Here is a 72,089-nt window from a genome sequence, read left to right on the forward strand (position 1 = left end):
AAGGAAATAAACACGACGAAGATTCAAAGTTTTGTTTCAAAAAAAATTCAAAATTTGCCGTGTGCCAGGGAGAATGAACACAGCAAAATATGGTCACAGGTTGATAGAAACAGTCTTTTTGCCATGTGCCTTGGTCATAGCACACGGTAAAGTGACCATAATTTGCCTGCTTCATTCGTTTGGTCACGTATATGGTATACCCTAATTACAAGTAGTTCATATGTATCATAATAAAAACATCACAGGTATTTCATATATCACAATAAGCATTAAAAATATTTATATAGTCAAACAATTTGCTAATCCAAATAAACTCTAGTATCCTTCATCTACGACCACTAGTAGTCCATACAAGTGCAAAATAAGCATATATGTCCATACAAAGCAAGTCCATATAACTCACTTGGCTGGCGGCGACGACCCCAGACTCGGCCCCTGAGGCGGCCACAGGCACTGAGGCGACGTGTTTGGATTGACTGGCTTATCATTAGATGCCGTCAATTGATTTTGTACAGAGGTCAAGAGATTGTAAGTTTAAGACGTGATTTAAGTTTGGAACATTTGAACTAAATGGTTATTTTCTTGAGCACACTCGGTAAGGGACTGTTTTACCATGTGGCCGAGAAATTGCACACGACAAACCTTAGGGCACACGGTAAAAGCTCGATTTCCTGCGACGACCCCAGACTCGGCCCCTGAGGCGGCCACAGGCACTGAGGCGACGTGTTTGGATTGACTGGCTTATCATTAGATGCCGTCAATTGATTTTGTACAGAGGTGAAGAGATTGCAAGTTTAAGACGTGATTTAAGTTTCGAGCATTTGAACTAAATGGTTATTTTCTTGAGCACACTCGGTAAGGGGCTGTTTTACCATGTGGCCGAGAAATTGCACACGACAAACCTTAGGGCACACGGTAAAAGCTCGATTTCCTGCGACGACCCCAGACTCGGCCCCTGAGGCAGCCACAGGCACTGAGGCGACGTGTTTGGATTGACTGGCTTATCATTAGATGCCGTCAATTGATTTTGTACAGAGGTGAAGAGATTGCAAGTTTAAGACGTGATTTAAGTTTCGAGCATTTGAACTAAATGGTTATTTTCTTGAGCACACTCGGTAAGGGGCTGTTTTACCATGTGGCCGAGAAATTGCACACGACAAATCTTAGGGCACACGGTAAAAGCTCGATTTCCGGTAGTGGTTGTAGTATGCACGGGGTGAATTTTTTTCCGACAGAAGAGCTGCACAACTTTATACTAAGAGGAAAATTTTAAAGTTTCTACAGATTGGAACACTCCTCCAAGACCACCTCAGGGAAACGTCTAACACTGAAGTTCGACGGGAACTCCATGGTTCCGAAAGATAAGATGGGACCCACACAGGAGAGGTAACGCGAGAGCCCAAGCTCTCCGCGTAGAGACAACGTGAGAGCGCTCTGCGCGTTGTTGCCTCCTAAGAAAAATTATTGGAGGAACGAAATATGAATGAATATCGAATAGTTAAAAGCCTATGGATTAGGATGGCGAACACAAGTTTTTTTTATCATTTTAGATGATGCCTGATGATATTAGTATGTTGTCATGTCATCGGTCATTCAGCGTGCATTAGGGCATACCCAACGCTCAATTGCGGCGTATACCTCGCCACGCTATGTACGTCAGTACGTGTAGATATGATGCCTTTCTTAGAGGTGAGATGAGAAAAAAAAAGTGTTGCATTGCAGAAATTTGTCCTGGGGCCTAAGTAAATGCTTGAAAAAAAAAGAAATGATCATGAAGAGAGAAAAACGTAGAGACATGGAAATAAAAAAGAGTGCAATTGGCCTCTTCACTCCCTGGTGGTGCACTCATTTTCGCTGACATAGCAATTTTAGATGCAATTGTGGTGCCCACTTATAGTAGAAAATGGGTTTTGAGTCTGCCATTTTCACTGAGAATCAAGCGTACCTCAGCTGGTTAGTCTTGTTCTGATTAATGTCTACTCGCACTCACATTCTTGTCGTCGTCCGGATGGATTCCCAGCGGAGTTCTACCAATTTTTTTGAGAAACTATTAAGGCTGACCTGATTCAGTTGTTTGTAGAATTCCACATGAGCGAGTTGCCTTTACACAGTTTGAATTTTGGTGTGATTACCCTACTACCCAAAAAGGAGGATGCCACCAAAGTGCAACAATATAGGCCGATATGTCTTTTAAATGTTAGCTTCAAAATTTTCACAAAAGTACTCATGAATAGATTATCCGTTGTAACTCAAAAAATAATCAGACCATCTCAAACAGCTTTCATTCCAGGACGGCACATCCTGGAGGGAGTGGTCGTTCTACATGAAACAATTCATGAAATGCATAAGAAAAAGAAAAATGGGGTTATCCTAAAACTTGATTTTGAAAAACATATGACAAAGGTGAAATGGCCGTTTCTTCAACAAGTGTTGCGAATGAAAGGCTTTTCAACGACATGGTGTGCTTGGATTAATCAAGTGATAACCAAAAGTTCGGTAGCCATAAAAGTAAACGATGATGTAGGGCACTACTTCCAAACGAGAAAAGGAGTTAGGCAAGGAGATCATCTTTCTCCCATACTCTTTAATATTGTTGTTGATATGCTGGCAATATTAATTGAGAGAGCCAAAGAAAACCAGTAGTTCAAGGGAGTAGTCCCGCATTTAATTGATGATGATCTTTCTATTTTGCAATATGCAGATGACACAATTCTCTTTATGGAATATAATCTTGAACAGACAAAAAACCTCAAACTTTTACTATGTGTTTTTGAACAACTGTCTGGCCTCAAGATTAATTTTCATAAAAGCGAATTATTCTGCTTTGGGGAGGCCCAAGCTGTCCGAATGGAATACGAACAAATCTTTGGCTGCAGCCAAGGTATGTTTCCGTTTCGATACCTAGGAATACCTATGCATTACAGAAGACTTCAAAATTCAGATTGGAAGGGTGTTGATGAAAGATTCCAAAAGAGGTTAAGTGGATGGAAAGGGAAGTTGCTTTCTGCTAGTGGAAAGCTAGTCCTTATTAACTCTGTGCTTAGCAGCTTACCATTGTTTATGTTTTCGTTCCTTGAAGTTCCTCGTGAGGTTCTAAAAAGCTAGATTTCTATAGATCTAGGTTTTTTTTGGCAAAGTAACGAACATAAAAAAAGTATAGACTGACAAGATGGAGTGTCCGTTGCTGTTCAAAAGACCAAGGGGGTTTCGGAATCTTGAATCTAGATGCACAAAATAAATGTTTGCTAAGCAAATGGCTTTTTAAGCTAATTAATGAACAAGGGATGTGGCAAACTCTGCTTAGGAGGAAATACCTTCGGTACAGATCTCTTACTCAGGTTGAACACTTGCCTGGAGATTCACATTTTTGGTTGGGTCTCATGAGTGTCAAATCTGAGTTCCTGAGATGGGGCAAATTTAAGCTGGGTAATGGGTCTCAGATCAGATTCTGGGAAGATTCCTGACTTGATAATGAATCTCTTAAAAATCAATACCCGACCCTGTATAACATTACTAGAAAAAAATCTGTGTTAGTCAGCCATGTTCTAAGCTCGACTCCACTAAATGTCTCTTTTCGTAGATCTCTAGTGGCTAACAACTTACTCTTGTGGCACCAACTGGTGGCTAGAGTAATGGATATTCAGCTACAAGATCAAAGTGACACTTTTGTGTGGTCTCTGTATCAGAATGGGTTTTTTCAGTGCGATCTATGTATAGGGCAATAACAACCATTAATATAATACCTCATAATCATATTATCTGGAAACTTAAATTGCCTCTTAAAATTAAGATTTTTATGTGGTACTTGATTAAAAGGGTTACTCTCACTAAGGATAATTTAGCTAGACGGCAATGGAAAGGGAGTTTAAAATGTTGTTACTGTAATCTTGATGAAACAATACAACACCTTTTTTTCGATTGCCACAACGCTAAATTCTTATGGAGACAGATAAGTGTTGTTTTTAATTTACCTATGCCGTTAAATGTGAATCATATGTTCACTTACTGGTTAATTAAATGGGCTGAGAAAACAACGTAAATATCAGGCTTTAGTGGGAGGATGTGCAATCTTATGGGCGATCTGGCTAACGCGAAATGACATTACTTTTAACTGTGCGCGAGTTTCTTCGTCTCTGCAGGTGCTGTTCAGAGGAACTTATTGAATCCGGTTTTGGGCGCTGCTGCAAAAAGAAGAGGAAAGGCCGCTGGTGTTAGAGGGGTGTCGCGCACTTGAGTGTTCTGCCATGGAAATTGTCGCTTCGAGTGGATGGCCTTTCATTAATCAGATTGCCTATGTCTAAGCATTTTCTAGTCTCTTTTATTTCCGCTACTCTGTTTTGTCTTGCTCGGACGTTTGTTGCTGTGCGGATTGTGGTTTTGAACAGCTATATGTATCAATCGATACAGAAGCTGGAATATGTTTAATATATATTACCAATTCTAAAAAAAAGAGTAAAGAGTGTTTGTATTTTTCATATTTTTTACATATTAATAACTTTGTTTATTCGATGTTACGCGACATATCAACCACAGTAAAATACCCGCAGGAAAAAAACTCAAAGTGAAATGACAGTGGTGACTTCGAAAATTTTAAGAGTTCCCGCCAAAATTTTTCTATGCGCTCATAGATATATATATATGCACCATGTGCATACCGCATACGTATTTTGCTGTCACGAGCGTACGTGCATAGATGCTAAGTGTCTCCACACGTATGTGTGCACAATGTTTCATGTTTTCCTGGATGGTGGTGTGGGGGGATATGCCGGAAAAAAATCCAGTTTCTTCCTCTGCATTAAAAATGAGACGGCGGCATCAAAAGAAAGAAACTGGGAACGGAAAAAAAAAAGTGAAAAGAGAATACCGGAAAGCGGGGGAATATGCAGGTGGCGGGCGCGGGAGCTGCGATCCGCGAGCACCGCATGTCCGCACGCGCAAAGGCACGCCTCCTCCCCTTGCCGGTGCAGGCCCAACTCCGCGGTAGCGTGTGGTCCCCGCAGCGGGCGGCGGAGTTTTTAAAAACCGCCGGCGGCGGCGGGCGGATCTGCAGTTCAAGCTGCTAATGGTTTGGGCTAAGACCAGTTTTAATAGTTTGGTTTTGCTACTTGGGCTCATTTGGTTCGGTGGCAAATAGGGTAAGGTGTCTACCAGTCTGGTTTGGTCTGGTTTAGCTGCTATAACGGATTGATTCGGTTTGGAATGGAATCTTAAATGGAATATGTAGATACTCAGATTCCGAGTTAGTTATTTACATGCATGTTTAGATTCTATAATGTCCAGGTTCTTTTGATTCCAGTAGTTAGTTTCACTAAGCTGTTATTCAGATAAGTCCTCTACATAACCTTAAGGAGGAGAATTGTATTAGATAATACGCTATGAAGTAGTAGAAAACCTTCCTATCTCGTACCTCAAATTCTTGCCATGATGATATGGGAACCAGAATCATGCTCATAAGACCATAACGATGTCTTGACATTCAAATTTGAGTTAATGTTATCTCTAACATAGTTTTGTTTTATATTCTTTTAACCTGTTACTTGTGTGATGATACTGCAAGCACAATTGCATGTCTTCCATGAATCAATGGGTCACTCTATTTTACCCAGAAATATGGTAACCGAGCATGTCCTATATTTTGGCAGGTACTCAGCCATGGTTTTTCTTGAGGCAGAGATGTCATGGAATGTCTGCATTTTTGCCAGTGCCTGCCTAAGTAAAAACTCCTGCATTAAGACAGAAGCAGGGGCAAATGCTGATTTTTTTTTAGTAATGAAAGAATAGAATGATCAGTCCAAGTCTAGTATTCGCGGTCCACACACAATTTAGTCATCAGGAAAGAATATTGGTAGTGCTACTATGAAAATTGATGACCAATGAAAATAAGAATGTTTGTAAAAGTTGGTCAAACAAGAACATGGCATCTTGTGATATTAATATATACAACGCAATTAAAGAAAGATAGGTCTATCGGGTAACATATCTATAATTGCTCTGGAATAAAGGAGTCTTGTGCTGCCAATACAGGCTAGTTAAGAAAATTGAGTATGATTTGGTACTACAAAAGGCTAGGAGCGTTCAAATAGAAATTACCTAGAGGAACAAGTACCCAGATGTTTGGAGATCCCACTTTCAAGAAAGGTGAAACCATAGCCCACGGGTCTTCCATTGCCGAAAAAAGCCACGCCTTTTGGAGTCTGCTTCTTCATATCAACAGAAACCATCCATGCCCTGTCATCCAGGGCTTCAAGCCTGCTCATGATGTGAACAACACCGTCGTCGTGCAAGCTCAGAGCAGGGTAAGTTGCGTGGAATCTCATCAAGGATGGCTCTGTGTCTTCACCCTCATTCAGATTAGGCAGCACATCATCAGCATTTCTCGGATCACGGAGCATTTGGGCATATCCCGTGTCGTTCAATGAAACTTGAGAAACATTGGTATTGCAGTCCATCCCAGTTGGAATCATTCTTTGAAATATCCAATTTCCACGTAGCAGCCTCCCAACCACCAGGGATGTACCCAGAGTTTGCCAGCTTCTTCACGTATGTTTGCATGTCCAAGAACTTGATGAGACCATTGACAACGATGATATCCCGAGTGAGCAGCGGATTGATTTTGTTGAGCCTCCTGGGCAGCACTGTCGACGGCAGTGGGATGTAACGAAGATAGTTGTTGTCCAGGAGAAGGTCGTAGATAAGGATGCCATGCCAGAGGTCCACCCAGCCAACTGAACCGAGTTCCCCTCCGATTGTGATAGCCTTGCTTGTGTAGGAGTAATCAAACTCCTCTTGCGGTGACTGCATCATCTTGGTGCGCCATTCCCTTGTCTCGGAGTTGTACAGGTGGACATCGAACTGCTTATAGTCGTACGGCCGGCGGCGGAGAATGGCGACGAAGAACATGCCGCGGCCGCGCAGCAGAACAGGCTCGCGATCGGAGAACCCCAGGGAGCAGGGCACGAGGATCGGATGAAGCGATGGCCGCTTCTTGATATCGCCTGCCTGATACACGAAGTACTCATCGCTGTTAGGGCGTACCTCGTCGCCGCCGTCAGGGGAGATGGCGAAGCGGAGAAGAACGAGGTCGTCCACCGTGTTGAGGATCTTGGGCAGGTAACCGAACGCGTACGGCACGGACTCTTGCGGCAAGGTAGGGCAGTGGACGGTGAAGCAGGAGACTCGCGGCGGGGAGGCTGTCCAGAAGGTCACCCGGATGAGTAGTTTGCCGCTCGTGAAACCCTCGGCGGTGCTGGCGTTCTCGTGAGCACTGATGTAGCCGTGGGGATCGATGAGGATCGATGCCGGAGGAGGAGAGTCCAGATCATCATCGTCGGGGGAGACAGGCTGAGGGATCGACAGCAACGTGCGAAGCGGGTCCTCCACGGATGGCGGATCGCATCGACTGAGATCGTCTTCCATGGGAACAAGGGGTGAAGGAGAGGGAATGGGATTGCTCAGTGGATTGATGAACCCTAACGAAAGCAAACTCCGCAGTCTACCAAAACGGCGCTTTTTTCTTTTATATATTTATAAAAAAATAAAAATTTCAAAAATATATGTCTGTTTTGAAAAATTTCAAAAATATACCCCGGTCGCCCTATGGGGGCGACAGGCTCTAAATGTAATTTTTTTTCTTCAAATTTGCAACGAGGTCCCTGGCCAGGGTCGCGCGTGGAAAGGGGCCTGTCGCCCCCCAACGGGCGACCGGGGGGGCCTGTCGCCCCCCCCCCTCGGGCGACCGGTGGGCCACGTCCACAGGCGCGACAGGGGGCCTCCCCCCGCGGGCGACAGGGGGGCTTGTCGCCCCCCCTCGGGCGACCGGGTCTTGCCCTCCTATATAATCATTCTACCCACATTCCCTCCTTATTTGAGCCAAAAAATTCCACCAAAAATCCAGAAAAAAGAGAGGGGTGAGGAGAAGGGAAGCGGCGAAGCCCTGCCGAATTCCGCACATGTGATCTACAGGTTAGTACATTTAGTTTATGTATTTTTGCATTGGTATTGTAGAGTAATTTAATTTAATTAGTGCTATAGTAGAACCATTTAAGTAGGAGTTTAATGATACTTTAGTTACGTAGTAGTAAATTAGTTTAGAAAATTAGTACTACGCATTTATTATTACAATTACAGTACTATTAGAGACGTGTTTATAAATTAATTACGATTTAGAATATAATTTCGCATATGCAGTATAGAATTTGAGTGTCATCACGTAGTTATGAATACTTATATGTTGTAGTTGAATTCCATACTTAGTTTTTACGGATTATTGAATAAGGTAGTGAAGTAAAGAGTATAACTCGACAAGTATTTTGTGATATACAGATATGTCGAGCAAGATGCAGTTTCAAGTATTTTATGGTGACTACAATGTTTTGTATGGGCCAAATAGAGTAGACCTTTCTGCCTTTAAGTGCACATCTAGCGCCATAGATAAACCTCTGGAAAGGAGTTTTGGTTCCATATGTAAGTGGCTGCAGCGTGGGTTCCGTGTTGATCCGTTGACACATGTGATGACCGTCCAGTCTCTTGTTAATTGGGAGGTAGAAAGTGATTTATGGGAATTGATGATGATACACAGCACTGATGACTGGCAGAAGTAAATGCAAGCAGCTCTAGAACGTGGGTGGTCTCTAGTCATTCTTGTTCAAATCCGGGAGAAGACACAAAATGAAATCTAACATGGTGCAGATCAAGCAACTCCGAGTATTCGAAGAGAGACCAACTATGTTGAGCAAGATGAGTCAGAAGAGATAGAGAACCAAAACATGGGACCACATGGCCTTGCTGATGAGGGAGAGAGGATACATAGTATTGTGGACGAGATAGAGGCAGAAGACCAAACCGCAATAGAGATGGAAGAATATGAGGGCTCATCTGATGACGAGCAGTACTCATTGCCAAAAGAGTGGAAGGAGCAAGGTTTTGGCAGTCATGTTGCAGAAGACGTACGAAATCAGGAGTGGGAGTACAGAGGGAATGAGGTAGTGCAAGGTGCAACATATCCAAACATTGAAGCCGCAAAAGATGCTGTGAGACTATGGGCAATATCATTGAAACGAGAATTTAGAGTCGTAAAGTCTGGCAGTAAAGAATATGAAGTGAAGTGTGTGAATGATGGATGTCCATGGCGAGTACATGCATTCAAGGGAAAATGGAAGTCGAACTGGAAATGTTCCATTGTGACAGAACACACTTGTTTGCTGTCAGAAGTTCTTCCCTCGCATCGCAATATATCATGCGACTTTGTTGCAAAGCAAATATATGGGTTGATTATGGACAACCTAAATTATGAGCCAAAAATGATTGTTCGACATTGAGTAGACTTACCAGTACACCATTAGTTATTTGAAGGCATGGCGGGCTAAACAAAGGGTGTTCGAGATGCGGTTCGGCACATACGAGGCATCATATGATAACATACCCAGGTTGCTGCTAGAAATTCTGGAAGCTTTTATGACACATATCTCGTACAAGCCGTGACTAGGGGGCAAAGCATTCTACAACGAGCCTTCTTTTGCATAGGTGCTTGTGTTAGAGCATTTCAGTGTTGTCTTCCGGTGATCTGCATGGATGGCACATTTCTGACTGGAAGGTATAAAGGTCAGATACTCACTGCAATCGGGGTAGATTGCAACAACTAAATAGTTCCGCTCGCATTTGCATTTGTTGAGAATGAGAACTTAGACAGTTGGTATTGGTTCCTTGAACGAGTGAAGGTTCATGTTGTTGCTGCACGTCCAGATGTGTGCCTTATTAGTGATAGGCATGCAGGTCTGCTGCAATCAATACTGAAATTGCAATGTGGAACTGCGACAACGCCTCCATTGTGGCCCGATGTCCAAAACAGGTGGCGCGTTAGGCATATGGGTGCAAACTTCTATGACCACTTCAAGAACAAAGATCTTAAGAACATGTTTAAGAGGTTGTGCACCCAAAATCAACAGAGAAAATTCAATGCATTATGGCAGATGCTTGATCAGTTGACTGCAGAGCTAGTGAAGGTAAGGGCATCAGGAATAAGCACGAGTCAGGCTGCAGAGGCTAGGGATTCAATTGAGAAGACATTTTCACACTGGATTCGAGGTGCACCTAAGGAGAAATGGTCATTCCTTTATGATACCAGCGGAATACGGTATGGTATTCAGACAACGAACCATGCAGAGTGTTTCAATATGGTTATGCGTTCTTGTCGTGCCTTTCCTTTTGTGGGAATTGTTGAGTTCATCATGTATGGGTGCATGAAGTATTTCAGAGAGCGTTACATGAATGCAAGCATAAACATCAGCAACCCCCAAATTCAGTTTTGCACAAGAGTGACCCAATATATGCAAGAGAAGATTGAAAAGGCCAAACTGCACCGCGTCATATCGACAGGTACAATGGAGCATATATTTGAGGTTCTATGCAAGGATAGAACTGGTCGTGGTATCCGTAGAGATAGGGTGGTACAGGAGAGTTTGATTACAGTAGATGGCAAAGCCTTTTGCTCCTGCATGAAGCCTAAGTTATTGCATTTGCCATGCTCGCATCTCATTGCGGCATGTGCAGAGTCTGGGTTGCAGCCAGGAGTATTTGTTTCACCTTACTTCAGCAAGGAAGCAGCTGTATCCACTTGGGGACATGAGGTATACGGGATTGGAATAGTGGGGCCTTTTATTCAGAATAATGAGAATAAGATGTTTATTCCTGATCCAGCCACTAAGAAAGGTAAAGGCCGCCGTCAGACACGTCGTATTCGGAATGGTATGGACGAGTCCGAAGCAAGCAAGGCACAAAAATGTTGCAGCCAATGTGGAGCATTGGGTCACAACTACAAGAAGTGTCCTCAGAATGCACTTCACGATGCTGCTGACGTCGGTCCTTCCGGAAATCCCAGAGATGGAGCACCTCCTACGTTCAGACGACCATCGGCGAGAATTGCTCGTGTAAGGCATTCGGTGTCATGATCCACAATTGTATCGAACATATCTGTAATATGTAGTAATCGGGTGTCCAGTTTGTATGGAACATATCTGTAATGTATAAATATCGTGTGTGGAGTTTGTATCGAACCTATCAGTAATATGTAGTAATCGTGCGTGGAGTTTGTATCGAGCCTATCTGTAATGTATAAATATTACGCGTCCAGTTTGTATGAAACATATATGTACTTATGTGTTCTAATATATTTTTGAATGCAGGTATGGAGATGGACTCCTTGCTAGACCCAGTTATCGACTCGAGCCACAAATCTTACTTTGCAGCAGTTGAGCACCGAGCCCTATAGGTGCTACGTCCTCGTCCACCTGGGGAGGCGATCTCTATACACCACGATTGGTGTGACAGGTATGTAATGAAATATTATTGTTTATCACTTATGTATTCATCGGTATTCCTTTATTTCGACAATTTTGTTTATTGCAGGTTACGTGAGGCCGGTCTACTGACTCTGGGCCGTCTTGTCGAGGGTGGGCCTATTCAGCTCGACCGATCCCTCCTGACGGCGCTCGTTGACTGATGGAGGCCGGAGACACACACGTTCCACCTCCCGTGTGGGGAGATGACTCCTACACTGCAGGACGTGGCCTACCTCCTCGGCCTCCCTATCGTCGGGGAGGCTGCAGGTCCGCGTGTGGTGGCGGCCTCATGGAAGGATGACCTAGAGGCCCGTTTTGTCCTGGTTGACCGCGTGGAAGAAGCAGGTCCGATCAACCCGCTCCCGCGAGCAGCAGGTCCTTCGAAGACCTGGTTCCTATAGTTTACAATACGTATTCATTGCATATTTAAATTTAATTGTTACAATTCACATGTTGCATTGTCAGTTGAAACCATTAATCTTAATTGTTTATGCAGCCTGCCCTGTTGGCTGCGGATGCCGACGAGTACAGTGTGACCAGATCGCTGGAGGCGTACCTAGTTTGGTTGTTTGGTTACATCATGTTCAACAACACTCATGGCAACTCGGTCGATAGGATTCTCCTTCCGTATGCACGGGAGATTGCGGATGGAGACGAGGACGTACCGGCCTACAGCTGGGATGAGGCGGTACTTGCAGCCACTTACCGTGGACTCTGCGACGGCTGCATGAAGACACATGGGAACGCTATCCTGGCAGGGTGCCCACTACTGCTACAGCTTTGGTCGTACGAGAGGCTAGCCGTTGGTCGGCCCATCGTCAGCCACGAGCCTTACCACGGGGCCATGTACGGCGACGAGGAGGATGACAGGCCCACTATGGGAACTGTCTGGATCTGGCGTCAGGTACGTTCGCAACAAATCTAATTTTGTTATTCATTGTTACATGATGCATTAGCGCACTTTTAATTTTACTTATTCAGACTGCAGAGGTCATGGGCGCATGCGCAGGTTAGACGCGCATATCCTGAGTTTGTTTCGGAGCTCGACATGCTGACGCCCGAGGACGTTGTCTGGGAGCCTTACAGCCCAGAGGCTGTGGCTACCCGTGCACTAGCAGGCCTGTCTTCGCACTGCTCTGCGAATGCGAGCCTGTGGCTTACTACAGCCGTCCTGGTTTATGACATCGCGGTTGAGGCATATTGCCCCTGGAGAGTCAGGAGACAATTTGGACAGCGCTAGGAGTTTCCGGTGCCCACCGCGTTGGAGCGTGTCAGTCGCCAGGACCACAGGTAATTATGAATGAACTTGGCTCATACATTCGTGTCGAATCTAACGATTCTTCGTGGTCCACTTTTATAGGTTGTCAAGGAGTGGCTTGCCGTGCTCTGATGATTGGCTCACCAAGATGCAGCCGTGGATGGACCAATGGGAACAGGCTGACGAGCACTTGGTCCATCCAACAGGACCACACACAGACAGCTTCTTTAGGGATTACCTCACCTGGTACTTACCCCGGACTCGGGCTCGTCTGGTTTATGTTGACACTCACCCGCAGCCACACCAGGCGAGGCCTCAGGATGGCTATGCCCGGCACCACATGGAGGCACTAGCTGGCGCGGTGAGTCTCTTGATCATATTTGCATATATATATATATATATATATATATATATATATATATTCATAAGATAATTCATGTGTTTCCAACTGTTTCTTTACTGAATGTATGCAGTTTCGCCTTTGCAACATGATGGAGACGGACTGCTCGACTTACCTGATGAGGGTACGTGCCGGATCCCTATTGACCCAGTTTGAGCAGACAGAGGCATGGTCGAGGCAGCGTGACCAGTTGCGTCAGGTAGTGCACAACTTGGGAAGCCGTGTGCAGTACGAAGACAGCCACGGGTCGTCCCAGGCCTCGTCGTCGTTCCCGTGTCCGTCGACCGTGCACGGGCCGACGTCGCAGTTCTTCACAACTGTAGGTAACGTAGATATCTCTTTTAAATTAGATAAGTGTTCCTACATATTTACTACTATCACAAACAGAATATGATCCAGCTACTACGTTCAGCCATACTGGAATGTTTAGAGGGACAACACCAGTTGGCGGACCGTATCCAAGGATGGTACCGGGGCCACAGATACCGGCCTACACAGGTTAGTTTATGTTTCGCATTTCGGTTTCTACATGTCATGACGAAAGACACGAGCGTACGCTAACATCCGCATTTTATGCGTAGGATTCTACCCCGATGCGGGCGCCGGACCTTCTTCTTCCTCCTTTCGACCTGATACATAACATTCTCTCAATGCACTCACTAATTTACCACGCAACATATGTTGGTTTACGTTTATATGTTACGCAGGGTTTGTTTCGAGTATGTTCGTTCCAGATAACGAGGGTTTCACCTTAGACGAACTCGACAGCCTGACTCCAGACTCACCTGGCGCGCATGGTGACCCCGATGTCTTGGGGTATTCACAGCTAGGAGGAGCACCACTTGGGATCTCTCAGCAGCAGACACCGCAGCCCCTTTTGCGTCCTGAGCGACAGGTGAGGTGTCCGGATCGTCACACCTACTCCGAGGGCCATGTCCGTGCTCAGCAGAGGGCTAAGAGGGTCCGACGCCCTAGGGGTGGTTAGATATATCCGATGTTTGTATCTCTGCTGTTTATTTGTAATGAGATAGCTGTGGGCCGTTTATTTGTATCCGATGTTTATGATTGTGGTAGTTTACTTGTCATTTGTTTCTATAGATACTATTAATGTGAACTTGTTATGTTTGTGGGTACCATAATGCTCGTGAAATAAGGGAAGTTCTTGCGAATTTTTTCCGTGATTTAATGAAGGACAAGTTAGGTGCGGTAGGAGTTAGCGGCCGAGATCCCGCCGACGATGATGACGACTACCGCATACAGTGTAAACTTCGTGACACGCTCGAATAGCTCAAAATAGGGACCATAGTGTATCTAGCTGCGAGTACGAGATCACAGGTTGCCACTGCTCAGCACGGCGATCACGGGTTTCCCAAATGTCGCATTGTTTGCCCAGACATACGTGACAAAAGACGACAACCCAATAGCAGTGCCCTTCCACCATTTCAAAAAGATGTGGCAACACGGCAACCACACCAGCTCACCTTCAAAGCAGTCTCTCTGGTGAGGACGACGGACCTGTCATTCTACAGCGAAGGTCTGTGGCGTGTAGTGGGGAAGGCGGCATCTAGGCGCGATCGACCGAGCGGCAGCAATGCAGTGCTGTGAGTCTGCATGCACTTAGATGCTCTACATGCACAGAGAGGCATCGAGTAGTCATTTTGAGAATCGAATCTAGCCTTTTCAGTGTTAGGTCAGCTAGCCTCTTCACTGTGTTGTCATGTAGGCTTTTTAGGTGCATTTACACTCCACACTCCGGGTATCAAACCTTTGTGCGCTTATAAATACTCCGAAGTTTGTGAACTCCCAGCAGCACTCAAACACCAAAGCTCATTGTATACCCAATGTCTGGAGGTGGGTCTAGCGGGAAGAATTACTACGGTTTTGGGAAAGGAAAATGGGAAAGAAAGGGAGACCCCATAATATGGGAGGGGCCTCTTGGACCTGATTCCTTTCCGGAACCAGTGTTTGAGTTTCCGCCGCAGCACAAGAGTGAATTTACCAATGAAACTCCTCTTCGACAATACGATAACCGTAGAGAACCGTGGCCAAAATGCAGACATGGTGAGGACTGCTTAGTGCAGATGTGCACCGACGGGATGGATGGCGGTCGGCGTTTCTTTAAATGTCCACACGCATGGGTAATACTCGATTGTTTCATTTCTTTATCTTCAATAGGACACCTTATATGAAATTTGTTTTGCAGTCTTCCGATGCTCTAGAAAACTGTGGTTTTACTAGGTGAGTCGATCCTGCACCAATTGATTCTGTTCAGGAGTTCATCGAGTACCTCCAGATAAAGATCTTTGATCTGGAATGCAAGGTGAACCATTATGAGGAAGTGAGCGAGGGTAACATAGACGACGAAAATGATGATACCAGCAATGTTGCCGGTTCACAGGATGAACCATACACTATTCCTTACTGCAACTGCCCTTGTCACAAGAAGAAGGGCCCTGCGCCTCCGGCACCACCGCCTGCACCACCTGCAATGGGTGGATACTGCGGAGAAGGCTCAACGCAGTTTGCTACGTGGGGGTACGGCTACTAGGACTACCCTAGTGCTAGTGACATGCTGCATCATTGTGTTTGTTGTGTTTTTTTTAAATTACCTAAGGCATGTTAGGTTAGTCCAGAATTTGTTTACCGTAGTTTGCAACGGGTTCTGCCATGCCACTGCATGTGTGACGTGTGTTTCATTACTGTTGTATTAAGATGTAAACTTGATGGTTCACATTATGTAATGCATTTCTTAGTTCTTATTTCTTCTCGTTATATTAATTAAATATGTGCTTTTTAGTATTCTAGTGACATGAAAAGCTCCGAAAATATTAAGGATAAGTTCAAAGATTTCATAGATTCCCGGCTACAACTGCAAATTAATGGTAAAAATTACAACACACAGAGTCAAGCTCTCAACTGAAAACATAAACAACTAATTGCAGTGGCATGTGCACGCGACAAGGTAATTTCTTGTTGCATCTAAACCTACCATGCCTTATGGAATGTAAAATGCCGGGATTACATGGTACTACTCTACTGAGTGCACCGAGGATATTTGCCCTTCCTAATTGCTTCGGGCCTGGCTTCCTTTGCACGGCGTGCCCTCTCTCGCTTTCTCTCCCTGTCAGCTTCACGTTCCGCCGCCGCCTTACGATCCACCTCCTCCATCCTTTTGCGGATCTCTTCTTGCTCTTTCTTGCGCTTCTCCTCTTGCTGTTCCTCGTGCTTCATTCGGCGCCAACATTCTGCAGCCCACCTTTCTTGTTGTTCCACAAAGTCCTTTGCCTGCTGCGACTGCACGGTGTCGAACCACTGCATAAAATCACAAAGAGGCGGAGGAGACTTTGTCCAACAAAAGTTAGAATCATAACTCAATGTTAGGTCACAAAGAAAAATAGCGTCTGTTGTCCTGCTACCTTGGCCCGGTCTTTGCCGTATCGCTTAGGTGGATCATATTCGTAGTTCTCACACATAAAGAACCTCATGCCGTAGTCATCTCCTAAACCTCAGATTGCATGAACTTGCATAACGAACCGCAAAAGCACATTGGCACATCAATTCCTTCAGGTACGGTGGCTTCACACTTGCTCCACAGAATGTAGGTTGATCCTGACGAAGATATTGGCGCTATAGTGTGGTGCGCCAAATGACAAACAATGATTTCAATAATGCACATATCGTATACCAAATCGATGCGTGAAAATATAGGTACTGTCATAATTCTATTGTCTTATGCTGCAATATCAATAAGGTACTGTCATAATTCTATTCTAATTCATAATTAATTTAAAAACAAGTCTGTAATAGTACTCAAATTGTAATACTAAACGAGTGTTCTAAAGCACCAAATCTAATTCAGCTAATCTGCTAATTAAATTAAATTGTTATACAATATCAACGGATTCATACGGAAGTTACCGGTAGATCACAAGTGCGGAATTCGGCAGAGCTTCGCCGCTTTTCTTCTCCTCACCCCTCTCTTTTTTTTCTGAATTTTTAGGCTCAAATGAGAAGAGAATGGCGGCTAGGGGGGGCGACAGGCCCCCTCCCCCGGGCCAGGGACCTCTTTGCAAATTCCAAAAAAAATTACATTAGGGTCCTGTCACCCGTGGCTTGAGCGACAGGACCCCCATAGGGCGACAGGGGGGTATTTTTGAAATATTTCAAAACAGATATATATTTTTGAAATTTTGATTTTTTAAATATAAAAAAGAAAAAAGTCCACCAAAACGTCGTCTTTCCTTCTTGGGCCGGGCCTTTGCTGTCCACAAGACTTGGGCCTGTTTAGCGAATTTCCTAAAATCAGCAAGACAGAAACTGGATGCGCTATGCCGACAGTGGAGAGGAAGGGGGACGCGGGTGAGGGCTGTGCACCTGCTGCAGCTCCCAAATGGATTCCACCCCCACAAGGCCTGATGAAGGTAAATGTCAACGCCGCACTTTCGAAGAATTCTGATATTGTGGCGATGGCGGCGGTGGCGAGGGATGAGGCGGGCGCTTTCATGGGAACGTCGGCCCTAGTGATGAAGGGCGTATCCGATCCGGAGACGGCGGAAGTGCTGGCGTGCCGTGAAGGCCTAGCCCTTGCAGCGGACCTCATGATCAGGAGGGTGTGGATTACCACAGACTGCGCTTGTGCTATCCGAAGCATGGCAGGGCCTGGAATGGGTCGATACGGCCACGTAATCAGAGAGATGAAGGCTGGCTGGCGAATTTCGAAAGAGCAGAAGTTGTCCATGAAGGGAGGGCGTCAAACACAGATGCCCATGCTTTAGCTAGAAGCTCGATTTATGAATCATTAGGAAGACATGTTTGGTTTTTGATCCTCCTGATGGAGTTTGTACCAGCTACGCTGTTTGAGTAAAGTTGGCACACCCCCTTTAAAAAAAAGAAACTGGATGCGCTAGCGGGAGCAAATCGGTCATTTCAGTCTCATCTGATTAAACCATTTCTCCTCTCTGCTTTTCTTAAATAAAAAAAGATGAATTTCTTCTTGCTGCAAAAGTCAGCAAAATTGTTGATGTTAACATAAAATTTAATATTCATAAAGTTCTTGTAAAACCTCCTACCGAGCTTGGACAAAGTGTTTTTGACACTGGTTTTCAATGATATGGATTCCAAGTGGCAGCGGATCCCACATGTAACGTGAAGGACATGCGTTGGGTCACCATACTCATAGTCTTCCTTGATTTTGTTTATTTTAACCTTTTTAATCTAAAATTTTAAAAATACCTCCTTCCAAACTATATTTTCAAAAAATAACTTTTTTGGTCAGAGTCGTGCCATAGCATGTGGCGCGACCTGCCCTCCACACTGACTCGGCGCTCGCAGAGCTGGAAGCTGACGTGGCAGAGTAAGCCAGCGTGGAGGGCCAATCGAGCCACATGTTTTGGCGCGACTGTTGGTATTTCTTAGCGTCACTACTAGGTGGTGCGTTCTAGTGCTAAAGCCAAGAGAACCGAATTGGTAAAATTATGATCACGAATAAATCCACAAGCGTACTTGATATCGTTGTAACTTTCTGCGAGGAGTATTCCAAGGGTTTAATTGTATCAACAGGGAATGTGTGTGCACTATCTTCTATTATAGTCTATTGGTCGAAGGACACCAAACCTTAGCTAAGTCAGGAAGATAGCAAGGAGCTTCATAAAGGATGTAGATTCTAAAGGAAAGATCAGTCGCATGTTATGGAACTTGCTTCGGGCGTCGGCTTACCCTAGACATCAACAGATGCCTCCGGCTCCGGCATGTGGCTCTACGCTGTATCCGAATGTGGAGGAATACAAAGGGTCCAACGGTTGTCACTACCGCAGCCTACCTCTAACTATCTGTGGGATACAAGGCAAACGAAGGATAACCCGCAGTCATAACACCACGTCTACTCCACCAATCACTACTATAGCATGACTACATCTGCACACCCGTAACCCTGCTATAGCACTTCGTACAAGTACGAAGCGACAAACCCGCGAGTATGTATCAGATCTTACTGATAATCGAATCACACAGTGTTGGTATTTCTTAATGTCACGAATAAATCTGCAAGCGCACGAAGATACCGTTGTAGCACTTCACTCGATGAGTAGGGTTATCGTTATTTATATTTTCCAAGGGAATGGGTGTAGCGGTCTCAGGCTAGTCAGGGCCCGGAGAGGAAGGATGATGAGAATGATCTGGGTAGCGTGGCTTTCTATGGGAAAGATACAGAGGAAAGGTATACCCCGGCTACTACTCGCTTGCTTCGAGCATCGGTCTACGCCTGGTCTGCCAAGCGCCTCCAGCTATTAGTTCTACGCCGAACCCGAACGTGGGAGAATATAAGGGATGTATGGGGCTGTCACCACCCGCACACCTACTCCTCAGACCATAGGGAAAGGTAGCAAACAAAGGAGACCTCTAGTATAGACACCACGTCTACACTAGCGACCCCGACTCTGACCACAGCCAGACTCCGCATGGACGCCTAAAGTCCTAAGGCCAGAGCCCCCACCACAAGGACGAGCGATGAACCCACAAGCGAATAATAACAAAAATATAACTTTACTGAGTAGTCACCACCGTAGAATAACTTGGGTACTCGCTCAAGCGCGTGTACCCGCCGAGGTACAAGCGGAGGAAGTCCGACAACTCCGGCTCTCCTCCGAGGTTCTTCCTTCGCACACTTCCTACTCTAATCTATTCTAAGGTGGATCTCCTCTCCTTGTTGGTATTTCTTAACGCCACCACTAATGGTACCATATTAGCATCATGAGCGTCAAGGCAACCTGGATATACCTATGAGTACGAACGAATCCACAATTGCATGGATATACCATTGTACCACTTCACCTAAGGAGTATTCCAAAGGGTATCGAATGTAAGGAACGGGTGCGAACTAGCTCCGGCCTTGCTATGGTCTAAGGACACCACTCTATAGGATGAGACAGATGAAAAGGATCCTGCAGATAGCGGGATGAGTCAAGGACGGTTTCTCTTGTATGTTCTCTCACTTCAGGCACCGGCTCACCTGGCTCTAACAGGCGACTCTGGCCTTTGGCTCTACGTTGTATCCGAACAGATAGGATTGCAAAGGGTCCAATGGCTGTCACTACCGCGGCCTACCTCTATCTAACCGTGGCATACAAGGCGAACGAAGGATAACCCGTAGTCTAGACACCACGTCTACACCACCGATCACTACTATAGCTCGACTACGTCTGACATCCCGCAATAATATAGCACTCCGCACAAGTACGGAGTGGCGAACCCGCGAGGGAGAAACTAGAACTCACTGAGCTACACAACTATCACATGCAAAAGGATCACGAATGCGACTTTGATCTAAATAGAATATGCATGAATACTCACTTTATTATAATTGAAGAACAGCAGAATCTGTAGAGGTTCGTGCTTGAGGAAAGGCGCCAGCACAACCGGCACGGCCCCAAGCCACCCCCCACTCTTCTCCTACTCTCTAATCACTAGCAAGCCATCACCTAAACTATGCATGGGTAGCTCTCCTCTCCCTAAGAGAAGCCCAAAGGCAAAAGTGAGAAATGAGGAGAAGTGTGTGTCCCTATTCCTACCCCTCTCCTTCTATTTATAGGAGTGGAGCACCGGGGTTTGGACGGAATCTCGTGTGTAGCTTCCTTTGCCATCCCACCTATGCATCTCATATGATTGGGTGCGAGATGCTTTCTCTTTGAAGTAACCATAGAGGCCTATTAAGTACCGGCTAAGATGCTGACTGGTACTAAATGTCACTCTTTAGTATCGGTCGGTGTCATTGACTGGTACTAAATGGCCGCGTCAGTTTAATACCGGTCCAAAACACCAACAGGTGGGTGGTGTTATGACCCGGTATTAAAATGGCTCCAGGGGCTTTTAAATTTGGACCTGGTACTAATTTGTAGGGATGAAAAGTTATTTTTCTTGTAATGTGAAGAGGAACAATATCCCACACTACTCTGTCCTGCTACTATCGCAACAATAGAATAGAATAAATTATTTCCCTTTCTTCTAATTAACGTGTCCAAATTTCTCAAAAGTCCATATGAGTAGTATACAGATATACGGGTATAGCTACAGCTGGACAGACGGATTACAGATTGATAGATATACTTGTAGCTAGTATATTCTGAATTTATTAAGTTTTATGAATAAAAATTTGGCACAGCTTGCTTGCATGTATTTGTTTATTTAGAATAAAAAAGAATAAAAAAATGAGGACACGCCGCCGGATCCGTGCGCACGGCAGAGGCGGTGGCGAGGCCCGGCGGAGGCGAGGCCACGGCGGAGGCGATGGTGAGGCCGCGGAGGAGGAGCGCGGCGGCGTGTCCCGCGTCTATGGCCGCCTCCCTTCTCCCTCGAGTGCACCGGCCCCCTCAATCCCTGGATCCGCTCCGGCCTCCCTCCCTCAGTCAGGTGGCCCTACCTTCCTCCCTCGCTCGCCGCGCCGGTCGTCCGCGGCCTTGATCCGGCGGCACGGAGGAGGAGGCGGGTTGCGCGCAGCACGGAGGCGGCACAGGTTCCACAGAGGCGGTTCCGCTCGAGGAGAGAGATGATGCAATTTTGCTTCGTCTCTCTCCTCGAAGGCAATATGACTTCCGCGTTTTGCATCTCTGTTGGAAGAGGACCAAAACATGCACAGTGCCATGTGGCGAGGCAAAAAAAAAAAAAAAGCTTTTGCCTCAGCTATTGAAGTCAGCCTAAGATCGACTTTGCTCCTCCTTGCAACGGATGAGAAGAAGTGAAACCTACGCCCACAGCTAGCAGACTACTATTTACAATCAACTGCTCTTGTTAAGCTTTCAATAAAAAAACATTGTGTTGCTTCACTCGGCCAATTGGCTCCGATGAAGAAGAGAGAAGAAGAAGAAGCCATTTGAGTGTTGAATAAGTTGCTTAATTCGCTACATCACCATCTCGGCGCATACATAAATCTGCAGCCTATTTACACCCTAACGATGGATTGGTGTGTCTCTACATCACCATCTCGGCCGGCAGCGCCAGGTTCAGGTCCAGCCCCAGCAGGCCCACGGCCGGCGCCGCGTCGAACGCCACCGACGACGACCCTGAGAAGCTCCGCTCTTCCTCGCTCTTGGCGGCAGGAACTGCAGCAGCGCCGGCGCCACGGCCACCATCGCCTCCGGGTCCAGGAACAGCTGGCACGACGGCGGCGTCCCCGCCACGGCCGGGAGCGCCAGGCCCAGTTCCAGCGACGGAGGCGCCGCGACGGCCGCCGTCACCGCCCGCGGCGAGTCCCGGGAGGAGCAGCACGACGACGCGTCCTCCGACAGCACGGCGCTCGCGCTCTCGCTCGCCGCAGGGGCAGCTGCGGCGGCCGCCTTGGCCTCCTGGGCGGAGGGGAAGTTGGTGGCGGCGCGCGGCCCGCGGAGCCTGCGCGCGGCGGCGTCGTAGGCGCGCGCCGCCTCCTCGGGCGTGTCGAAGGTGCCCAGCCACACGCGCGCCTTGCGCACCGGGTCGCGGATCTCCGCCGCGTACCGGCCCCACGGCCGCTTCCGCACGCCGCGGAGCCTCGGCTGCTCCGCGCCGCTGCCGCTGCTCCCGGCCGGCGAAGTCGACCTCCTCGGCGCCATTGGTTGCTCAATCTGGCGTCGCTGCTCGCGTCCTCGCTGGCTTCTTGCAGCCTAGCTTCTTCTCGCTCGGTTGTCTGCAGCTGCAGCCTGGAGCTTGCGAAGGATGGATGGGGATGTGCACCTGGCGAGGCGAGGCGCCGGAATATAAATACACCGCAAGAAGGAGCCGGGGGCCGGGGGCGGCGGTGCGGTGACGGTGACGTGGAGTGTGGGCCCAAGCGGGAGGTGGAAGGAAGGTGTGGTCTGGGTCACGCGGTGGACCGGGCCCGCGGCGCCGTCCCGCGCGTGGCCGGCGGCTCGCGGCGTCGGCTTTCGGGGCCGTTTCTCGTGGCACCCAACGTGTCTGCTGCTCTGCTCAGGCTCTTTCTAATTTTTTTTTAAGTATATCACATCGAATATATATATGAATAATATATTTTAAAAAATAACTAATTATATAATTCAACTGTAAATACGAATCTTTTAAACTTAATTAGTCTATAATTAAATATTAATTATTAAATAACAATAAAAATACTTATCCAAAATTAAAAATTTTGGCAAACTAAACACAGCGTCAGTGCTGAGCTCGGTCGGTAGGTTGCCCCCGCGCCGCCGTCGGGCACTCGGGCCGAGACACTCTTCGTAAGTGGCAGGATTTCATATTAGAATAGTTAAGTAGTATAATATACTTTTAAATATTTATTTTTGTAAATAAATAAATGGGTGTGTCTGCTGCTTACTCGGATTTGGTACTGAAGCACATTTCGTTGTTACTTGGCAAATAATATCTAATTATAAACTAATTAGGTTTAAAAGATTCAGCTCGTGCTAATCAGTTAGACTGTGTAATTAGTTATTTTTTTTCAACTGCATTTAATGCTCTATGTATATATTTGAAGATTTGATGTGACGGATACTGTTAAAATTTTTAGGAACTAAACCGAGCCCGGATGTCAAATCACACAAGTATGCTACCATGAAAAATCGAGTGAACTAGACACATCTGTTACATAATTTTTTTAACCACCAGATGTTATTCCAAAATGTAAAAATAGATAAAAATAGATAAACAAAAAATAATTAACAAATCTTGTTCAAAAGAAGCAAAATAAACAAATAACAAGAAAAATTAAAAAAAATCACCCAAATCTTATCTATGGTTTAGGAGCAAAAGTTTGAGGATCGGTGCCCCTCAAATCTAGACATGCAAATGAGAAAAGTCAAATGTCAAAATGTCCAAAAAAATTTCTATGGTTTACAAAACACAAAAGTTTGATAATTTTAAAGATTCCGGTGAAAATTTTCCATCCGCTCCTAAACGTCGGATGCGCATACGTATGTTGCTGGGATGAGCCTTGCGTGCAAGTGCATAGATGATGGGATGCACAGTGTTTCATGTTTTCCGCCGGTGGTGGGAATATGCTGGAAAAAAAATCCAGTTTCTTCCTCTGAATTAAAAGTTCGTTCGTTCAAAAGTTGGTTTAGAGGGCGGTATCACAAGGAAGAAACTGGGAAGAACAAAAGAAGAGAGAAGAGAATACCGGAAAGCGGAGGGGAATACGCAGGTGGCGGGCGCGTGCGCGGCAATCCGCGAGCACCGCACGCGCTCGGGGCGGCTGCTGCCCTGCCGGCCTGACCTCGCGGTAGCGTGTGGTCCTGCGGCGGCGGCGCCGCGCCGGGTTGGGGGACATTTAAAAAACCGGTGGCGGCTGGTGGTTGAGGCGGCGGCGGCGGCGGCGGCGCGCGCATCTGGCACGCCGACAGGAGTCAGGAACCGGACGGGCGCGCCACACGCGTCGGCGTCGGTGCCCACGCCGAGCACTGAGCAGTAGCGATAGTGGTGACCTGGCACCGATTTTTTATTCCTCCGTCCAGATCCCCCAACGATCGGCGCCGGCTGCCGACACGACACGGGTGCGTGCGCTGCCTCGAAACCCCGGCGTACTTGCCAGGACGGCCGGAACGTGCCGCCGCCGCGTCTCTCGGCTGCTCGCTCGCTTCTCACAGGCTTGGTTGGCCGTGCCGCTGGCCGGCGAGGACAGGGCAGGGAGGGGCCGGAGAGTGAAGCAGACCACGTCTCTTCACTTGGACATGGCATCAAGGCCCCTGAGCTGAGCTCAAGATCTGTGTACTCGGGGATCGGGCGCCTATCGAAATAAAGCCTTTCCATTGCTGCCATGCATCTGAAAATGAGTCATGAATTGTTCTTGGAAAAAAAAAACAAATAGCTCCGGCCACGGGAGATCAATTATGTTTCACAGGGCTCTGAATCTCTGATTAAGATGAAGCCTTTTGAGTCCTGGCAAATTTCCTTACATCGCTTACATGACCATCCCAACGCGTGCAGAAATCTGCAGCCTATTTACACCTGATGATGGAATCTTGATCGATGAGCTAAGTAATTCCTACTGTGCTAATTAACCGACTGATTAGTCTGTGTCTACATCACCATCCCGGCCGGCAGCGCCAGGTTCAGGTCCAGCCCCAGGCCCACCGCCGGCGCCGCGTCGAGCACCACCGATGAGGAGGAGCTCGACCCTGAGCAGCTCTGTTCTTCCTCACTCTTGGGCGGCAGGAACTGCAGCAGCGCCGGCGCCACGGCCACCATCGTCGCGGCCGGGTCCAGAAACATGTGGTACGGCTGCGCGGCGGCCACGGCCGGGAGCGCCAGGCCTAGGTCCAGCGACGCGGGCGCCGCGGCCGCCAACGTCACCGCCAGCGGCGAGTCCCGGGAGCACGATGACGACGACGACGCGTCCTCCGACAGCACGGCGCTCCCGCTCGCGCTCGCCGCCGGGGCAGCTGCGGCGACCGCCTTGGCCTCCTGGGCGGAGGGGAAGTTGGTGGCGGCGCGCGGCCCGCGGAGCCTGCGCGCGGCGGCGTCGTAGGCGCGCGCCGCCTCCTCGGGCGTGTCGAAGGTGCCGAGCCAGACGCGCGCCTTGCGCGCGGGGTCCCGGATCTCCGCCGCGTACCGGCCCCACGGCCGCCTCCGCACCCCGCGGAGCCTCGGCTGCTCTTCCGCCGGCGCCGGCGCGCACACGGCGCTGCCGCCGCTGCTCCCGGCCGGCGACGGTGACCTCTTGGGCGCCATGGGATCGCTTCTACCCGACTCGCCGCTGTCTGGCTGGCTTCGTCGCGAGCGAGAGCTCGAGATTCTCGCTCGCTTCCTTGCTGCTGGAGGCTCGGAGCTGGAGAGGGCGGATGGGGATGCCGCTAGGGAGGCGCGGGAATATATAACTCGGCGCGGGGAGGGATGGTGGGAGGGGGGCGGCGGTGCGAAGGCGACGGTGACGGGGTGAGGTGGAGGGTGGGGCCCGCGCGGGAGAGGTGGAAGGAAGGTGAGGTCTGCTCGAGCGTGGGGCCGGCGGCGCCGCCCACAGCGGGGGCGTTTCGGCGGCTCGTGGCGTCGGTTTGCCGAGCCCGTTCCTCCCGACTCCTGTGCGCCGGCGCGCCGAGCTAGCGTGTCCGCCCTGTGATGCGCTGGCTCGTGGCTCGTGTGGGGGTGCGGCGGAGCGGGTTGCCCGCGCAACCGTCCGATCAGGGAACGACGTCCCGTGATCGGCTGTCGACGTCACCGCCGTGTTTCACTTTTCAGCTGCCTGTACTTGTGTTCTCGAGATGCGTGAACCGACCTCGACAGTCGGTGCCCGGACTGGGCGGCGTGGGTGCCACGCTCGTCGCTGCCGGCCGCTGTTGCCCGGAAAGTAGTAGCAGTGCCCCGGCCGTGATTCTTTTGTTATTCCTCTGTCCGTCCACCTCTCCCAGAGCTGCCGACACGGCGCGTCCGCGTGCGCTGCCTCGAAGCCTCGCCGCGCGGGGCCGGGCCGTGCCGTGCCGGTGCCGGTGCCGGTGCCGCCGCGTCTCTCGCCTGCGCCCGCGGGCTCACTTTCGGGAAAAAAAAACAGAAAGAACAAAGAGAAAGACTACTGCACGCTGCCTCTCGAGTCTTGACCGTGCTACCCGGCCCCTACCGCCGGGATGAACAGGACGGAGAGATTCCGGGGGAAAAAAGTTAATTTCCTCCTCCTTTGCATTGCAAATTTGCGAGAGATCAGTCCTAGAGTAGTAGCCGGTTAAGGTTAACCGCACAAAAGAAACACGAGCTAGGAGCTACTAGCTGCCTATTTTTTACTGCATGAGCTACTAGCTAAGAGTACATTCGTGGCAGCTAGGATTAGCTAGCTAGCAGCATGACTGCATGAGCATCATCTTGGGCGGCTCGATCGGCCAATTCCATTTCCGCCGCTACATCACCATCTCGGCCGGCGGAGGCAGGTTGAGGTCCAGCCCGAGGCCCACCGACGCCGCCGCCGCCCCCGGGTACCCGCAGCTCCGCTCTTGGTCGGCCCCCTTCAGCGGCGGCAGGAACTGCCGCACCACCGTCTTCGTCGGCGCCGGGTCCAGGAACAGGCACGGCGAATCATCGGCCGCCGCGGGGTAGTTGGTGGCGGCGCGTGGCCCGCGGAGCTTCCGCGCGGCGGCGTCGTAGGCCCGCGCGGCCTCCTCGGGGGTGTCGAAGGTGCCCAGCCACACGCGCGCCTTCCGCGCCGGGTCGCGGATCTCCGCCGCGTACCGGCCCCACGGCCGCCTCCGCACGCCGCGGAGCCTCGGCTGCTGCTGCTGCTCGGCCGCCGCGCGCTCCGCGCTGCAGCCGCCGCCGCTGCTGCTGCTTCCGGCCGGCGAAGGGGACCTCCTCGGCGCCATGGACAGGTCGAGCTGGCTGCACGGAGGATTGGAGGCGGATGTGCGCGCTTGCCGCTCGGCCTGCTTGCTCAGCTTGGCGTTCGAGGTTGGGAGTGTGGGATTCGGAGGTCGGGGACGCGCGCATTTTATGCAGGGGGGCAGAGGGCGGCGGCCGGCGGGTTGGAAGTGGCGGCGGCGGGGGCCACGCGGGAAGGGAGGCGAGGTCTGACTGTTGACTTGGCCGGTGGCGGGCCTCCCTGGCGTTTCGGCGGCGGCTTCCCCCTCCCGTCGGTTTCGCAGGACGTTCGCATCGGTGCCACGCTGCCTCTCGACCAGAGAGTGGCTCGTGGCCAGGGTTTACAAATCCGACCGGTCCGGTCAAATCGTCGCCCTCCGGTAGGGTTTACTGGATCGGTTTGACCAGAAATCGGTAGAAATCGGTTGAATTCAAATCCAAATTCAAAATCATATGTGCAACCGGTTCCGACCGGTTTACCTGCCGAGATGATTGGTTTACCGGCTGGTATGACCGGTTTGAGAATTTTTTATTTTTTTGAATTTAAATTTAAATTTTAAATTTGGGCCGATAGACCGGTTTATTGGTCGGTATGACCGGTTTGGGAATTTTATATTTTTAATTCAAATTTGAATTTTGAATTGGGGTCGGTTTAATACCGTCCCAATCCGTAACCGGGCCGAACCGGTTTGATCGATAACCGGTTTGATCGATAACCGGTCAAACCGGACCGGTTCCCACCGGTTTCGTTAACCCTGCTTGTGGCTCACGTGAGGTGAGGGCAGAGGGGCGGCCGGCGTCGGTTGCTGCCCGTTTTGGGACAGGAGGAACACCAATCACTGCGTCAGCCATGGCCCATGGGAGTATGTAGTACCTATCGGGCAACACATAGGCCCCGTTTAGTTTCCAAATTTATATCTATAGTATCTGTTACATCAAAATTTTAGACACATATATAAAATATTAAATATAGTTAAAAAATAATTAATTACACAATCTGACTGATTCGCACGAGATGAATCTAACGATGTTAATTAATCTATAATTGGACATTAATTATCAAGTAACAATAAAATGTGCTATAGTACCCAAACCCAAATTTTTTCACCAACTAAACACACCCAAGTCTCAACTTTTCCACCCTCGAGGATTTTGTCCTCCGGTTGTCAGCCGGCCATTCTAGTTCTTGATGGCAGCCAAGTGCCCAAGTCATTCTCTCCGGGGAAGTCATGCATCTCACTCAAAAAGTAACCTTTGGCCTTTTGTTCTTGCCGTGGTGGCTGGGTCACCCAGTGACTCAGTGAGTCTATCTATAAATCTAAATGAAGCGCATCAAGTTAAAAACCTAGCTTAAAAGTATTTCCATTAGTCATCAATAATCAAATTATCTTACAGTACTACTAATGCTACTAGTACTACTGCCAAAAATAAACGCTAGTTTTGCAATGTAAGGTATTAAGTAATTGATTAACCAAGAAATGCATTAATGAGAGAGATGCCAAAAAGAAACTCTATAATCTGTCTGCAAAAATCTAGAATGCTCTACATTTCAAGTCGGTTCAAATATAAAGGATCTGTATAAAAAAATTCTAAAACAAGAAACTCAAAAATAGAAACTAAAAAGAAAAAATTTGGAGGAAATATTGGGAAAAATATACGGCATAAAGTTTTGATATAAATTTTTTAAAAAAGTCAGAAAATATAAGAGTTGAGCAGAAAATTACAAAAATAAAATTTGGACCCACCATATAATTTTGACGTTCCACTTTATATCTTAAAAATGATAATTTGAATTTTACATGATACGGTTAGCAAGTTTGAGGATTTTAATGTATACTCCCTCTGTTCTGAAATATAAGTCATTTTTTAATTTTATTAGATTCATTGAACATTCTCTAAATCTAGACAAACTGTATGTCCAGATTCATTGAACATTCTATGAATCTGGACACAATAAAATACTCCCAGAATGACTTATATTTCAGGACGGAGAGAGTACTTTAAAAGTTTAGGATCAAGATGACACTGAGTCTAAGTTCGAGGACTCACGTTGCATTTTACTCATTCGGAAAATGTCCATGAGGATGTAAAGCGGCATTTCCGCCTTCTATTTGTACACCCAAAGGAAAGCTTGGCACAGGCCATGCATGTGGCAACCACGCGTTTCCGGACCGCACAGCTTCTCGCGTGCGCCGCACGCGCACGTTGCGGCGGGGACACCACGGCGCCGTCGGGACCGTGGAATATACTCGGGCGGCGTAGGGATGGCAATGGCTCGATTTCGGGTTGGATATCCGCGGGTTCGAGTTCGGAGATGATTTTTCACTCATGGTTTCTGGGTTCGGGGCCCCAAAATTTTTCGGGTTCGAGTTCGGGGATGATTTTTCACCCACGGTTTCCGGGTTCGGGGCCCCAAAATTTTTCGGATTCGGGTTCGGATTTGGTTTTTCATCCGTGGATACCCAATGGATAACCGTTTAGAGTAAAAACTCATATTTTACTTAGCAGTTTGTTTACTTAGACTACAAATTTTGTTCTAAGTTGACTTAGAAAATTATTTACTATTTATTGCTTCTTATTTATACATATAAATATTATATATATATATCTTGTATATGTTTATAAGAAATATTTATTTTTCTTACTATGTTGCCATACAAAGTGGATTTCGGGTATCCACGGGTTTTGGTTTCGGTTTCGGGAATGGATTTCGACCCAAATCGGTCTTCGGGTCGGGTTCGGGTTTTAAATTCGGATTTTGGTTTTAGGTGTCCAAATACTTCACCCAATCCAAACTCGACCCGTTCCATCTTGGGCGGCGTCGCTCTCAGTGGCTTGGAGATCACCCGGGGTGGGACGGGACGGGCAGCAACTGTCACGCCGCGGGCAGTGGCAGGCCCTGGGCGCCTGGGCGGCGCCGTACGCACGCACGCACGCGGAGGCCTGCTCAGTAGCGCCGCTGGGATTTTTTCAAGCGTTTAGTTCTAAAAAATATATTTCTACAGTATTTGACACACCAAATTTTCAAAATACATGCATGCATGAAATATTAAATATTGTTGAAAAAATAATTAATTACACAATTTAACTGATTCGTACGAGATGAATTTTTTAAATTTAATTAATTCATAATTAAATATTAATTACTAAATAATAATGAAATATACTATAATAACAAAATCTAAATTGTTTTACCATTTAAACACCCTTTCCTCGATCTCCCTGCCGGCTGCTGGAGGCTGGCTGGCGACATGGTAGTTGCGTCGAAGGTGCCAGCTTGCCTGGCGATGCGTGTCGCCGCCGCGTAGCTAGGTAGGCAGCACGGAGGCGCGGGCCATTGCCGCCGGTACGAGAAAAACGAGTCCATGTGGTAGCTAGCAACCTTAGCCCGTGCTAATTAGTACGATGGAATCAACTTCTAAGGGCATGTACAACGTCAGCCGATGCCGTCTCTTCGCCTCAAACCAAGCAAAATACGCCTTCCATAACATCATTGTAAAAGATTGATACACATCCAAACAAACAAACTTTACTACTTGCAATTTATTTTTTTTGTCAGCAGCTTCGCCATCTTTTTTCTTTCTGCAAGCTCTTTCAAGCTGATCAAAGACGTCTCACATTCGAACGACTTGGTTTGCTAGTAAGTTTTCGTTTACCGAATAAATCTGAGTTTTAGCTTCCGGGCGTATCGCTGTCGCTTCGTTCAGATCTATTCAAAATTTATCGAATTTATCTAATCTTTGATCTCTGGGCGCATCGCTGTTTTCTCGTTTAGATTAATTCACAAACTACCCGGCTTAGTGATCTGTTTAATTGACTGTTAGCTCTTTGTTTATCATGATAAACCCTGTAAAGCCGATTAGATTGAATCATAAGCTTAGCTTTGTCCAGATCTATACATTCGTGGGTTTGTACATTATTACTCGGCACGTGTCGGCTTTAGATCTAGCCGTCTGGTTGCTTATCGGCATCAGCAGATCATTGCCGATCCGTAGTAGATCGCTTTTATTACACGCTCATCTTTCACGATCTTGTCGCCTTCTGTATCGGCAGAACCTTGCCGATACCCCGCATAAGAGTGGTTCAGAAATCCAGCCGATACACTCTTGAATTTGACAGTTTGTTGTTTCCTTATCAATTTACATGTCAAATTGACTGGCACGCCTTGGTTCAAATTAGTGCAGTCCGGGCTTGGCGTACGGGACTCCTGGGCTTGGTGTGTGATCATCTCGCGTCAACACATCTTTTGGCACGCCTGGTGGGACACGAAACATCAAGATGTCAGAGAAGGCAGAGGTATCTAGAAATAATCAGATCCCGATCGATAAGGAGAAGTTGAAGGAAGAGCACAAGACAGAACTTAAAGCAATCACAGATGCTTTTGAGCAACGGTGTCTTTTATCCTTCAGCACCAACAGAAGTGGAGAGGTAATCAAGAAATATAATTTTCCCTCTTTTGTATCACATGAAGAGTCACAGGAGGAGGACATGATGATTCATCAGATGAATCAGGCGATTGGACATGCTTTCGTAAATCATGCTCCACTCATGGTCAACCACATCCACAGCGCTGTGATCAAGACGCTACAAGATAGAGGGACACCTGGCTTTGTGGGACCAGCTTACTATCAGGGTAGTCAAATGGTCTTCTCTCCTATTGGATCGGCTCCTGGGACGTCACAGATCCATCCTCAAGCTCCGACTGATGAGGGTGTCATAGATGCACAGCCGATCAGTACTGTAGCGTCAACTCAGATTCCTCCTGTGTACACCAATTCTACGCCGATGGCTACATATGCACAGGAGAACTTAATGTCAGGATACCCAGCTGGTTGGAATCCAACTACTGGACTTGGTATGCCTCCGGAATTCATGATCCCATCTCCATCGAAGCAGCCAAGTACATCGGCTTCTCAGCCGATGAATCAGCAAGTCAGTGCGTCGGTTCCCCAGACTCAGCCTCAAGATACCGCACCAGCATCACAACTAGCGGTTACACCTACATCAGTACCCTCGCCAGCAAGTCCAAGCAACATGTCGGCCCCGTGCCCGACACCTCAACAACAGTATCTGGCGATGATGCTGCAAACCAAGTCTCCTACAGAAGTCCTGGCAAACAGATTTCCTCATGCAAATGGAGTCACATGGGTTTTCCAAAATCTTACGACTGGTATGCTGCGCCATGTGGATGTGCCTAATGTACCTAGCTTTGCACAGCGTCAGCCTAGTCAGAAGGCAACACAGAGCAATCAAAGCAATGAGATGGTGCTGTACCAATCACCATCCAATCAACCCCCTTAGCAAACTACACCGACTACATCGGCTGCTCAGCCGATGACCTCGCCAGACATCCAGCCAGCATCGGCAACCTTGCCGTTGACTCTACCAGCACCACAGGCAGCATCGGCTGGTGGCCAGCAGATCGACTGGGCATCCAAGATTGCTGAGGTGATGAGAGAACAGTTTGGTTTGAAGCCAAAACAGCAGAATCTGATGTACAGAACTCCATATCCAGCTGCTTATGATCAACTGCCGTTGCCCCACAAGTACAAGCTTCCAGATTTCACCAAGTTCTCTGGATAGGGAGAAGTCTCCACAGTGGAACATATCAACAGATTCATTGTGCAGTGTGGAGAGGCAGCTCAACATGACGCATTAAAAGTGTGTTTGTTTTCCATGTCTTTGTCTGGATCGGCCTTCACATGGTTCACTACATTACCAGACAACTCCATTATATACTGGGCCGATCTGGAAAAGCAGTTCCACCAGTTTTTCTATTCTGGTGTAGAGGAGATGAAGTTGACCGATCTGACCAACTTTTGGCAAAGAAACGATGAATCGATCGCTGCCTTCATTCAGAGGTTCAGAGATGTCAAGAACCGGTGCTTCAGTCTGGTTCTGTCTGATCAACAGCTAGCAGAGGTTGCCTTCCAAGGACTCCTGCCACACATCAAGGAGAAGTATGCTTCTCAAGTGTTCTACAGCATCAGTCAAATGGCTAACAGGATGACAGGGGAGGCAAGACCATATGAGCAGAAGAGGAGCAACTTCCAGAAAAAGGTTAATTTTGTTGACTGCTCAGATTCTTCTGATTCAGATGATGATCAGATGGTGGGATCGGCTGAATGGGTTCATAACAATAAGAAGCCGATCTCATGTCCTTTCGGTAACAAAGAACCAGAGAAGTATGGGTTCGATATTACCAAGGCTAACAAGATATTCGACCTGTTGCTATCAGAGGGACAGATCAACCTGAAGCCATACCATAAGATCCCGACAGATCAAGAGTTGAAGAATATCAAGTACTGCAAGTGGCACAATGCGACATCTCATGACATCAATGAGTGCAAGGTATTCCGTCAGCAAATACAATCGGCTATAGAGCAGGATAGGCTCAAGTTTGAGACACCCAAAAAAGACGATGAAGATTGATGGGCATCCATTTCCAGCAAACATGGTAGATGTTGGAAAGAAGGATATTGCTTTACAAACAAAGATGCTCATATCACAATCGCCCAAGGAATCTAGTGCTGTTGATCCCAAAGCACAGATAACAGCCGATGAAGCTAAAGGCAAAGGGCCGCAATAGAAAGAAGAGTCGGCGGTGCCTAAGAAGAAGGTCACATCTCAGATATTATTGAACAAATTCCAACGTGATCAAGAAAGAAGACAGTATCGGGAAGAGTCTGCACGACGACGTGAAGGGCATTGGAAGTGTCCTTTCTTCGTGTACTGTTGGGAAGAAGGGTTGACTCTGCTGACAGTAGATAATTGTCCAGAGTACAACGATTTCTATTGTGAAGACTGGTCGTACAAGAAACCACGTTTCGACCAGAGGCCTTGAGGGCCGATCATTAGAGAGAGAGAGGTGATGATTGGCGCATCACTGTACATGATCGGCTGGGGGGTAGGGTTTCTGTGCATGATCGGCTGGGGGGCAGGACCATGCTACGTGATCCTGCAGGAGGAAGGATTTCTGCTGATGAGCGAGTTGAACAAGCTGCTGCTGCTCAAGTTCCAGATGAATACCCACACCGTAGAGATCCGGAAAGAGTGCCTATTCTTGATAATATTGATCGGTCTCGATGGTGCCCAGGAGGTTTGACCAGATCTCAAAAGAGACGGGTTCAAAGGTTACGTCAGACAGAGGCACTGGAGGAAGAGGAAAGAAAAGAGGTTCCTAGGAGAAGAATCAGGTCTGAAGTTTGGCGTATCAAGCCAAAGGCCGATGGAGGACAACGATCAGAGTCATCGGCCACATCTGTTAATGTAACCTCCATGCTTCTACCGATCCAAGCAGTCGGTTCTCCCAACCGTTCCTAATGGATGAGTTCCTAGAAGATGAAGGAAAGTTGAGGTATGGGTTCACGTCGGCCGATGCATTGGAGGAAGTAGACATTGGAGATGGAGATAGGCCAAGGCCGATGTTTATTAGTGCTAAGTTAGATCCTGAGTATAAACAATAGTTGGTAAAGCTGTTAAAAGAGTACAAAGATTGTTTTGCTTGGGAGTATTATGAAATGCCAGGTTTGGATCGATCTATCATTGAACATCGCTTGCCTATCAAACCTGGATATCGGCCACATCAGCAAGGGTCAATACGGTGCAATCCTAAGATCTTAACAGACATAAAGGCCGAGATCACAAAGTTGATAGAAGCGAAGTTCATCAGACAATGCAGATATGCTGAATGAATATCCAATGTGGTTCATGTGTATAAAAAGAATGGGAAGCTACGTGTATGCATTGACTTCAGGAATCTCAACAAAGCTACGCCATGGATGGTAATCCAATGCCAGTTGCCGATATGTTAGTAGATGCTGCTGCAGGACATAAAGTGATCAGTTTCATGGATGGGAATGCTGGATACAATCAAATATTCATGGCTGAGGAAGATATTCATAAAATTGCATTCAGATGTCCAGGACATGTCGGTTTGTTTGAGTGGATTATCATGACTTTTGGTTTGAAGAACGCTGGAGCAACATACCAGAGGGCCATGAACTACATCTTCCATGAAATCATCGGCAAGATTGTTGAGATTTATATTGATAATGTTGTGGTGAAGTCCAAAGGATACCAAGAGCATTTAGCCGACCTATGCAAAGCTTTGGAATGTACTAGAAGACATGAATTGAAGATGAATCCTAACAAGTGTGCATTTGGTGTGTCGGTTGGTCAGTTCTTTGGGTTCATGGTACATGAAAGAGGAATTGAGATTAGTCAGAAGACTATCACAGCCATTAATAAAGTAGTGGCTTCAGAGACAAAAGTTGAACTTCAATCACTGATCGGTAAGATTAATTTTATTCGGAGGTTTATTGCTAATCTATCCGGTAAAATACAACCGTTCAGTCCTTTATTGAAGTTGAAGGCCGATCAGAAATTTGTATGGGGAGAAGCACAGCAAAAGGCATTGGATGAAATCAAGCAATATCTAACATCGCCTCCTGTGTTGGTCCCACCACAAAAGCACAAGCCGTTTAAATTATATTTATCGGCTGATGAGCGTGCTATCGGATCGGCCCTTATTCAGGAGTTTGAGGGAAAAGAGCGCGTGATTTATTTCGTCAGTAGAAGACTCTTGGATGCTGAAACCAGGTATTCTCCTGTTGAAAGATTATGTCATTGCTTATACTTTTCTTGTACCAAACTTATACATTATCTATTGTCGGCTGAGTGTGTTATGGTGAGCAAAGATGATGTTATCAAATACATGCTCTCTTTGCCGATTCTGAGTGGGAGAATTGGGAAATAGATTATGGCCTTGTCTAAGTTTGATTTAAGATATGAATCGGCTAAAGCAGTTAAGGGACAAGTCATGGCCGATTTTGTTGTTCAGCATTATGGGCCAGAATTGGGAGTTGTTGATCTAGTTCCATGGACATTATTCTTTGATGGTTCATCATGTGGAGTTGGATCTGGTATTGGCATTGTTTTGGTGTCGCCTCGGGGGGCAACATTTGAGTTGTCTTTTCCAATAGAAGCTACTGCTACCAATAATCAGACTGAGTACCAGGCTTTGCTTAAAGGAATTCGACTGTTACAAGAGATCAGAGCTGATGCAGTTGAAATATTTGGGGATTCCATGCTGGTGGTTAATCAGTTGATCGGCATATATGAGTGCAAAGATCATATCCTACGAGTTTATCATGAAGAATGCTGCCGATTGCTGAAAGAATTCAAGAAAGTGACCATCGAACATGTACCCAAACTTTACAATGGAGATTTTAATCGGCTGGCACAGCATGCTTCTGGTTATCGGCCGATGGAAGGTGTGATGTCTTTGGAATTGCCTGCTGATGATTGGAGGAAAGAGATTGTGGAATATTTGGAAGATCCTTCCAAGAAAGTAAGCCGAAGGATTAGATTTCAGGTGACTAAGTACGTGTTGCTTGAAGGAGAACTTTATTATCGGACGATTGATGGAGTTTTACTTAGATGTCTTGACATAGATGAAGCTAAAGTTTTGATGGGGGAGATACATGAATGTGTCTGTGGTTCACATCAGTCAGCATAGAAAATGAAATGGGTGATCAGGAGGAACGGAGATTTTTGGCCAACCATGTTAGAAGATTGCTTCACTTATTACAAAGGTTGTCAAGGGTGCCGGAAATTTGGAAATATTCAGAGAGCACCGGCATCGGCTATGAATCCCATCATTAAGTCGTGGCCGTTTAGAGGATGGGGAATTGATTTGATCGGACAAACTTATCCACCATCCAGCAAGAATCACAAGTTCATACTAGGAGCAACAGATTATTTCACCAAATAGGTTCAAGCAATTCCTCTGAAGGCAGTGACATCCAAAGAGAAGATTGAATTTGTGAAGGAACATATTGTTTATTGGTTTGGCACTCCGCAAACTATTACGACCGATCAAGGCAGTATGTTTATTTCAGAGGAGTTTGGAGAGTTTGCTGCAAGTATGGGAATTAAATTGTTAAATTCTTCTCCGTATTATGCTCAAGCCAATGGCCAGGCAGAAGCTTCTAATAAAGGGATTGTCAAGTTGATTAAGAGGAAAATTGCAGAACAGCCAAAGAGATGGCATACGACTCTTAATGAAGTTTTGTGGGCTTACAGAATGTCTTGCCATGGGGCTACTAAAGTGTCTCCGTATCAGCTAATCTATGGGCATGAAGCTGTACTTCCTTGGGAAACTAGACTTGGTTCCAGACGGGTTACATTCCAAGATTAGTTGGCAGCCGATGATTATATTGCACTGATGAAGGATGAGTTGGAAGATTTGGCTGGGCATCGGCTGAACGCCCTCATCAGTATCGAGGCTAATAAAGCTAGAGTGGGCCGATGGTATGATAAGAAAGTCAGAGCCAAAACTTTTAACCAAGGAGACTTGGTGTGGAAACTGGTCTTGCCGATAGGAACAAAAGATCCCAAATTCGGCAAGTGGTCTCCAATATGGGAGGGGCCCTACAAGATTAGTAGATGTGTTCCTGGGAACGCATACATTCTGGAGACTTTAGAAGGAGAAGAATTTTTCAGCGTGCTTAATGGCAAATATTTGAAGAAATATTACCCAAGTGTTTGGGTAGATGCATAGCCGATTACATAAGAAGATCGATTGGATTCAGAGTAGCTGATACAGAAAGTGTATCGCCTTTAGTGCAAGAAATAAGGAAAAACTTGATCGTGTTGTAATGCGTTCGAGTATTTTCGTGGCCGATATGACAAGTATCGCCCTTAGATCAAAAAACTTAATCCAACAATGTTTGTTTTGGATTTGATTTGACTTTCTATTCGAGTTTGATCGTGAGAGGATGTTGGTATATTCGGTGCAATTGCAAGACAGAAATTAATACGAAGTACAACAAAGACAAAAGACAGGAGCCAATGAGGGGAGCTAGTTCGTTGATTATATTTACAAAAAGCCAGATATGCTGTTACATTACAACCTAATCTGACTCTGCTCCGAAGAGGTTGCTGACAACCCCATCCAAGCTGACATCACCAACGACGGCGTCAGCTGGGTAGTATAGGTCATCGACAAGCTCCTCGAAAGCCTCTCGCCGCAAGCCCGGCTCGGGGAAGATCGGCTCCCACTGCCGATAGTCTGCCGCGGAAATGGTGGAGATGACGACGATGGCTCTGGCGGCGCCCTCGTGAGCTCTGTGGCGGGCAACCTTCGTGACATGCGCCGGGATGTTCTGGAGGCGCGCGGCGATGGTGCTTCCCCTCGCGTTCACCGAGTCGATGGCGACTCGGGCGGCGTCCAGGAGATTCTGGACTTGCGACTCCAAGTCTGGGAAAGAAAGGATTATAGCAGAATATGTGAAGAAGAAATTGCTGAAGAATGACATGGCCAGAAATCTTACTGGCAGCCTTGGTGTCGGCGTTGGTGAGCTAGCCGCGGATCACGACCTGATCCATCTGCGCCCGTCGAGGTCGCGGCGGGCCTCGTTGAGCTGGCGGAGGAGGTCCAGGGCTCAGAAGTTGGGGGGGGGGAGCTCCATGGCGGCGTACCTGCAGAGAGGAATAGACGGTCAAAAGCATACCTAAGTATCAGCATTGGTAGGGAAGATAACGACGTCTTACCCCAGACGGGGACGGAGCGGCGGTGGAGCATCGGAGGAACCCTCGCCGGCGCGCTTGTTGCTGGCCATTTGTTCTGGAGAAGGAGAGGAGGCTAGGGTTTTTGGGAGCTTGAGGAAGAAGAAGGCAAAGAGAGCTCTGGCCGATGAGAGGGCTGCAGTGCTGATGGGGCAATTTATAGTCTAAGGTGGGGAAGATGAATTGGTTGTGTGCACCAGCATGGTCTTTACTCTTGGGTCTAATCGAGGGACACATGGGTAAAAAGACGGGAGATGAATCGTCAGATTCCCTTTGTGTGGACGAAAAGATGAAAGGTTGAGGGCAAAGAAGAGATTTTCACTTGCCACCCACACGGGAAGCGAGACGGCAGTAAGTGAAGGGACCGTTCGGCAGCATAATCATGATAGGGTTTAATTTCAAAGTAAAAAGGACATTTTTACTCCGAAATTGGGGGGCATGTGTTGACACCAAATTTTGGCACGTGGCAAGGAAGATTGTTGCAAAGGAGAAAAAGTTTTGTGCTGTACGATCGGTGGATTTGGAGGGACGATCGTATGCCACGGTCAAAGATCTTGCTGACCGGAGAGGGGGGAGTCGATCAGATATTTTGGCTTCGGTTTGGCAAGATTTATCTTATTTTTAGAAGTAGTTTTTATTCCCTAGAATAGAATCGTGCTTTGTCATAATCGGCTAGGATTGTGTTAGCGTGGGGTATAAATATGAACCCCCAGCCATTGTAAAAGATTGATACACATCCAAACAAACAAACTTTACTACTTGCAATTTATTTTCTTGTCGGCGGCTTCGCCATTTTTTTTGCGAGCTCTTTCAAGCTGATCAAGTACGTCTCACATTCGAGCGACTTGGTTTGCTGGTAAGTTTTCATTTACCGAGTAAATCTGAGCTTTAGCTTCCGGGCGTATCGCTGTTGCTTTGTTCAGATCTATTCAAAATTTATCGAATTTATCTAAGCTTTGATATCTGGGCGCATCTCTGTTTTCTCCTTTAGATTAATTCACAAACTACCCAGCTTAGTGATCTGTTTAATCGGCTGTAAGCTCTTTGTTTATCACGATAAACCCTGTAAAGCCGATTAGATTGAATTATAAGCTTAGCTTTGTCCAGATCCATACATTCGTGGATTTGTACATTGTTACTCGGCACGTGTCGGCTTTAGATCTAGCCGTCTGGTTGCTTATCGGCATCGGCAGCTCATTGCCGATCCGTAGTAGATCACTTTTATTACACGCTTATCTTTCACGATCTTGTCGCCTTTTGTATCGGCAGAACTTTGCCGATACCCCGCGTAAGAGTGGTTCGGAAATCCAGCCGATACACTCTTGAATTTGACGGTTTGTTGTTTCTTTGTCAATTTACAGGTCAAATTGACTGGCACGCCTTGGTTCAAATCAGTGCAGTCCGGGTTTGGCGTACGGGGCTCCTGGGCTTAGTATGTGATCATCTCTCATCAACACCTATCCTCAGAGGCCATAGCACAACCATTTACTAAAATTGGTCCAGATATTGAACTCCTAATTTTATAAAATAGCTGAACAAACAAAAGAGCAACAGATTAGTATATTCACTACATATTAAACTCACGCGCAGAATTTTGGCTGTTTACTTTCTCCTGCCATGCCATTGTTCGTTTCTATGCCCTTCTCCGTTCCTAGTATATGTTTGTTTGCTCATTAAGTTAATTGCAGACTGAACTTCATGGAAGGGCTGCTTTGCAGTGGTCAATCTTTCTTGATTCACTCTGCAATTTTACTCACCGCAATTACTGAACCAGGGTGTGTTTTTACTTGCAGTGCTGATGTCGAAGAAGAAATTTTGTGCTGAGAATTGAGGTTAGTATCCTATTGTTCTTGATGTGCTACTGTCAATTCTTTTTTAGGAATTCTGAAGTGGTATAGCACTGCAGCCTGAAATGGTACTGTCCTTTTTTTTCAGGAATTCGGAAGTAGTTCAGTACTGCAGCTTGAAATTTGTGGCCAGGTCTTGTTTGTGGCCAGGTGGTCTGCAGCATATGCTACTACAGGATAGCTGTTCTTTTTGTGTGAACTGATGCTAGTCTGTGTCTGAATGTTTGTGTGAACTGATAGTCTGAATATTTGTGTGAACATTGTGAGAATTTGTTATCAGCCTATTTATTATCTATTAACTGATGCCACTTTATTATTATAGCATGTCATGTATTCCTATCCATATAAATATATATTATATACATGATTATTCTAAGAGTCATACACATTATTTGATATATTATGTATTCTTCCATGTATGCAACACAATGACTACAAACAACAAATTATGCACTAGATCACCATGATTAATGTGTCAAAGAGTGAATTAAGTATCTAGCAGACAGCTTGTTATACAAGCTGACTGTTTAGTTGTCTGTGTGATAAATATACAGCAGCTGTCTGAACCTTTGTACATGCCCTAAGTAACTTGAGCTTATTAACTGTACGGAGTACATATTGTTTGGAAAAAGAATCTCGCGTGAACTAAGTTCAAACATCGTGCGGTCGGCGCATGCAAATCCAGAGTCGCCCATGCATCTGCCGCCGTGGGATTTTTTATTTTTAATATATTTTTAAGTTTTATTTTAAAATAATTTATCCCAATAAATATTTGCAGATCTAATTCTTTTGGTCGCACCAATCCGCGTGGCTAGATAAAACATACTGCTGCACCACGTACTTTGGAGCGCTCAAAAGGGGTCTGACAGTGCATATTCCACGTGTCAAGTTTGTTGCGCCACTCTCACCGGCGGGATGAGATCTGACCTTAGAATTTTAATTCATAAAAACTTGAATGAAGATAATTTTTATATAAAATTTTAGTTCTCAACGAGATCTACAACTTGACTTTGTCGTTTTGAGTTTTTTCATTTGAATTTTATAAGATGCCTAAATAATTAATTTAATCTTTTGACAACATATTAAGCACGTGTATCTCTATCGGATGCTCTCCAACTTAACATGTTTATCATGGTTCCGCCAATTAAACTCTATATGTCATGCCCCAAACACAAACTTGGGGATGGCAGCTGTCATACATTTATGAACCTTTGAAGTTCATAAGTGCACTAAGCAAAGTGGAACATTAATTTTGTCTCAAATGAAGAATATTCATACTTTATTGATGTTTACAAGCATTCAAAATTACACGTGTGTACTGAGCGAAAAGCTTAATGTGAAATAAACTAAACTATTGCTACAATTGCTCCTGGTCGTCACTCCCCATCCCAGCAAAATCTCCTCCTTCATTCAGTTCTGTGCACATCAGTCAAGCAAACAAGCAATGAGTATGCTTTCATACTCAGCAAGAAAATTTAGTTTTTTACGGAGAGTCCCTGCTTAGTATAAACATTATTAGATATCCAGAAAGTTATTCAATAAGGAGAGCTTTTAGTTGACCTCTGCAGAGAATTATTTATTTAACCGTCATAATCCCACCAATTTGGTAGTACCCCATCTCTGAGAAACCAACTCCAGATTCCTTGCTTGAGTGAGGTTTCCCCATCTCACCCTGATACCGGACTTAACACATATCGCAATTTCAAGAACCGGATGTCCCAGGCTAAGTACTACCATGTTCTTTTCCCAATTTATGATGATTTCCATTCATCAGATGATACTGTATATCGTTAAGTTTTCAAGTTCAACATTCAACAAGCTACTGATATGCACAACTTGCCTGGTTAATTCAGGGGAGTTCTTCCTTCCAATCCTCGAGGTCAATAGTACCTAACATATTGATAAGTTTTAATTAAATTTTACACTATCATTTAGGCACAAATCATTAGCTGATCATGTTTTCATTAATCGGCCACATATTGAGTAATATTCAGACCAGTCCTATACACATATAGGTGTCAGTTCAGTTAGGCATCCTCATGTGTGAATTGTTTAATTTGGAGTCCACTTATATCATGATTGTTTCCATGCGAAAATGGTTATCTATTATTAGTAAGATTACACATGTGTTCCTCAAACCTTTAGTCCCATTAGAGAGTTCTGAACCAATGCATGTAAGCATACTGTAAAACATTTCTTTAAAATAGTAACATTCTTGCTAGCAGAAAATGGGTCCGGCAGCAGTGGCCACATACATCTGTTCTTTAGTCAACAATTTAGGTGTGTTCTCGTATGACAAATCACTAGTTAAAGAGACAAGTATTAGAGGGAACAAGCAGTTTAGTTTCAGACCTTGCTTAGATTGTTACACGAAGCAAGACAGAGGCTATACACCAACAGGCACTAGTGATAGCAGTAAAGATCATATACGGGGTCTGAGAGAACTAGCACGAACAGGGAGAAAAGAATAGAAATCAAGAGTAGTATGAAAGTAAATCTGCTAGAGGAGCATACCTTAGTAGCAAGGTCACTTCCAACTCTCTGATTTATCTCGATCTCTCCCAACCCTACCGTGCTCTGTTCTTTTTTTTTGGAATTGTTTTGGTGCAGGTTGTGAGTGGAAGAGAGGGCTGTATAAATACACAATCTTAACCTGAGCTGGGTTAAATTCTACCCTGCTTCAGTTTTCTCATCTCTATCTGTAGGGATACGTGGGGGTTAGGGAAACCTATAGGTGTCCAGGGTCTTTTTTTTTTTAATTGCTGTAGTCGTCATCTCTATCCAGGTCTTTCTTATCTCATTTCTTTCTCTTGATTTATTTTATTTCTTCTTCACAGCCTAGTGTATATTCTATTGAACCCGGAGTTTGGATACAATGCAGTTGTAGCCTTTAGCAAGAATTTGTTATCTAGTATCTAGAATTACATAACAGTCCACTGGTTATACACACGTAATATTGTTTCTAGTTTCTTACAGTCTTCCCCCCTAAATAAAATTTCGTCCTCGAAATTCATACCTTTTAGCTCTGAAAAAGGTATGGATATGATTTCAATATATCATCCTCTTGTTCCCATGTGGCTTCATCTTCAGAGTGATTACTCCATTAAATCTTGAGGAAACGAATAGTTTTATGCCTTGTCTCCTACTCCTTTGTATCAATAATACGTGTTGGATATTCTTTGTAAGTCAAATCTTCTTGTAGTTGTTCTTTCGGTATTTCAATATATTCTTCAGACTCTCGGAGACATTTTCTAAGCATTGACACATGGAACACATTATATATTCCTGCCATTGATTCTGGGAGCTGCAATCTGTATGCAACTTCTCCAATTTTCTCAATAACCGAAAATGGTCCTATATATATATATGGTGGACTTAGTTTCTTGTTCATTCCAAATCTTTTAACCCCTTTCATTGGTGATACTTTCAGATATACTAATTCTCCTATATCAAACTCTATTTTCCTTCTTTTATTATCTGCATAATTCTTTTGTCTACTTTGTGCTGTCCTCAGTCTCTCTTATTATTCATATCTTCTCTTCAGTTTCTTGTATTATTTCTGGTCCTAACATTCTCCTTTCTCCCACTTCATCTCAACAGATAGGTGATCGGCATCTTCTCCCATATAAAGCTTCATAGGGAGCCATTTGAATGCTTGATTGGTAGCTATTATTATAAGCAAATTCTAACAAAAATATAAAAGAAAAAGAATAAAAATAACCCATAACTAGGCTGAATTCAACCGACACCCAAAACAGTTAAAATAAAAACAAGCAAAACAATCTATAACAGCCAATGGCCCGAATCGTCTTCAGTTTGGGCCGACATCTCGGACAAATTTAGGTCGAAACAATTACATGGGCCGACATCAGTTTGGGCTCGAGGAAGAAGATGATCTCCGTTGTTGCGCCGGCTAATTAAACAGCCCAAAAAAAAAACTACTAAGTTCCGGTGCAGTTTTTTCTTCACCGGCCGTGATATTTGCTTTAAGATTGTGAGTGTTCACGTGTGCTGTGTCTGGTCTCTGTCCGGCGGCGGCGGAGGAAAAAAACCCAAAGCGGAACCGTAGTTTCCTCGGCCTCCTCCTCTTTCCCCATGGCCACCGCCACCGTCTCCTCCTGGATTCCGCCCATCCTTCCCGAGTGCGACTGTTACGGCGACGCTGTCCTCGTCGACATGCGGTGCTACGACTCCGACCGCCCCAACGCCACCACCGCCTCGGGCACCACGAGCAGAGGCCTGCCACTCCAGGTGACCTTCCACCCCGCCCGACCGCCGCTCCTCTCCCACTTCGGCATCCACTGCCCCGGCCTGGAATGCACCTTCGCCGCGCCCAAGGTTGTCGCCACCGACGGCGACCTCGTCCTCCTCCGCGTCCCCGGCGTCCTCACCGCCACCGCAAGCATACGGGCCTGGGACTACTTCCCGCCGGCTGGATCGGCTCCCCAATCCGCACCCGCGGAGCTTCGCCGACTCCGACACCGCCCTCCTCAGCCGCGACGGCGGCGGCTCGTACGCCGTCGCAGCCCTCAATGTTCGTTGCCCGGTGTTCGGGCGCGACAGGCGCACGATCATCAGGTGGGACTTCGATCTCCACCTGTACCGGTCCTCCGATCCCCGAGGATGGATCACCAAGCGGATGTCTGTGGAGGAGCTCGTGCGGGACACCCTTGTCCCGTTACCTGCCGCTATGGAGGACGCCATGCTGTACCACGACACGGGGAAGACGGTCACGGTTGGCGGTGAGCATGGGACGGTCGCCTGGGTGGATCTATGGCGTGGCATCTTCCTCTGCGATGCGACGTCCTCCGGGAGCACCCGGTGCTCCGAGACATCCCACTGCCTGTGCCGGCAAGGGGGAACTGGAAGCGCCTCCTCAAACAAGTTATACCAGACTTTATCAGGGACGTTACCATCAGCCGACGCAAAGACTGTATCAAGCATATTTTCGTGTGCTACTATCGTTAGTTATGAAATGTGTTGTTTGTCAAGTTGAGAATCTAGGGATATAATGTTTGTTTTTCACACAGTTTGGTAGGGTCTGAGTGACCAACCTGTTATAGGCAGGCTTAAGAGCTTAGCAAGTTGACGCTTGTACCCACTGCTTGATGATTGCACTTTGATGCGATGGCAGGCTACATATGGGTTATATAGCGTTGTCTATATGTTGATTAAACAAATCCTGCCAATCCAATATAAATAATTGCTGAATTTGTGTGTGTTACTAATTGGCAGCAACACATTGTGAAAATGAAACTAAACTGTACATTATAGTGGTAGAGGGTAAGTAGCCAACAAATTGCGTACAAGCACCTGGCCAAAAGCAGCACCTTACACTACCAAAAACTCTTCATTTGCCGTGTGCGTGAAATTTTGCCGTGTGCAATATATCGGGCACACAGCAAAAAGGTCCTTCGCCGTGTGCCACAAACAAAACACACGGCACAATATAGCCACACGGCAAACAACCTACTTTGCCAGGTACCCCAAAGGAAACGCACGGCAAAGCGGAGTTTGCCGTGTGCTGCGCGGGTAGCACATGGCAAAGAGACGCTCACGTGCCCCTGCGTCGTTGCTCCGACTGCCATTAGACCGAGCGACGCCGTCAAAATTTGTCGTGTGCCACCCTAGAGGCACACGGCAAAGAGCTGTGTTCGCCTTGTGCTCCCAAAGAGGGACACAGCAACGATACGGTCATGTGCCCCTCCGATCCCGTGCAACGGCCGTTCGACCTAGGGATGGCCGTCAAAGTTTGTCATGTGCCCCCACCAAGCACACAGCAAAGAGAGGCCTTCGCCGTGTGCCCCTGTTAGGCACACGACAAATAGATGCCTTCGTCGTGTGCCCCTGTTAGGCACATGACAAATATTCAAAGAAAAATTCACCTCTTAGCCATCTAGCTTTTTTCTCCACCCCACAAATTTTGCTAGATATTCCATGTTCCAATTTGAAATATTTCTAGACATGTTTGCTATATTTAACAAATTTATTTCTTACAAATGTTGTTTTCGTATAAGTCAAAATTGAACTGCTACTGCATGAAATAATACAATAAAGTGAGTGAAAAAAGGTATTCATGACATTGAGTCCAGCGTAAGACCTTATAGTTCAAATGAAATTTCAAAAATCGTGTTCACAAAATATTACCACGCCCGTGGGGCCCAATGGTTTTAAAATTTTATAAATTCAAACAAAATCTAAAAATTATGAGATTTTTAAATATCTCATGCTATCACACGTGGATTGTGTGGTAAAAATTTGAGTATGTTTCGTACATTTTGTTACATACGATGCTTATAAACTAAACCTTTCCCGAAGAAGATCCAGAGAGTAGAGATAGATGTGGTTAGGTTTGTAGACGTAATGACGGTTGAATTTGAGTTTGATTTCAAAGCTTTTTCTGTCGTCAATATCCATTGCTTCTAGTTAAATTTTAGTATTTTTTCGATCTGTTTGTTAATTTTAATGTATTAACTGCAATTATACAATTTTTTATATAAATTTAATGTGACCTATAAATATATCAAATAATAGAATAGAGTGGGTGGGAAAATTATATTCATGTTGTTAAGTCTAGATAAAAAAATATGAGTGGTTAGGTTTCATAAATATTTTAAATTAACGGGTCTTTGAGTGGTTAATATTTGTTGCACATAAAATGATGAAATGGGTCTTTGCCCTGTGTTGGCATACGGCAAAGTCTATACTTTGCCGAGTGCCTTAGATCTGGCCCACAGCGAAATTCAAACTTTGCTGTGTGTCGTGGATCAAGCACACGGCGAAGTCCTTTGTTGACTTAGCCATCGCGGCCGCAGGTTCTCACACACCCTCATCAGTCACCGCACACACAGCAGATGCCGCCGCCTGCCGCACGCCCTGGCCCCGGGCCCTGCCGCTGGCGCCGCATACTCTCCGCCGCGCAGCAGCCGCCGCCGCTGCACGCGCTACTCGACGCCCGTTGCCGCTGCACGCCCTCCCCCGCCACCGCACTCACCGACCGAGCCTGCCCCGCCTGCCGCGCCGGCCGTGGAGGAGGGGGAGGAGAGGGAGGAGGCCCCGTGCCACACGCCGCGCCGGCCGCTGCACGCGTTGGGCGAGCACGCCTCGCCCTGCCGCGTCGGCCGCGTGCCAATTGAGGGGGGAGGAGGGGGAGGAGAGGGAGGATGGCTGAGGCCACCCCATCCGTGCACCGTCCCGTGCTGCCAACTGTCCTGGCGCGCCAGCCGCTCCGGCTGATGAGGAGGGGGAGAAGGAGGAGGAACCCTGTCCCGCACGCCGCGCCAGCCGCGCCCGCCACGTTCGTGCTCCATCCGTGCCCCCGGTGAGTTCCCTCTCAACCCCCTCTCCATGTGAATAATTTAGAGACTATCTATCGATGAATTAGTTGTATGTGAGTAATTTAAATACAAATTAGTTTTGAAATTGTTGAATCAGTTATGAATTTTTTTGTATACTTGGATTAATTTCTTAATCATCTGTGCTTATGTACGAGAATTGAGATGTGTTAAGTCATATAGTTAGTGATATGCTCTATGGTTTGACATGTTTTTTTTGTATATATCGTTTCGATAATTTTCAATCACTATCCATTTTTTTGATAATATGTACACAGAGGTGGGAAGGCAGGTCCCTAAGGCAGTGTGGGATCTGAGTGCCCATGACCTTGATGGAGAGATCATCATGAGGGTGGGAGGAGATAAGAAGCATGGCCACTACTTTATGGGCGATGGCACTCTAGACACGGCCACAACTCCCACTCTCGCCCAGGTTCGAGCAAGGAGCACGAACAGTAGCCCGGCCATACGCCCACAGCTATTCGTGGCAGAGCTCTGAGTACAGGAACTTGAGGTTATTTCTGATTTATTCATCGTTCATTCAATATTTACAAATGTTTGCTTTGCATTTATAACATTGCGATGAAAAATGGCAGGCCAATATGGCGGCGCAAGCGGCAGCACACGAGGCGGCGATAGCCGAGGAAAGGAGGATACGACAGGAGGAGACAGTGAGGCAGCAGGCCGTGGTTCAGCAGCAGATGGCCCAGATGTACTCGTACATTCAAGGTCTTTCTATTCAAATAGGTCAACCACTACCACCGAATGTTCCCTCTGGTTCCGGCTTCGGCTCAAGCAACTCCTCCTGTGAGCCACTTGACAACATTGTACTTTCATTTCAAGTATTAGAGACTTAGAGAACGTAGAGACTTAGATTCACGTTGATACTTCGATATAATTTTGAATCTTTTAGATTATAGCTTAGAAAACATAGAGACTTAGAGTCACTTAGACACTTCTATGAAATTTTGAATGTTTTAGATTATAACTTTTTCGGACTTATTCTTGTCTCGAATGCAATATATTCTCCATTCCGCAGAATGAATCGGCGGCATCGAATACGCCAGAGTTGTTGCCAGGCATCTCACTGACGTTCCCCGCACAACAGTTGTCCCCACCTCTGTTCGGCTCTCCTCCGTTCGGCCCACCTCAGTCATAGAACTTAACTTTGCATTTGTCAACTTGTGCTACTTCTAATCTTTCAGTGTGTGAACATACTTGTGAACTTATGTATTTCTTACTTTGGATTTTGTGAACGTGTGGTACAAGGACATGAATTTATCTATGTCGACTGCATGTGATGCTTGTTTATTTATGATATATTTATGATGCCTGTGATATTTGGTGTGATACATGAATAATGCCTGTGATATTTGTTTGCATGGGGATATTCATACGTGAAAAACCATTGAAAACAGAAAATATTTGGTCAGTTTGCCGTGTGCATTAAGCTTGGCACACGACAAAGTGTCATTCCTGGGTTTCATGTGCAAACTTTGCCGTGTGGCTTGCTGACACAGACAAAGGTACCTTAAATTCGCCGTGTGCTGTGTGGGAGGCACACGGTAAAGTTTTAAAACTTTGTCGTGTGCCATCTTGGCGGGCACTTTGTCGTGTGCTCAGCTTAGGGCACACGGCAAAGCCATCCTCAACGTCGTCTTCTTCCCGCCATGAACGTCACACGCCGTTTGCTACTTTATTTTGCCGTGTGCCGGGGAAAACACATGGCGAATGTTTGCCGTGTGCCCAATAAAAGGCACACGGCAAAGTCTTTGGCGTCACCCCTGTCGCCATGGGAGTTTCGCCTTGGACCGAGCACGGCATAGTCTTTATCATACGCTTTTGTGGCTTCACCGTGTGGTTTTGGCATACGGCAAATAAGCCGATTCCGGTAGTGTTATGAGAGGGTATTAAAGTTGCATTTAAGGAAAAAATTAAGTTCCTATATGTAGCAAAAGGGTTCTATTCTAGCTTTGTCCTAAGTTAAGCCATATTATGTTTGCAAATTTAAGATGGTTTGAATTAGATAAAGCTAGAATCACTCTTTTTGGGTCGTAGGGAGTAATAAGGAATTTGACCAAAACCAACCTGAATAAGTTATTGTAGCTGCATGTTTTATTTATCCATTTTTTTCTGCAACTGGCAACATGGGCACTTTTTCTTGTTGGTTGAAAAGAAAGCAATTATTGCCCCTGAGCAACTTTTTTTAGAATGAGCTGTACTCTTTGATGCAGGCATAATAGAACTTAAACAAACTGAAAATGAAGCTGTTAAGCCAACTAAAAAAGAAGAGGTTGGAAAAACATATCATCCTATGCCCGGGCGCTAGTAGCTCTAGAAAAATTAAAATAAGGTCCAGCGATGCTCTGATAATGAGTTCTTTTACTAATCCCTATATGCCGTGAAGAGCTCGACGGTATGCCATGGCATACTCATGATTTGAGACAAAAAGTTAAATAAGTAATACATATTATGTACATTCAGCCTACGAAGGAACAAAGCCCATTAGCTCAATAAGAGAGAAACTTCCTCCCATCCGTAGAGGGTGTTTGGTTACTTGAGACTTGTAATAAACTCATACCAACAAGCTCCAAATCACTCTCATTCCATCCAAACAACTAGGCTTAAAGGTGAGACTTATTATAAGCCTCTCCATAAGCTCATAAGCCGGTGCTTATGAGGTTTATCTCTTGTAAGCCCTATCAGGAAAACAATATTTTCCAATCTCTATCCCTCCATAAGTCTATCCATTCAGCCCCTACAAAGCACATTAATGAGGAGCACAAATGTCATTAGCTACTAAAAAGGCTTATTATAAGCCCATGCAACCAAACTCCTATTTGGAGTTATTATAAGTAAGCCTCAAGTAACCAAACAAGCCCAGACTCACATAGTCGCATCTCATAAGCGGCTAGTCCCATCGTGCCGCCCCTTTCCCTGCAGTTAAATTGCTTGGTTACATTTATTGTAGCTACTAAAAAGGCTTATTATAAGACCATGCAACCAAACTCCTATTTGGGCTTATTATAAATAAGCCTCAAGTAACCAAACAGGCTCAGACTCACATAGTCGCATCTCATAAGCGGCGAGTCCCATCGTGCCGCCCCTTTCCCTGCAGTTAAATTGCTTGGTTACATTTATTGGAAGAGAGTTCTTTAGTCAAGATAAAGAAGAGAATATTATCTATCTTATAGTAGACTTTACTGTTTTATAATATTCTTTAATTATTTATGTTTAGAACTCTTACTTTAGTTATTGTTATGGTATTATTGTGGATTTATTATGGCTAATTTTAGTTGACACGAGCAACGAAAACTCAGCTGTAAAAAACGTACATATAATTATAAAGGCAGGTAAATGTTACATTGTCTGCTACACAGCAAACGCGCCGTCAGCATGTGGGTGCCAGATTGTGGGCCTAATCAACAAATCGTGATTTGAATATATGGAAATTATAAATTTTGAACATAAAGGAATAAATGGGCCTTTCGGGGTAGGCCCCTTTCCCTGCAGTTAAATTGCTTGGTTACATTTATTGGAAGAGAATTCTTTAGTCAAGATAAAGAAGAGAATATTATCTATCTTATAGTAGACTTTACTGTTTTATAATATTCTTTAATTATTTATGTTTAGAACTCTTACTTTAGTTATTGTTATGGTATTATTGTGGATTTGTTATGGCTAATTTTAGTTGACACGAGCAACGAAAACTCAGCTGTAAAAAACGTACATATAATTATAAAGGCAGGTAAATGTTACATTGTCTGCTACACAGCAAACACGCCGTCAGCATGTGGGTGCCAGATTGTGGGCCTAATCAACAAATCGTGATTTGAATATATGGAAATTATGAATTTTGAACATAAAGGAATAAATAGGCCTTTCGGGGTAGGCAATAAGAGAACAAAGCAGAGTTTTGAATAGATTTCGTAAGTTCAGATGCGCTGTGGGAGACGTCATATTTAAGTAAGTCGCATCTTCCTTGGTTTGCCGAGGTGGGAGTAAACCGACCTTGGACTTCGGCAGCGAGCGCAGAGGCTGGTAACGGATGAAACATGCCGTTTGTTACATCGGCCCACATGTGAGATGGCTCACTCGCCAATTCGGCCCAAAGTTGGTTGCAGTATCCCATGCAAGCCTAATCAACAAATCGTGATTTCAATATATGGAAAAGAAAACCTAATCAAACATGGTGATCGGAGAGAATATTCACGGACGGACAAAACATTCGCAGAAATGGAAAGATAATCAACGCTAGAATATTTAATCCCCATTGTGAATTTAATAATCGTGGTCGACGCACGGAGATGGGTAGCTAATCAACAAGGTAATATTTAATTCCCATATCCCCAAACGGAATTGATCTCGTCGGCTCAATTATAGAAGGATTTGCCGGCATTGTGCAATCTCCCCCGTGTATATACTTGTTTATTGATCCTGGGCGGTGGCAAAACAATTGCAGCACGCACACGCACGCCATTAGCTCGCAGCACGCACGTAGGCGCCTCAGTAGCCGCAACACGCACATACACCATTATTAGCTTCTTGAGATTAGCATGTCTGGGTTCCTAGCAATGGCGACTCCTAATTGGCTTGATCTCCCTATAGATCCAATTGAGTAGATCCTAGCTTGCCTTGATGTGTTTGACATCATGAACTTCTCATCGACATGCAAGACATGGGATGGAGTGCGCAAAAAACTCCAGCTTGATGCTTTGAAGTCATGTAGCACACACGAACTGTATGAACCCATGTTTTTATATGTGCATCATTTTTCTATCTTATTCCACGTCTCATGGGCGCTTGATCTTCCACGTCTCATGTTGGTTTTATTTTGCTGAACAACTCATAGTCACCCCTATATTGCTGACATCAATATATCTTGAAGTTGTATATGAGCCTTTTAGCCGTACTTTACGACATGTGATCCTCTGTAAAACACCATCTAGCAGAAACGGCCACTTTGCAATTGCTTTATTCTCGGGCGGGTTAATGGCTTTCACATCGAAAAATTTAGATGTTTGGAAAGTACTAACAAACCCAACAAACTTCGATGGATGCTACAAGTACTATCCATTCGTATTTTTGAATGCCCTAGTTCACAAGGCAAGGTGATTGGAGTAGAAGAAACTGGGAGCATATATTCATGGAACATAGATGGCTCTTCGAATCATCCCGTGAAGCTAGGGTCACCCAATATTCCTCTGATTGATGAGCCACATGAGCATGTATTCTACCTGGCCATCTCACCAACAGATCAGCTGATACTAATGTGCATACATGGGCATGGTGAAGGGTTTTACAATCCATCACGTAGGATGCTTGTAAGTGAACATGATAGGTTTGGACATCAAGATGGCATGTCAGTACACATGCTGGATGAAGAAGAGGGCACATGGCATCACATACGTGAACTGGGACATGTGCAGTCCCGTTTTCTTGGTCTGAACTACCCATTCTATGGTAAATAGAGTCGTATGAAATCTGAATCTGTATGTGTAGAAAATATGGTGGAAACTGACGTGGCTATTTTTAGCTGTGGCTCTGGACAGTTGATAGGTGTGCAAGATTATCCTGTGGAAGAAGGAGATCGTATGCTTGATGGTCATTCCATGCGAACCCCGATTTGGTTCCGTCCGACAGTAGCATTAAGGGGCACAAGCATTTGAGAATTTTAATTTCGTTTAAGATCATCAGTTGGCGAGTAAGTTAATTAGAATTATTAAGAATATTTATTACACCATTGTAATCAGTTCTGCTCGGTTATAAGCATTCTATGGATCTCGTCTGTCGGGACATGCCTCTTGAAACGGCAACGTATAACTGGCCATGTGCAAATACAGGCTCTGGTAGATAGATACCCACCAAAGGGTGCAGATGATCCCATTATATCTTGAAGTGTTCTATCTAGTGTCTCGACTGCTTCTCTCCTTGTCATGCCAACTTCATCTCATATTATCAAGGAGGCAGCACACATTAAAGCAGCAATACCACTTTGTTTAGTAAAATTACACATTGGGATTTATTTTTCAATTTTTTTGGAAAATAATAAAGGAAAAAGACTGAAGTGACCCTCAGCCTGATTCTGCGACTTAACCTAAGTCTCGGGGGCTACTCCATATGGAGCGCAAGTACTTCGCGCATCATATATGATCAAGTTTTCGGGGCTTGAGCACCTCACAGCCTTGAAGCAACCGCAAGTACTCGGAGAACTACTCGACATACTTGAAGGAAGGCTCAGAAGCAACTAGAAGGATGTTCAGATTGCCTAAAGTACTCGAAGATGCCCTGCCAAGTACTCGACGCCTACAGGACTCTTGCCTCCTTTGTCCTCAAGGTTGCACCCTGTCATGAGGGTCGAGTGCTCACGACATGTGGTTCTTGCCCTCATGTCATATCATGGACACTCGTTGCTCATTGATACAACAGAGATCATCAATCCTTGCTATCAAGTTGTCAACATGCCAATGGCTTGGGGAAGCTACTATTAGAACCATAGCCACAATAATACACGAAGGAGGCACCTCTGGGACCATAGAGGAGGCTTCCTACTATCTTGGATAGAATATCAATTTAGTTTGTGATATATCCTAAAAAGAAAAATGATGAGTTCACTAGAGTTGTTGTAAAGATAGTTTTTGATGTAGACGCGGCCCGATCTTCCGAGAGGTAGGGGTAAATTCGATTGGTGGAGTACGTGACGTTGGCGATCTGACTTCTAATCAGACACGAATTCGAAGCCTGCAACCATTACACCACCGCTCTGTTAGTTATCAACCAAGCACAACTTGATTAACCTCGCCAATAAGGCTTTTCCTGCAAGCGAATTGAAGAACACAAGCAAGAAGGTATAAATGCGCAATCTGAAATTGCAAATATGAATGAAGCGAAGGCAAAGTAGGGGTTCAAGAACTCAATTCCAAAGGACTAATCAACACAGTGGATGAGATCAAGAACGGGGGCCTTGGATCAATGTATAAGGACTTGTCGCCCTGGATACAACGATGCAATCTCTATTTCTCGAAGGAAAACACAAGAACTAAACATAACCCAAGTCTAAACGGTGGCGGCTACTGAGTTTACGGAAGAACCAAGGTGACCTAGGGTTGGGAGCGACCAGGGGGGGGGCTCCCACAACATGGGCTTAAGGCCCGACAAGATACATGGGCCATTGGCCCAAAAGAGGTGGCGGAGCACCATGACAGATTCTGGATGTTGACTTGTTTCATGAATTACCATCGACTCCGAACTGCTATGGACCTGAATCTGGTGGAGTTGGAAAGGTTATGATATTATCTTTCCAACCATATAAAGATCTCCTCAAACAGACTCCATATGCGGCCGTGGAGTCGTTTTTGGTGCAGACTGTTTCTGAAATCCGAGAAGGAAACGAAGTCCAAGTTGTAGACGACTCGGACTTCAACGTGTACGTATCCGATGCAATAATGTCCTCATCATCCTCCCCTTCTTGAATTGGAGTCGTCCTCGACTCCATCCCATTATCAATCTCCTGCAAAAGGTTAGTGACAGCAGGATGCATTGTGTAAGACATAGGAGCATTTGGAAAAGATTCATATCGACAAAGCATAGTATAGCAAGGTGCATCATGATTATCACAAAACTCAGCAACAGTAGATGTAGTAGCAATATAAGCTCCTTCTTTAAATTTAATTCCATTTGTTTTAGCATCAGAAGATTCATTGCTAACATTTTCAGCAAGCTCTTTAAAATATTTCATAATATCAGTTGGCGATAAAGGAAGCAAAGTAATTTTTTTTTGTCCTTATGCATGAAAGTATATGTATTAGTTCTCCATAGTGTGCAGCATCAGTATCAAATTCCCATGGTCGTCCTAACAACAATGATGATGATTGCATAGGTACAACATCAAAATCAGTATAGTCACAATAAGAACCAACAGAAAAGTGTATGCGTGCTGATTTAGCTACCTTAGTCTTACCACAATTGTTGAACCATTCTAGGTAGTAGGGGTGAGGGATAGAACGAGTGGTCAAGCCAAACTTCTTGACCAAATCTGAACTCACCAAGTTGCTGCAACTTTCGCTATCAATTATGGTGAGAACACGACAATCCTGAACAATGAGAAACATGTGGAACAAATTCTTGCGTTGGAGTTTCTCCTCATCCTCATGTTCTGCTTTAGAACTCAACACACGCTGCACAAGAAGACTAGGAAAATCTGCCGTTGCAATTATGGAATCAATTGCCTCACCCTCATCTTCCTCTCTGAATCTGCAACAATGTTAGCTGTAAGAACCAAATCATCCTCAACATCACTAGCACTTACATATCAATTACCATCTGGTGTAGCGATGAAAGCACGAGCACTTGGACAATCCTTCATGACATGTCCCATTCCCTTGCAGCGGTGGCATACGATGTTTGTAGATCTACTCGAAGAACCCTTTTCCAAAGTAGTATGCTTCTTGTGTTGTTGGGTCTACATAGTAGACATATTGCTTACCTCAGAAGCGGGCGCAGGAGTAGGTGGTGTTGCTGGTGGCTTAGCAACCGGCGCCTTGGGCTTTCCAACGTTGGAACGCTGCTGAAACAATCTCCCAGTGTTGGACCTAAAAGAAAGTTGGTCTTGGCGGCGTCCCTGTACTTCTCGTTTTGCCATAAGAGCAAGATGATACAATTGGAAAAAAATGAGTTCATTCTTTGTAATCGAGAATATTTTGGATATCACGATTTAAACCACCAAAGAATCTAGCACTAGTTTCATCATCATCCTCACGAATACCACAACGTGCTAGTCCAATAAGCAATTCCTAATAATATTCCTCTACTCCCTTATCACATTGTTTTAAAGTTTGCAATTTTAAACGTAAATCAAATTGGTAATAAGGAGGAACAAAACGAGACTTCATGCGCTGTTTTAAAATAGGCCAAGTTTGAGACACGGCATCAGCATTACCAGCATTGCAAAGATCATTCCACCAAAACAGAGCAAACTAGTAAATTCACTAGTAGCAAGTCTAACTCTATGCCTAGCAGGAACTAAATGAGAATTAAATTTTTGTTCAACAGCAAGTTCCCAATCTAAATAAGCCTCAGGATCAGCAGTGCCAGCAAAAGGAATCATGGTAAATTTGGCTTTAGCAAAAGGATTATTATTACCACGATTTTGATTACCTCCCGGCCCATACCTTGACGATTGCGCCGAAGACGGTCCGCAGCACGAGCATCAGCATCAAGGTCAGCATCCTTATCCTCCTCGTCATCATCATCCCCATAAGGTTGGCATCGGTGTCGCCGTGGAGGGGGACGTTGTTCAACATGTTCAACCCGGGTGACCAGGCCGTTGATAGTGCGCATCAGCTCATCAAACTTCCCATTGATGTAGGTGCGCTGGTCATCAACAAGTCTCTGAAGTTCATTATTTGACACACACTCATTGAAGTCCGTAGGTGACTCTCATCCTGTCCCTGACATGGTTAGCAGATAGCAAAAGATAACACCAAGATATTATCCCTATCAACTAAAAGGTATTGGGTGGTGGTGACAGTGGAGTGCAAAATCTCAAACGGCTTACTACCATCTTGCAAGTGGTCTTACCAAAGCCCAACAGGATGGTACAATCTGTTGTCGAGCTGGGTTTAATAGTTGCAAGATGAACCTGTGCTGATCAGAAGAATATGTGTAGCTTAGACAGGCACAATATGGTAGCAAGAGATTAGCAATAAACACAACAGAGTAGCAAAGTTCAATAAGTATCCAAGACACAAGTCACAATTACTGGCTAAGATATATCCCTAGGCGTAGCACAACAAGTTGGAACAAAGAACGATGGATAAAGCTCAAAGAACAAGCAAAACAGCACTTGCACGATTGTTTTTATTCTTTTTACCGATTTCCCTCAAGGACTAGTAGGGAGCAAGATTTCTTATTTTCTCAACTATTTTTTTTATATTTTTCTCTGAACAAGGATCACATGAGATGGAACCACAAAAATTTTCACCTTAAACAGAGGTGGGATGTGGCCTACACAAAATCAGGAACGTTTCCTGAAAATCTGAAAACAACTTCGAAGCCTCAAAACTCTATGTTTGTGAATTTTTTTTGAATTTCTGAGATTGGCCCCAAATGGCGAAAAGTTATGCCCATTTTACCGAAGGTAACTCAAGTTATGGTTTTTATTCTTCACAACTTGTCAGATCGGGTGACGGCGGCTAGGGCAAAGCTTCCCTATTCTCCAACACAGAACCACGGCTGAGCAAAGCTTCTCAGCAAGCGAACAACCTAGGGCAAAGCGTCCCTGGTGTATGAAGCAAGAGTATCACCAGATGAAATCAAGAAGGGCTGCGATGCAAGGTGAAAACACAAGGCGCCTTGCAACCTATCCAAGGCTTGCGCGGCGAGAGTTCACACAAGGCGGCAAGCGAGGGCAAGTCAAGTAACGTGAGGGCTCGACTTATTGTTTGGGTAAAAGTGGATGGGACTGCAGCGGAAATAAAAACAACGACGGGCGGTTGACTACGACTACGAACACACTAAACCAGCAACAAGACTTGACCACGGACACGAACTCAACTAAGCGAAACTGAAACAAAAATTGCAGAGGCTAAAACAGGTTATAGGACAGCGGAAAGTGTAAAATTTTTTGGGCTTTTTGTGGATTGTAGGTAAAGGAACAAAATGAATCTAAAGAGGAACACAAAATTATACCTCATGGTAAACCTGAATCCTGATACCACTTGATGTAGACGCGGCCCGATCTTCCGAGAGGTAGAGGTAAATTCGATTGGTGGAGTACGTGACGTTGGCGATCCGGCTTCTAATCAGACACGAATTCGAAGCCTGCAACCGTTACACCACCGCTCCATTGGTTATCAACCAAGCACAATTTGATTGGCCTCGCTAAGAAGGCTTTTCCTGCAAGCGAATCGAAGAACACAAGCAAGAAGGTATAAACGCGCAATCTGAAATTGCAAATATGAATGAAACGAAGGCAAAGTAGGGGTTCAAGAACTCAATTCCAAAGGACTAATCGACACAGTATAGGAGATCAAGAACGAGGGCCTTGGATCAATGTATAAGGACTTGTCGCCACAGATACAACGATGCAATCTCTGTTTCCCGAAGGAAAACACAAGAACTAAACAAAACCCAAGTCTGAACGGCGGCGGCTACTGAGTTTATGGAAGAACCAGGGCGACCTAGGGTTGGGTGCATACAGGGGGGCGCCCACAACATGGGCTTAAGGCCCGACACGATACACGGGCCATTGACCCAAAAGAGGTGGCGCAGCACCCTGACAGATTCTGGATGTTGACTTGTTTTGTGAATTGCCGTCGACTCCGAACTGCTGTGGATCTGAATCTGGTGGAGTTAGAAAGGTTATGAAATTATCTTTCCAACCATATAAAGATCTCCTCAAACAGAGTCCATATGTGGCCGTGGCATCGTTTTTGGTGCAGACTGTTTTTGGAATCCGAGAAGGAAACGAAATCCGAGTTGTAGACGATTCGGACTTCAACGTGTACGTATCCGATGCAGCGATGTCCTCATCAGTTTTATTGGTTCGGAGTCATTGGGTCCCTAAATCTTCTGCATGGCGGATCTTGACTTGGAACCCTGCTTATAGGATTAGATCTCCATGTACTCACTCTTGTCCTCATGCTTAGACCTTCATCCCAACATAGTTCCCCTGAGTGCCTCGTGCATATACTGTTACAACCCACTAGTTTTTTGTTTGAATCCGAGTGGTGCTGCACATATCCTGCATTTTTTTGAAGTTGCATTAGGAAAGACCTCCATGCCATCGGTTCTATGATATTTTCTTGAAGTTGCATTAGGAAAGACCTGCATGCCATCGGTTCTATGATATCAACCGCGGATGCATGTGGATGGCTACCTCAATCCCAGCATGAGATATGATGGATGCATATGGTTAGTGAACAAGGTACATATGAGTGCCCACAACGATCCAGTGTTGGACGATCCTTCCAAACAAAAGGGAACGAAGGTTGCCACAACTTGTGAGCTATTCCCCAAGGTCATGTCAGCTCCTACAATAAAAGAGAGCCTATGCTTCAACAATTAATTTCTTTTGAGGTTTGGTCAAGTTTGAGAGCATTCTTTATTGTTGTAATAGGATCTCAGTGTTCTATGTGCCTCCTTGAGTGCTATAGGATGGCATGGAGTCGCATGTGTTGTAACAAACTCAAACATATTCTTAATGAAATATGTGTATTGCATGTTCATGAAAAATATAAGTTTTCCTACCCTACTAGAAATACGTGAAAAACCAATTATCCAAATGTTAAGGAGGTGTCGATAATAAATGATGGTGGGGAGGGGTTAGAAGGTCAGGAAATCGATTTAAAGGATACTTTGAACGAGAACCCAATGCCTTTATTATGAAAGAAGAAAAAAGGAACAGTCATAGTCTTTGTCGCTTGGCAAATTAAAAGGTGCATCAGGATCCTACAAGGGAAATGTTTGTCCATGTGAAAATGTAACCAAGTAGATTTCACCTTAATGAGCAAGGATAGTCCTTGATACCTGGCAACCCAAACAAAGCTCAAGAATACCACAAAATGGAGGTTGTTCTTTCCAATAATAATTTGAAGGGGCCATATCAATTGCAAACCAGGGAAGCTGTGCAAACTAGCAAACTATGGATCCAGGCCACACGATGCTCATCCGCTAGCTAAATATGGAGGTGGAGGACATTTTGCACTTAACTGCCCACCAATAGAAGTGCTAATTGGCAAAATTGCTAATCACCCCCTCAGCCTCACGTCTGTCACAGCTGTTCGTCTCCCGTAGCTTCACGTCCAGGAGTGCGCCACCATGAACTCATCTGCCATCTAAACCGCCATTGTCGCCAGCACCATGAACTCGTCTGCTAGGCCGCCATGGAGTCCGACGCGACGCTGGCACCAGCATGGACTCCACTAGACTGCGCACCATGGAGATTGTTGCCGGTGCCGCAATCAAGACCGTGTGTGTATCAAAGATCATACCAATCTTGGGCTTCAAATGCTCTTTGCAACTAACTGCTATACTCGGAGATGATTTTGGTCGTGGTGTGCTTGAATGATCAAGGTGGGCTCCTACTCCGGCGTTGATGGCCTCAATGGAGCTAATGGCGATGGCCTCATAGGCGACTTGAGAGAGGGCGCCCGCCCACTAGTCCTCTGCCACGTCTGACGGGATCTCGTCTCTTAAAGCACGTTAGTTCCTATATGCACAGATCAAATTGGATTCCCGTTAGTTCCCTCGGCAGCAGAGGCGACCCTTGGAATGCATGGCATCTCGCCAAAGTCAATTTTACCTGAACATCAGCGGCAGCGGTGGCGATCTCCATGGCGTGCAGTCTGGCGTACTCCATAGCGGTGCCGGTATTCTTGGTGGCGCCGGCAGCAGTCTCCATGACGACTTTGATTGTCTCTTCTTTTTCTCAATAGTTTTGATAATTGTGCATTCATAGTCTCCATGACGGAAGGAATCACTCAGGCAAAATTGTAAGGAAACAATATCATTTGCTTGTTGTGATAAACGCTTATGTACTTGAACAAGTTTTGGAACAGCTCATCGGAAGTGTCGCGTAGAATCCTCCAATTACAAGTAATTGGGTCGATGATGCCGAGGTGAGAGTATTCCTTTCTCCTGCAAGTTTGTATCTCCATTCTACATGATACCGAATAAATCAAGGGATCAGTATGTTGAGATCATGCAAAACAATATGTAAGGAGAGTAAAATACTTACAGAACCCACAAACCGACCATTGAGATGTCGAGGTCCTCCTGATGGAATAGTTGGTAAATTTCTTCCCAGTTTATCCATATAATGGCCTCCCCGCGTAAGAAATCATCATCTTTAATCTTTGCGCCCTTCATGAAGATGCAATCGGCCATCGCACGCATGTAGTGCTGGTGCAGCTTATACATTTGCGTTGGAAGCACGGACACTACTTCGGGGTTGTACAAGAGATTTGCCCAGCTCATACGTCCATTTGACGACCACATCGGCCTTTGGAATATCTTCTCCCCCCTACAATCTGAGCCGCCGTCAGGTTTGATTCTTTCAAAAATGTAACAAAGTCTTGTTGTTGCGTCGCCTGTCCCACTACGAGAGGCTCTATTGATTGTTTCTTTTGGGCTCCGAGCTTTGGAACGTCGGACGACGACAACTTTGATTGTCTCTTCTTTTTCTCAATAGTTTTGATAATTGTGCATTCATAGTCTGAAGGGGGATCTCTCGGAATGAATTTCCTCTTATTTGCTTCGCACATTCCCTTAAAAAATTTCAAATCTACCGGATTTATCACTTTCTCGGGCTCCGGCTTCGGCTTCGGCTTGAAGTGCTGTTTAACTCTTTCTTAAGTTATCTGATCGCATTCTTCAAGGCTCATGTCCCAGGGTTTAATAGGAGCCTCCTTGGTTTTCTTCTTCTTTTCCTTCTTCTTTGGAGGCTCCTTAGCCGGTGCAACTACCTTCTTTGCCGGCGGCTGTTTCTGCTTCTTTGCCGGCGGCGGAGGGGGTGACCATGGTGACGACGGTTGAGTGTTCATCGGCGCATGAGATGATGGTGATGGAGAATGTGCCGGTGAACCTTGCTGAGACAGTGCTGCCCTTGGGGGGGTTTTGCGGAGATGATGGCCTTGGAGAGGCATGCTGAGATGCCGGTCTTGGTGTTCGATCATCCGACTTTAGGATAATGTCGCGCTTATCCCATAGGATGTATCCATGAATGGCTTCTGCTAGTGTCCTCTCTCCATCGCCTCCAGGAATATCAAGCTCGAGCGTCTCCCAACCCTGGCACACCTGCTCCACTCCAACTCTTGTATATCCTGCCGAAATTTGCTGCCCGTGGTACACGTCACCTGGTTGGGTTGGCATGGCGGTACCGTACGCAACAGTGAACATTAAATTCTTAATGGCAGTCTGCAGTTCACAAGGTGTCCGCTGGATGATCTCATCCACTGGAAATCGCTGCGGGGCCGTCGCTTCAATTGTGGCTTGGATCCCCGTTGGCTCGACGGCGACATCTGTGGAAGCGCAGCTGCTTTTCCGCTGAGACATATGATCGGCTGCGACATTAGGCTCTGGAGGCACCGTTTGCGCTTGCTGTTGCTGGCTCATTGCTATGGCCACTTGGCGTTGAACCTCTTCCTCCAGTCTTTGATCGTGTGACATGAGCCGTTCCTGTAGCCTTCGCAAGTGCTCCCGCTCATCATTCTTTCTTTTTTGCTGGCTTCTATATGATTCAATGTAATCCTTGAACCCATACTTCCACGGAACCACACCTTTGCCTCTTGTGCGGCCCGGATGCTCTGGATTCCAAGGGTGTAAGTCAGCTCGTCCCTCTCTCTATCCGGCTGGAATGTTCCCTCGGCCGCTGCTTGTATGGCCTCCTATAGTCTCTGGGCTGCTAGCTGGATCTTTGGCCCAAAGATGCAGTCCCTAGTCAATGGGTCCAAGCTTCCCCTGTGATCATAAAACCAGGTCCTTGACCTTTCAGGCCAGTTCATGGTTGCAGGTTGGATGCCTCTGTCAAGCAGATCCTGCTCCATCTTCTCCCATTTGGGTATTGCAAGCTTGTAGCCTCCTTGGCCTAGAGTGTGATGGTACACTTTCTTCGAGGCGTTGTCTTTGGCCTTTTGCACCTTCTGAAGCCCAAGCTCTGAAGACTTTTATTCCACAAATGCATCCCAGTGACCCCTGAGCTTTTCAAACTCGCCGAAAAATACAGGTGTGGTCCCAGTCTTGATATATTTCTTCGTCAAAATTTTCTTGAATGATTGCAGCTGTTTGGCCATCTTACTCAGGGTCCAGCGCTTGCATATCTCTTCAGATTCAGCTGGAACCGTGAAGTTTTTCTTAAGCTCCCGCCAACACCATTCTTTTTCTCTTTCGGGTACCGCATTTTGTTCCTCGCTTGGATTGGAAGCCCCGGGACAAAAGGGGCCCGTTTTCCCTCATTCCCGCCAAATCTTATGTTTGTTTTTGTTTCTTTTTACTTCTCTTTTAAAATAGGCTTTCATTTGTTAATTCAGTTAATAAAATTATGATTCCAAAAATTATGGAACAAAATTTCTTATGTCTATATAAACTTCATACACGCAACAAAAATAATTAATTTTCATTCAAGTGATTGGGTCAACGAAATATCTAACTTTTTTGAAATCATATTTGTTATTTTGACCATGCAAAAATATATTAGGTGAACAATTTTTTTCAAACTATTGCTTTTCGACAGAAAGTGGATTCTATCACGATATTAACATTTAAAAAGTGAATTTTACATAAAATTAAGCAATTTCATGATATTAATGAGTAGTGTGTGAGTTTGAGAGATAGTGTGTGTTAGTCAGATTGTGTGTGTTAGTGAGAGAGTATAGTGTGTTAATGTGAATGTAATTTCATGATAAATAAAATAAGTTGAGTAATCCATTATTGAATGAAAATTATAATTGAGTCTAGTAATTAAGTAAAAAATATAAAAAATGATATATATAACACATAAAGTATAATTGTACAATACATGTATAATAAAAGTATTCGAATTGCGATTACTTTTTTATACAATAATATAAAATGATTCAAGTACATGAAGGATTAGCGGTAACAGACTTTCTCTTCACAAATGTCCCTTGATTATGATCACGGCGTAAGTATGGAGCATCATCATTGGCTAGCAGGATGCATGGATCAGCATTTACTTCGAAAGGTGGAATGACAACGAAATTATTATATTCTTCTGACAAGTCTGTCTTGTCCTCCACTCCAACGATGTTTCTCTTTCCTGATAGAACTATGTGTCGCTTAGGCTCATCCTTTTGCTTGTTTATCCCCTTCTTTGGCTTGCTGGACATGTCCTTAATGTAGAAAACCTGAGCGACATCCTGGGCTAGGACAAATGGCTCGTCTCTATACACAAGATTGTTGAGATCAACTATTGTCATCCCATACTCATCTTTTGTTACCCCTCCTCCAGATAGCTTAATCCATTGGCAACGAAATAGAGCACCTTGAAATTGGGACCGTAATCCAGCTCCCATATCTCTTCAATGTAGTCGTAATATGTGTCCTTTTTTCCATTATTGTCCGTGGCATCCATACGAACACTGCTGTTTTGGTTGGTATTCTTTTTATCTTGGGCTATCGTATAAAATGTGTTTCCATTTATCTCGTACCCTTGGTATATTAAGATATTCCAAGATGGTCCCCTAGCCAATAAGAATAGTTGTTCACTTATATCCATGTTATGCATTAGATGCTTCCACAACCAGCTGCAGAAAGTGTTCATGTGCTCACGTGTAATCCATGCCTTAGACTTTTCCGGGAATTTGGAGAGCAGAATTTTCTTGTGTTCCTCGATATATGGGTCAACCAAGGACGATTGTTGAAGAACCGTATAATGTGCTTTCTTGAATGAGAAATCATCTGTGCAGACATAAGATTTCTTTCCTAATATACCCTTTCCAGTTAGTCTTCCCTCATATCACGATTCAGGGACTCCAATAGGTTTAAGGTCATCAATAAAGTCAACACAAAAGTCAATGACCTCCTAAGTTCCGTAGGCACTAGCGATGCTTCCTTCTGGACGAGCTCGATTACGAACACATTTCTTGAGTACCCCATGAACCTTTCGAATGGGAACATGTTGTGTAGAAATACTGGTCCGAGGATATCAATCTCTTTAACAAGGTGCACTAGAAGATGTGTCATGATGTTGAAGAAAGATGGTGGAAATATCAGCTCAAAGCCAACAAGACATTGCACCACATCATTTTGCAACTTTATCAAATTCTCCGGGTCAATTATCTTCTGAGAAACTGCGTTGAGGAAGGCACATAGCTTCACGATGGTTAACCGGACGTTATCAGGCAGAATCCCCCACAGCACAACCGGAAGAAGTTCGGTCATAAGCATATGGCAGTCATGGGACTTGAGATTTGTAAATTTCTTCTCTACCAAATTTAAGATTCCTTTTATATTGGATGAGTATCCAGATGGAACCTTTATACTGCTCAAGCAGTCAAACATGGTTTCTTCCTCTTCCTTGCTAAGAGTATAGCTGGCAGGACTTAAGTATTGTCGTCCATTATCTCGCTGTTGTGGATGTAAGGCATCTCATTCTTCCATACGTTGCAATTATTGATGTGCTTCTATTGTATCTTTTGTCCTTCGCAATGCACTGCATACGGGACATGCATCCAAATTCTCGTACTCGCCTCGGTAGAGGATGCAGTCGTTGGGGCATGCATGTATATTTTGCACTTCCAATCCTATAGGGCAAACAAGTTGTTTGGCTTCATACGTTGTAGTCAATTTGTTGTCCTTAGGAAGCATTTTTTTAACAAGTTTGAGTAATTCACCAAATCCCTTGTCGGATACACCATTTGTCGCCTTCCATTGCAGCAACTCCAAGGTGGTGCCAAGTTTCTTCAATCCATTTTGACAATCTGGGTACAACAACTTACGGTGGTCCTCTAACAACTTTTGGAACTTCAACCTTTCCGTTTCACTCTCACAGTCTGCCTGCACATTGTGCAATGCCTGCCCCAGATCGTCGCTGGGATCATTTTCTGCTACATCTACTTTGGCTCTTCCATGGGAATATCATCATCGAATGCACCGATTCCAGCATTCCCGGGAAAGTGGTCGTCAAAATCTTCTTCATTGTCTTTCATGGTAACCCCCTGTTCTCCGTGCTTCGCCCAACAAACATACTTCTCCATGAAACCATTTGCGAAAATGTGGCTGTGTAGGATTCTTGAAGACGAGTAATCCTTGTTATTGTTGCAATGAACACACGGGCAGCACATAAAACCATTCTGCTTGTTTGCCTCAGTCACAGATAAAAAATAATGCAGGCCTTCAATGAATTTGTTCGAACGTCGGTTAGCATTGTACATCCATTGCCGGTCCATCTACATTTTAAAGAAATCGATTTGAATTCTTTACACGTATCGAATAAATAAAATATATCAAACCTTTATTTTTCACAAAATTATAAATTCTTACCATTACAATGCAAATATTATTTACTATTACAATTACAATGATCAGACTAATAACTCTTGCAAATAACAATGAAATTATATAAAAAGACGAAATGTATCATTAATTGAAAGAAATCTCTATAACTTCTAATTACTTTGACACCCTTTAGTTCTTGGAGAACACTCTTTTCAATATCCAGAAACCCTCTAGAAGAAAAAAAAACCTTTATTTCTGAAAATGTATATGTCAGTAACCTCGACCCTGCGGTGATGACACTGCCTTTCGGGGGGACACGGTGCGGTACAAGGATGTCACCAATCGGCCAGTCGTAGCACCAACATTAACGATTAATGGAAACACAACACTTGGCACAGGCAGCGTGCTCGTTGATATGCTCTCAGTATAACAACGGCCATGCAGACTATGTCAAATGCTGTCTTCGTATCAATCGGAAGTGCTGGTGATGCGACCAGCCGTTTCGCGACGTCCTTATAGCACATCGTGTATCCCTGAAAGGTAGTGCCATCACCATTGGATGGAGATTAACGTCGTATACTTGTTTCGAAATAAAGATTTTTTAGCTTCTAGATGGTTCAATGTGAGCCTGAATAAATACATCACTAGAGTGTCAAAATAATCCATTCATAATACAAAAAATTCTAATATACTCATTTCATTAATTCATTCATGAATACAAAAATCAACTATCCACAATATGGTCATATATACAAGTACATCACATGAAGTGTCTACACTCATTCTAAAAATTTCTATTATCCGCATACTCATCTAAATCTAAAAGAAAATCACACCTACATATGCAATCTAAATGTCCAAGAAATGAGCTAGCTACACATTTTCTCTATTTCTAAAGCATGAAATGAGCTACACAAGCCAAGGAAGAAGAGAAAAACAAGCGCCAAACCTTTAGCGCCGATGGATGGATGGGGAATCAAAGATCTTCACAAATGTGGTGAAGAAATGAGCAAGAACTCCTCACTCCCGAGCCATGAACAGCAAGAACAAGTGAGCTGAATGGCTCGGGCGGGGGGAGAGGGAAGGGGATAAGGTGGCCAAGGAGTTTTGTCCCGGTTGGAGACACCAACCGGGACAAAAGAGGGGGCCTTTTATCCTGATTGGTGGCTCCAACCGGGACAAAAGGCTGCGCGGGCATTTTTGTCCCGGTTGGAGCCTCCAACCGGGACAAAAGGCCCTTGTCCCCCGCTGGCCCGGCTAGGCGTTGGATCCGGGACAAAAGCCACCTATTGTCCCGGGCCCAAAGGCTACCAGGACAAATGGCCTAGAAAAAAGGCATGTTTTGTAGTAGTGTCTTCCATTGATTATATCCTTTTTATCACTTGGATTGCGTAAGGTGTGTTTCAATTAACAATGAGGCTGTTCTCTCGATGCTAGGGCGAGTTACATTGTATTTTCTCATTCATATTCATGCATGGGTGTAGCTACATTTTTGTTATACTAGAATTCTATATTAATTTGCTACCGGTTCAACGATTCATAGCTTGGCAATGTAGCTAGCTTATTATCTACTGTAGTGTGTTATTAGGACTGTATGAGTTATTAGTGAAGTCTCCCAGTTGAAGCTAGGGATTTGTTTGAGAATGCTTGGGATGGTTACACTTAGAACAAGTCTCTTTTTACCACAAAAAAAAAGTCTCTTTATTTGCACTTGCATGCCTTTGCCGTGCTAACTGCTATGGATACAATGTTATGAACGTGGTAACTATGGTTTCCATGTTGAGGATGCTTGCATTTAGAACAAGATCGAAATTTTTTTGCTAGCTGGCAAAATTTGGCTAGCTAGAGTGGAATATTAATCCTACTTGAATTGGCAGTTGCACTTGACCGATCACTACCGGAAATCGGCTATACGCCGAGTGCAAAAGAGTTTGCCGAGGGCACTAACATGGGCACTCGGCAAAAACCATATTGGACGAGTGCAATGAGTAAAGCACTCGGCGAAAACAACACACTCGGAAAAATTAGGCGTGGCACTCGGCAAACAGCATATTTGCCGAGTGCCGCACTTTAGGCACTTGGCAAACAAGGTCACGTGCTCGCACACGACGCGTCCGCTAATGGAACTGTGCCGGCCGTTAGTGTTTGCGAGTGTCAAACACGCAGCACTCGAACCGTTCATGGGTTTAGTGAAGATCAAATCTGATGATGAGTTTCGCTGGGAGGCAGAACAGCAGCAAGCTTTCGATGAGATCAAAGAATATTTATCAAAGCCTCCAGTGTTGGTTCCTCCTCAGCAAGATAGGCAGTTCTATGTGTACCTATCCGTGGGTGACACTTCCATTGCTTCAGTATTGGTTCAGAAGCACGATGGCCGGGAGAGGGTGGTTTTGTACCTCAGCAGGCGCATGTTAGACGCCGAGACCAGGTATCCTGAAATCGAGAAGCTTTGCTTTTGCTTATTCTTTACATGTACAAAGCTTCGTCTTATTTTGCTCTCGGCGGAAACAATTGTCATATGCAAATCAGATGTCATAAAGCACATGTTGTCGGCTCCTGTTCTGAAAGGCCGGCTTGGAAAATGGATGTTTGCATTGTCAGAGTTCGATATTCAATATCAGCCTGCGAAAGCAGTCAAAGGACAGGCACTGGCGGATCTTATTGCAGACAGGATCAGCACTGATATTGCTGCACTATTTATTCGTGCTTGGGCTATGTTTTTTGATGGATCGGCTTGTGATGATGGGTGCGGTGTGGGAATTCTGTTGGTGTCGCCTCGAGGGGTGACTTACTCCTTTTCCATCAGGATGACTGCCCCATGCACCAATAATTTGGTGGAATATGAAGCCGTTCGCAAAGGGATGGAACTGCTCCTCGAAGCTGGTGTAGAAGCGTTGGAAATATTTGGAGATTCGAAGCTGGTGATTTCTCAGCTCACGGAAGAATATAGATGTGAGAGCGAGGCTCTTGTTCCAATATGGATGCAGTGCCGTGAGTTGATGTCACAATTCCGGTACATCAATTTCCACTGGATACGCAAGACTCTGAACAATGAAGCCAATGATTTGGCACAGATGGCTTCCGGGTACAAAGAAACGGCCGATTGGGTCGACGTAGAGGTTCAGTTTCTAGAACCTGGAGACTGGAGAGCCGATATCTTCAATTACTTGAAGGATTCGGCTCGGGAGGCACCCAGGAGGATAGGACTCAAGGCTATGAAGTATGTTCTGATAGGGGACGACATGTTCTACAGAACTTTGGAAGGATTGCTGCTTAAATGTTTGGGGCCTTCGGAGTTGAATCGGCTCTTGCATGAGGTTCATGAAGGAGCTTGCGGTACCCATCAATCGGCTCATAAGATGAAGTGGCTGATTAGGCGATCGGGATATTACTGGCCTACCATGCTTGAGGATTGTTTTAAATATTACAAGGGATGTCAGGCATGTCAGAAATTCGGCAAGATTCAGATGGTGCCGACTTCAGTAATGAATCCTATTATTAAGCCATGGCCGTTCAGGGGTTGGGCCATGGATATGATTGACCAGATTAACCCACCATCTAGCAAAGGTCACCAATGGGTGCTACCTGTTACGGATTATTTCACAAAATGGGTGGAGGCAGTACCCATGAGGTCGGTGGCATCAAAATATGTGATCAATTTCGTTAAAGAGCACATCATTCATAGGTTTGGGATCCCTCAGACCATTACGACCGATGGAGGATCGGTATTTATATCGGAGGAATTCAGAAACTTCGCTGATGACATGGGATTCAAGTTGAACAGATTATCTCCATATTATGCCGAGGCTAATGGACAAGCTGAAGCATCCAACCAGAGCCTGATCAAGCTGATCAAAAGAAAGATCGATGATTATCCTAGGCGCTGGCATTAGGTGTTGTCAGAGGCTTTGTGGGCATATCGTATTTCGTGTCACGAATCCATCAAGACGTCACCATACCATTTGGTCTATGGCCAAGATGCTGTGTTACCATGGGAGATTACGGCCGGATCGAGACGTGTTGAGTTTCAGAATGATCTATCGGCTGTACAGTATGCAGCCTTGATGACCGATAATGTGGAGGATCTAACAGAGCTAAGACTTTGGTCACTGCAAAAGATTAAGGAAAATAAGGCTAAAGTTGCTCGTGCATATAACAAAAAGGTCAGGCCGAAAGAATTACAGGTTGGGGACCTAGTTTGGGAGGTAGTTTTACCATTAGGAACTAAAGATAGAAAATATGGCAAGTGGTCTCTAACTTGGCACGGGCCGTACAAAGTTGATCAGGTTTTGCCTGGAAATGCCTACATGCTTGAAGAGTTGGATGGTGTCAAGTTTCCTATGGCTGTCAATGGCCAGCACCTCAAGAAATATTTCCCAAGCATGTGGGAGGGTGAATGACAAAAGCCGATGAAGTCCACCTGGCTGCAGTATAATAGGCCAACACGTTGAGTTGGCCAGCAAAAAAAAATCACGAGAGGCCAACATGTTGAGTTGGCCAGTAAAAAAAATCACGAGAAGCCAACAAGTTGAGTTGGCCAGTAAGAAAAAAGATAATGTCTGAGACAGCCGATGTGCGACCATCGACTTAAGATGTTTTAAAATAGTTACAAGTTTCAGGTTAACATGCAATACTAAATGTTTCTTGAACCTATCTATTAGTTCAGGAATTCTTCTATGGCATGGATGGCTTCTGTGCGGACGGCGTCTGCTCGTGCTATGATTGCTTCATCATCCTTGTCATCATCTGTTACTATCTGCCGACTCAAGGTGCTTATCTCTGCAAACTCTGTTTGTATCTGCTCGGCTATTTCCTGGGCTTTTTGTTTGGAGTTTGCAATAGAAGCTTCCTCGGCCTGGATGAGTTTCTTGGTGGTATGAACCTTTTCTTCGAGTTCTGCCAGTTCTTTCTTCAGGAGGTCGAGTTGGTTCATGTTGGCAGACACATCAGCTTTGATATCTAGAGTTGCCTTCTTCCGGTTGAGGGCCTTGCACTTTTGAGCAATGTCAACTTTCAGAGAAACTTGAGAGCGACGTGCTTCTATTCTTTGTTGTGCTCTATTCACTTCAACCCGGAAGAATGGAAGATTGCTGGCTGACCAGAGTTTGATTTGCAATGGCTCCGGGA

General features: G+C 45.4%; 2 protein-coding genes and 2 pseudogenes across 2 annotated transcripts; 1 reads left to right on the forward strand and 3 right to left on the reverse strand.

Moving 5' to 3' along the window:
- Positions 1-21,670: 21,670 nt before the first annotated feature.
- Positions 21,671-22,732, reverse strand: LOC120679116 (annotated as a pseudogene).
- A 2,028-nt stretch (positions 22,733-24,760) lies between these two features.
- Positions 24,761-25,941, reverse strand: LOC120679117 (ethylene-responsive transcription factor 8-like). Its single transcript, XM_039960633.1, has one exon. The coding sequence runs from the start codon at positions 25,643-25,645 to the stop codon at positions 24,995-24,997; it is 651 nt and encodes a 216-aa protein (XP_039816567.1). The 5' UTR covers positions 25,646-25,941; the 3' UTR covers positions 24,761-24,994.
- Positions 25,942-26,552: 611 nt separating this feature from the next.
- On the reverse strand, positions 26,553-27,378 carry LOC120679118 (ethylene-responsive transcription factor 9-like). Its single transcript, XM_039960634.1, has one exon. The coding sequence runs from the start codon at positions 27,256-27,258 to the stop codon at positions 26,800-26,802; it is 459 nt and encodes a 152-aa protein (XP_039816568.1). The 5' UTR covers positions 27,259-27,378; the 3' UTR covers positions 26,553-26,799.
- Positions 27,379-44,766: 17,388 nt separating this feature from the next.
- LOC120677922 lies at positions 44,767-45,639 on the forward strand (annotated as a pseudogene).
- The last annotated feature ends 26,450 nt before the right edge of the window (positions 45,640-72,089 follow it).

Source organism: Panicum virgatum, chromosome 6N, assembly GCF_016808335.1.
Source record: "Panicum virgatum strain AP13 chromosome 6N, P.virgatum_v5, whole genome shotgun sequence".
Taxonomy (NCBI): Eukaryota; Viridiplantae; Streptophyta; class Magnoliopsida; order Poales; family Poaceae; genus Panicum; species Panicum virgatum.

Bases quoted from the DNA above. Each gene is read 5' to 3' on its own strand.
- LOC120679118 (XM_039960634.1), bottom strand. From the start codon at position 27,258: ATGGCGCCGAGGAGGTCCCCTTCGCCGGCCGGAAGCAGCAGCAGCGGC.
- LOC120679117 (XM_039960633.1), bottom strand. From the start codon at position 25,645: ATGGCGCCCAAGAGGTCACCGTCGCCGGCCGGGAGCAGCGGCGGCAGC.